Genomic DNA, 72,089 nt, shown 5'->3' on the forward strand with positions numbered 1-72,089 from the left:
CACACATTTTGTCCTCAGAACAGTTGCAAATCCTGCATATAATTTTTTTTCCTAATCAAAGGGAAATAAAACATCTTTTATATAGTTAGACAATTGTCCACAGTCTTTCCCAAGAATGGAAAAATGCCCTAAAAATGGAAAGCAGGTGGGGTTTCTCAACAGCAAGTTTCTTCTTCTGCACCAGAACAAGAAAGCTTCATCCCTGGTTTTGGTTTAAAAAATTCTGCAATCAATGTGGCTATTAAAAGAATCCTGTGAGCTGGGGATCTCTTGGAAGTGCTTTTTGGTATTAGCTGCATTTCTCTAAAGCTTCTTGAACCAGATGGAGAAAACTTTCCTGCTTTCCTGCTGTACCACAGCAACCTTGGCATCCCACCTTTCCTTTCCACTGCTACTAACCTGGGAAACTCTGCAGATTTCTTTGATGTTGCTGTTGGCTTGGCAGTGTCACAGCTGAAGAAAAAGCAGGGGACACCTCCAGAGAATGTTTGTGGGGTTGGGGGAGAAGAAGCAGTTTGGGTTTTGCTTTAAAGACACCAGAAAAATGCAGAATGTAAGAGGAGGGGGGGGGGAAATACTCAACAAAATAATCCCCACTGCAAGACTTGGGGTCTGAATCTCACTGAGGATTTGCTTCATTACACCTAAAGATCTTCAAGAACTCCTCCTCAGAAGAAGGAGAGATGGCCAAATTGCCCCCTCTGGCAAATCCTTTTTTCCACACCCAGGTGGATCCCAACGAGGCACAGAGTCACACCATTATTTCAGACATGGGTAATCAGCAACACACACAAAAATACAGGGTTAGAGGAGCAACTTCCAGGATAAAAGCTGCTGATAAACCTGGAAATACTCTCAGACCTCCCATAGCACAGCAGCAGCCAGGAATAGTTAAGGGAGTGCCAAAGCAAAACCCTTGACCTGAACAACTGAGTATTTCAGAGACATTTAAAACCAAATCTCAGGCTGAACTCAGAGGCATGAGAACAGGATAGAAAATTGAGATGATATTAATGAGGCACAAAACAGGTCAGAGTTTAGTTTGGGGTCAAATTTTGGGACCTTCCTGGCTTTTCTGGATTTTTTTTTTGGTTTTTTTGAGTGTTCTAATTCAGTGAGAAGAATTCAGTGAACACCTCCAGCTTGTTTTCCATTCAGCAGCACAACATCCCTCCCAGATAAACCAGTCTGAACCATCAGTTTACATCAGCTAATGGAGGGATAAAAGCAGATGAGATTGTTCCATTTCCTTCTTTTTCCTCCCACCTTTCTTCTCCACTGATTCTCTTCTCTCCCCCTCTCCTCCCCACCTATTAAAACAAAACATCTGCCACAGTTTTAAGGCATTTTGGGTCTTTCCAGGCTGCTACCAGCAAGGACAGGACTTGGCAGGGAGGGGAGCTGAGCGAGAGCCACAGCAGGTGAAGGGTTTTCAATCCCCTGCTCCTTCAATCAGCTGGAGGCAGCAGTAATGATTTCCAAACCCAAAAGGGAGCCCTGGCAGGCTGGGCTGGGGCTTGGCCCCATCCCTGCAGCTCTGCAGAGCTCAGCTGGTGACTAGTCGCTGCGTCACCCCTCTCTGATTAAATTCCCCTTCAGTTTAAAATAATAACACAGTCCTTGGTGGAATGAGAAACTCTGGGAGAAGAAAGAAACAAGCCTTTGTGGGGTTTTTTTGGCCAGCAGTGAACTAAGTGAACTAAGGGCCAGGCCTGGAGAATCAGATGGGAAAAATGGCTCTTGGACTGTGCTTTTCTTCTGTTAAGACACAGGGCTTATCCTTGCATTTTCTGTGACCACAGAATCCAGATCCACCATGAACTAAGACCCCTCATACAATTACTACAAGGAAAAAATGCTGGACAAGGCACATAAATTATGATGTGTGAACTATGAGGTACAGAAGCGCCCAAGTCTTTCAGCAGACAATTTCTCAGAGGGCTTGATCAGAACAACCTGCACATTTCTGTCCAAGATATTTGGTCTGACATTCTGTTCTCCCAGCTCTCTGACCCTTTTTTTTCATTATCTGTCTGCTTGTTGTCCCGTGCAGGAGCCAAGCAGATGGAATAGAGGGGTAACCATCTCTTTTGGAATGCCCAGCCACATTCCCTGAAGGAAAATAGGTCCATGCCATTTCATCCCAGGTCAGGGAGATCCTACTGCCTTTACCACCAGATTTGTCCATGCAAAAATTATTACAGCAGTAATATTGATAAATATACTAATGATTAATCACCTTGGTTTATGCTTCTTTTGTAGTTCTTACAGTCCTGCTGGAGAGGGATTATTAGTTTGTCTAGCTCAATGATAATGCCTTACTTGTTTGAGCACTGAAATGGAAGAAACAATCCTAGAAACTTTCATTAGTGGGTCAAAATGAAATTTTTGGCTAGACGTGAGATAAAACTTTTAACTTCATTTGGGGACCATATAATCTTTTTGGATAACCTTCTCCTTGGGTTCAAGTTAATTTTTGAAACTGAAGCATGATGAAAAGCAGATCTGAAACAGGTGAACACTCAGAAAAAAAAAAAAAAACCCAACAGAATGAAACATTGCAGCATTTTCCTTGGCCAACCTTAGCATTTAGAAACGTTGATAGAAAAGTGGAGATGCTTTCCAGGGCTCTCTCTTTTCAGAGGATGCATTCACTGTCTTTCTCTTCCCAAAGCCTCATTTGGAGGGGTGAAATTATGGCAGAACTTGCCTAGGATCAGATGTGGGTGAAGCACTTTGGGTCAGCCCTGTCTCCCTGTCATGGACCAACACCCCACACAGACCCCCAAAATTTTCATGGTGAGTAGCTCCATGCATCATATTCCTAGTGGGAAGTGGGATGTGAATAGTAACTCCATGCTCAGCTAATTGTCTCCAAGGTGTGTAAAACAGGCAGAGGAGGTGTAAGACACTGACAAAGACTCATTTTTGAGCCCTACTCAGAGCTCATTCACATCAAAGTCAGGTTACATGGGAAAAGGTTTTTTAAAAAGCTGCCAGAGACACCTCCCTGCTCATCTGCTGCTCCCACTCTGTGTCTCCCCTGGACACTGATGGCTCCCAGGGTGATTTGGCTCAGATTATTGGGGAATTGGAAAGCAAAAGAGAGCTCCTCAAAGTGCTGGGGAACTGCACCTGGTGAGCACAGAGGGGCTGGCAGCACCACCCTCTGCACATGCAGCATGGGGGAGAAGGAGCAGAACTATTCATCTTCTGTAATCTAGCTGGAATGAAGTGACAGTGATGGAGTGCCCTGTGATGGACTTCCTGAACCCTCACACAAACAGAGGAAGTGACCACCCTTGACCAGGTTTCTGCTCATGCTGCCTGTTTCCCTGCCTGCACGACACCTTTTCCCTTCTGCAATCAGCAAGGCCAAGGAGTCAGTGGCCAGCCAGCCCATGGGAATGGCTGCTGGCCCTGGGCAGAGGTTTGCAGGGTGCATCCAGCTGGAAGCCTCAGAAAGCTCTGCTCTGGGACAGCCTGAGGGAATGAGCCAGCCCCAAAACGCTGGGCTCTGCTGGGCACACCAAGAGATGCTGTTCCTGTGACTCTGGGAATGTCTGACATTCCTGCTCCCTCCTCAGCAGCTCAGACATGTCCAGAGCCAGCAGCACAGGACCTGCTGCTTCTTTCAAGCCTTGCAGGGGCAGAGGATGGTTTGTTTATTTTTGGAAAGCATCGTTTTGGCTCTATTGTCCCTGCATATCCATGTCACAAATCCATGCTGGGGACACCTCCCTGCCCCATGCTGGGCTTGCACAACCCTCCCTGGGCATGACAAGGGTCCATGAGCTCCTCTTTAAGGAGCAGCCCTGCCAGCTTGGAGCTCTGGCAGCCAGGTCCTGGCAGGATTGTGAATTCCCTGCCTCCCACCCAACGAGCTGGCCATGAACAGACCCCGAAGGCTCCTGCAGAGGAGTCAGTGTGGAACAAAAAAGAGACCACAGCTCATGGGAACTGCCAGCCACGCCAGAGGGAAGAGGCAGAGGATGCTGCAGCCACAGAAAGGCACATTTGGAGTCTGTTCCCAGCACCCCAACCTTGGGCTCCCTCAGTCTGGCAGCCTGTGTGGGCTCTGCCTCCGGCAGCAGGGCTGGCAGCAGGAGGGAACTGCAGGAGAAATGCAGCTCAGAGAAATAAATCCCATTTCCAGGCTGGCCCTGGGAGTCTCACAGCACAGGGACAAAGAGGGGGATGCAGAGAGGGAGCAGAAGTGACCTCATGAGGACAGCAAGCAGCACAGTGAGATGTGTCACCTCCAAGAGCAGCAGCTCAACCACACCTCAGCTCAGGTGGGGGCTTTGATTTTTACATCTTTTCTCACACCCAGCTCCCAGGCATGCTGAGCAGGAGGGGCTTTGAGAGGGGAACACTCCTTGGCACCAGCTCTGGATTTGGCCCCTTGGCCCTGACATGCTCCAAAGCAAGAATTCTGTTATCAGTGGGATTTTGTCCCTCTCCTGCAGCCCAAGAGACACCTCTGATCTCCACAAATGTGGATTCACTCCTGCTGCAGGGGAGGGTCACAATCAGGCACTCAGTTTGTGCTACCCCACAGTCCTTTGCTCTCTTTCTTCTTTTTCCATCTTCTTTTGGTTTTCCCTCAGCTGCTTAAACCCTCATTTACTTGCTGCCTGAATCAGGAAGCTCTAAAGATTTAGGAAAGAGTTCAAGCTGCAGTCCAGTGTTTTTTTGTCACTTACTTGTCTAAATAATGCAGGAAAAGCTCCTGCTTTGCAAGCCAGGCTCTCCATGAAAGGTGCAGAACAGCAGAGGTGCAAATGGAAACCTTGGTGGCATTAGGTGTTGTTTTTCCAAACATTCTCCATCAGTAAGCACACAGTCTCTCAGCACTGCACAGTCCCATAGAGGTCTTTAAATTGTATTTCTAGGATTTCTCTAAAACAGGGGCCTCAAGCTTTTAAATACAAAGGGAGCTAGGGAATGGTTTCTTTAGTAAGAGATTTAAGCAAATCAGTGCTTTTTGTCTCTCTCTCTTTTTTAAGTTTTTTTTTTTTTTTATGGACATCAGCTGGGGTTTGTATTTTTTGAGTGGGGGTGAAGGAGGTTGAGGGCAAAAGAGAGGTTTGCAGACAGGGTGAGCACAACATACACTGGAAAAAATCCCGGATGCTATAAATGGGAGCCCCCTAACAGTGCAGCTCATCTGAAGCAAAATGAAAATATCAGGCATCCAAGAAACATATGTGCAGATGGCTTGGAGCCCAGTCTTCTTACTAGGGCTCTGCATTAAATAAAATGCACCAGGTCATGTTGCTATAGATATAAGAGATTGCTGGGTGCAATGTGCACTTTGCTGTGAAGCTGCAGGTTTTCAAACAATTGCAAATACAGGCTTTGTTTATGGATCAGTAAATGGCTTCAGTCAAGCAGAGCAGCACATTTTGGAGTTTTTTGTGGGTTGTTTTTTTCTTTTTGGGTTGGGGTGAGGAGGCTTCTGCTCTGTGAGCAGTCTCTGCTCAGGAGGAGCAGCCTCACCACTCACTTGAGAAGCAGAATCCAGGAGGGCTCTTGACCATGACCTGTATTTTTGAGGGATGATATGAATCAACCCAGAGCCTTGGCAAGACCTTGCAGCTGGGGCCTTTTGCTTTCAGCCAATGTCAATTATGTCATTACAGAGCCTGCAGAAGCTATTACTAATGTTACTTTTACAGTTCACTGCAGAGCAGAGAGAAGAGTTTTTCACACTGCTGTCGTTTTGTTGGAGCAGGACTATAGGAATCACAGATGGCTTTGGGCTTTACAAGAGGTTTAATGAAATCCTGGCACTTTACCAACTTTTGGCAAATACTCTTGGGCTGTCAACTCACACACAAGCAAATCAAGACCCTAAAAAAAAAAAAAAAGAAAAGAAAAGAAAAATATCCTAATGACTTGTTCTCGCCGAACGAGGAGGTGAAAGGTTTTACCTGAGGAACAAAACCCAAATGAGCAAAGCAATAGTCTGTCACACTGGGCCTGAGCTCATGATCACTGAGGTTACTGAAAGCTCTCACTGCACTCTGGATCTGTTCCCAGGTCCTTGCTGCTGTGTTTGAGGGGTCCAACATATTTCTGCTGACACAGAACAGGGATGGTGACGGGGGGAAGTGACATCCAGGTGTGTTGGAATCACCTCATCCTTACTTTGATGTCTGCTGCTGCTTTTTTATTGAGTTGTGCCTTTGCTGCTCTGCCCTGGCTCAGAGTTCCTTTGCTGGCCTTTCTGCTTGGTTGGTTTCCTCCTTGAGGACATGAGCAGTTCATTAAAATTGTGCTGGAGGAAATTCTCAGGTGTGAGAGTTTGGTGTAGGACTTGTCCCCTACTAAACAAGCTGAAATTGTGCAGAAATAACCAACATCCATGGGTGCAAGCTGGAAACTGCATTTTTAAGGTTTTTTCAAGCATATTGCTTCCTTTTCACCATGAATGAAGGTGTGTGCTAAGTGAGACTTGCCATAGCAGTGTCACATCAGGCACTGCTTTCCTCTGTTTATGAGTCTCCACATTTATGCACTCTCATCATCCTAGACCAAATTCCATCCTGAATTCCAAATGGAATCAGCTGCAGTCATTTGGCTGTGAACCTCCTTCAGTTTTGGTTTGGATGAGGAATTAGCTCTTAAATCCCAGTAGCCCCAAAGTGCTGCCTGATGGGTGCAGCTTGTGCACCAGTGGGATGGAACATAAAGGTTCCATAAAGGCTTAGACATATCAAAAATGCATTTGAGCCATCCAAAAATCATCTCCAGCAAGCAAACCCTGAAGCATTATTCACACCACAGGTAGAGGCAGCCACTCTCTCTCATCTGTGAGCCTTTAGCAGTCTCCCAGAACCAACTGCCTTTGCCTCAGCCTGCCTGCCTCTCTTTAAATATCTTAATCCTGAGCCTCACTTCAATGTATTTTTTTTTTTTTTTTATCACCACTGGTGCACAAACCAGATGACTGAATTCTCTGGAGGGAGGAGGAAGTAGTGCTTTACATCCAGGTGGCAAAAGAATTAATAAAAGGGCTGGAGAAACATAATCACAGAGATGTCATCCTTTTTTCCACTGGCTGAGGTTTGGATGCAAACCTGATACCTAACCCTCCTTAGAGTTCCTGTGGATTCATCTCCTTCAGAATCTCTCTGAAACAGAGTTATTCTGACTGTTTCTGTGCTGGGGGCTCTGAAAGCTTACAGAAATGAAGTTAATTATAAGATGCAGATTGGATTAGCATCCCTGAGGCAAAGAACACCCAGCACTATGGGTCTCCCTCTTTTTTCTAAAAATCTTAGAATGGTTTGGGTTGGAAGAGACCTTAAAGATCATCCAGTTCCAGCCCCATTCAACCTGGCCTTGGACATTTACAGTGATGGGATGTTAGGAAAGCTAAAATGGAATGCAAATCTCCCTCCTTTTCTCCCCCAAAAAGAAAAACTGTAAGTGTCAGGCTTTATTAAATGAAATTTTTAATAATTTTCAGTTTTATAGGAGGACTTTGGACTGGATCAGAAGAAATCTAGTGGTTTGTGATAACTGGCCTTTAAAAATTGCCACGTGCCTTCTAATAAAACATTGGCTTGCTGGCCTGGGAGGGATATTGCTAATGAAAGGCTGCAAAAGTGCAAAATATTCCCTAGTTTATGCAGCAGAAGAGACTCAGTACAGCAGTAGCCATGATAATAATCAACCTTGAAATATCTTCTGCTCCAGAAAAAATTGTGAAAATTTGGAATCTGCACCGTGGAGGTGTCACTGTCTCTCCATTGATTAAAGTGGGAGCTTGTATCCCTATGAAAAATATCCTTCCTTCCTTCCTTCCTTCCTTCCTTCCTTCCTTCCTTCCTTCCTTCCTTCCTTCCTTCCTTCCCTTCCTTCCTTCCTTCCTTCCTTCCTTCCTTTCCTTCCTTCCTGTCCTTTCCTTCCTTCCTTCCTTCCTTCCTTTCCTTCCTTCCTTCCTTCCTTCCTTCCTTCCTTCCCCTTCCTTCCTTCCTTCCTTCCTTCCTTCCTTCCTTCCTTCCTTCCTCCTTTCCTTCCCGTCCTTCCTGTCCTTCCTTCCTTCCTTCCTTCCTTCCTTCCTTCCTAATCCTTCCTTCCTTCCTTCCTTCCTTCCTTTCCTCCTTCCTTCCTTCCTTCCTTCCTTCCTTCCTGTCCTCGTCCTATCCGTCCTTCCTTCCTTCCTTCCTTCCTTCCTCCTTCCTTCCTTCCTTCCTTCCTTCCTTCCTTCCTTCCTTCCTTCCTGCCATTCCTGTCCTTCCTTCCTTCCTGTCCTTCCTTCCTTCCTTCCTTTCCTTCCTTCCTTCCGTCCCTTCCTTCCTGGTCCTTCCTTCCTTCCTTCCTTCCGTTCCTTCCTTCCTTTCCTTCCTTCCTTCCTTCCTCCTTCCTTCCTTCCTTCCTTCCTTCCTTCTTCCTTCCTTCCTTCCTTCCTTCCTTCCTTCCTCCTTCCTTCCTTCCTTCCTTCCTTCCTCCTTCCTTCCTTCCTTCCTCCTTCCTTCCTTCCTTCCTTCCTTCCTTCCTTCCTTCCTTCCTTCCTTCCTCCTTCTTCCTTCCTTCCTTCCTTCCTTCCTTCCTTCCTTCCTTCCTTCCTTCCTTCCTTCCTTCCTTCCTTCCTTCCTTCCTTCCTTCCTTCCTTCCTTCCTCTCTTTTCCAACATCCAAGAGTTCATGATTGCTAATGTTTAACATTCCCCAGCAAAATGACAGCATTATTAATTTTCCTGCCTTATATACCTCTGCAATGGCAAGAGCAAGAGGAGAAGTGATCTGGCCAGTGATCCATCATCCAAGGCTTTGAAATAGAGCCAAGTTCAGTGAAATCTGAGCAAAGCCCGAGAAACACAAGGAGGGCTGGGGCAACAAGTGCATCCAGTGAGCTGTGATATCACCCTCTGCTCCTTTCTACAGGGAAACTGTTCATGGGATGTGCAAGGGAGAAGAAAGAAGCAGAAAAGCACACATATTTAAATATTAAAGGCTGCCCCAGGAAAGAACTTAAAATATGAGGTCATTTCCTCGATGAGCTTAAAACATTATTTGTCATCCACACTGAAACAGGAGAGAAAGGGAAATAAAAGAAGGACAGGAAAAGCACCCTGGGCATTTGTGGTTTGGAGGGGAGGTGCTGGGTTACACTGAGAGCTGAGACAGCTCCAACCCCTTGGAGCTGCTGCTGCCTCTGAGCACCACAGTGGCAGAATTCCTGGAGGGAGCAGATGAGCCTTGGCAGAGCCCTGGCAGCACCTGGGACTGGTTTACATTTCCTGACCATCCAGGCATTTGTCAGAGCCTCCAGCCAAACAGCCAAAAAGGAAAGAACCTTCCTGTGGCTGGTCTGGGCTGTGGACAGCAAATCCCACCAGCCCCTGGAGTCTGTCTGAGCAGCTTTAACCATGGGTTAAGGGGTATCTCTTTGGGTTCTGGGCTGGGTTTAATAAATTCCCCTGAATATCAGAGCAAATTGGGTGTAATAAAGTGGCATTACATTTAAAAGTGCCATGCAGGGAGTTGTTGTGAGCCAAGTGCAGGACCCAGCTCTTGCCCTTGTTGAACCTGACAACAGCCACACTGTCCATGATTTGTGTTTTATTCTGCTTGTACTGAGCTCCCTGCAGGATCTCCAGGCAGCCCCTGTGGTGGCAGAGCAGCAGGATGTGAGCAAAATAAAAGTACAGGCTGGCCCAGGCATCTGTGGGATGCTGGGCTCTGCTCCTGCTCTGTTTATTGGCATGGATGCAGCTGGGATGTCCCAGAGAGGATCATAAAACCATGAAATCACAGCATGGTTTGGGTTGGAAGGGAATTTAAGGCTTATCTCATTCCACCCCCTGCCATGGACAGGGACACCTTCCACTATCCCAGATCCCTCCAAGCCCTGTCCAGCCTGGCTTTGGACACTTCCAGGGATCCAGGGGCAGCCACAGCTTCTCTGGGCAATGAAAGCATCTGGGAAGGACCCTGAAATCTTTCTGCTTCCATTTGATCTGCCCCTGAACAACACAGCAAGCCTTGTTCCACAAGGAGCCTGTGGTCTGCCCAGCAGCCCTGAGCTGCCCTTTGGAAGCAGAGATTTCTTGGGAGCTGAGCAATCCAGCTGCTGCTTGGCCTCTGGATTGTGCAGCTCCCAAGAAATCACTGGTTCCCTGTTATCAAGAGCTCTGACTCAGAGCTCAGGGAAACATTGCCATTCCAACCTCTGGGAGATGGATGTCTTATCCCCTGGCAAATATGGCTTGAGCCACACACCAGCTTTGTGAAAAATCAGAATGTCTAAGAAGAGAGGAGGCTGCTAATTCCTGCATTTTTGCCTGTTATAAAAGCTGCACTCCCAGCATCTTGTGGCTAAATTAAATGCAGGGTGCCCATGCTCAAACACAGCAGAGAGGGGCTTAAGTGGCTCTGCAGCCCCCCTGCACCAGGGGAATGGGCACAACCAGCAGGTCCCTGCTGGAAATAAGGGAGTGAACAATCCCAACCTGTCTGTGTGCAGCAGATGGAAAACTGCAGGGAAGAAGTGGCCATCAGCACCTGGAGCTCCACAGACATTGCTCTGAAGCAATAAATGCTGCCAGTTTAATACTGCCCCATAGGGATGTGAAAGCTCCCTGGGCACTCTCCAAGTTCATTTCAGCTTCTTCTAATGCTCATTTAAAAAAAAAAAAAATTTAAAGGGTTATTAATCAATTTTTGGGGCAGAATGACCCTGCAGTGCAGCCACCTGCTTTATATGGATCATCCAGTTTCAAGCAGCATCAGCATCACACCCATAACTTCTGGTAGAGCAAGGGTCTCATTTTCATCAAATGTGGAATGTATTGGCTTATTCCCTGCTCTACATAATCATCTCTAATAATTTTTCTTTTAATTTAAAAATAACACAGTGGAATTGCTCAGCAGGATGGACTTCAGCATAAACCACAAACACAGACCTGGCTGCAGGAAGCACTGAGCCTGGAGGTATTACCACATTTTTAGTGCTAAAAGAAAGAAATGGTGAGGAAAATCTGTTCCCTGCTCCCTCCAAGTGTGCTGATCTCTGGTCAGCCTTCCCAGCCTGGCAGTGTGAAAATCAGCAATGCCCATCCAGCCATTCAGGCATGAAGAGGGAAGGGTAAAGGGAGGATTTTCAACTGCACATCATTAGGAATGATGGCATTGCCACAGTGAAAAGCTGCTGAGCCATTTTTCTGTGCTCAGAGCCAAATGAAGGCAGATTGGGGCAGTTTAGTGGGGCTGAGAAGCAAATTTTCATGATTTGTGATAACAGGTAAGTGTGTGTATGTGCACCTGAACCTTGACTTTCCTTGAACACCTCCCTGCTGTCCCCTCAGTGTCCCCAGAAAAGTGTCAGTCACCAGATTTCAAGGAATTCAAGGATTTCAAGGAATCCTGCCTTACATCCCCTGCCACTTCTAAAGGATTAAAGGTTCACCTGGCAAGATGCTCTGCTACAGGAACATCCATGGGGAAGGAATTCTCCAAAGAAAACCCACTCAGCATCTTCCAGATTCCCAGTTGCCTCCCTTTATGACAAAACACCATATTGATATTTTTTCTTCTTTGCTTCTGCAGAAGGTCACCAGGCTAAATCAGCTGTCTCACTCCTTTCACTGACAGTAAATGACAATTCCTGCCAAATGTCTCCAGCCTGGAGCTGAGTGGGTTTGTCAGTCCAGAGGAAGCAATGTCAGCTGCCACCTTACATAAAGGCTTGCAGGTCTGGGAGATGGAAGGTGAGAGCTGAGTGACTTTCTGCATCACCCTGACCTCTGAAAGTCCATGTCTGCCTCCACATTTCCCCTGGAGCTTCTCCTTCTCCCTTCTGCCCCTTTTCTCCTTTTCTCAGCACACATTGCACTCTGACACCACACAGACAAGTGCTTTTCCTGATCCCTTTAACAAGGCAATGCTTCTGCAGGCAATTTTTCTCCCTCCATTTATTTTTTTTTTCTGAGATCTGGATGAAAACCTAATTTTTTTAAAACAAATTTTCAGTTTTGTTCTTGGCTCTTTTGCAGGAAGGACAGGTTCCCTGACCATCCTTCCACTCTGAGGCCATGCCTGCCCTCCCCTCCTGCTGTCCCCTTCTGAGATCCCCCATGCAACATTGTCCATGCTTTGGTTTGACTTTTCTGTCAATAACCTCCCTGGAATGGGTCTGGGATTTGTCAGCAGAAGGATGTTTTCCTCACACACAGCTTAATACTGAGTTTGGACCTTTTGTGATCCATCTCTGCCTGACATTTTCTGCACTTTGAGAAAAGCCTCGAGTGGAATTAGATAACCCTTAAATGGTGCTGTGGGCAGCAATGCAAAGGGGTAGGGGTGAAAAATGTCAAAAGTCAATTTAAACAATAAAAACAGCTGCTTTGAACCAAAGCAGGGCTTGTTTCTATCATAACACAAGGTTCATCCAGGTTAGGTGTGCTGGAGAAAGGAGCACTGCACTCCTCCTCAGCTTATCAGCAGAGAAGAATTTATTCATTCCTCAGACAAGCCCTTGGACCCAGCCAGAGTTCCCAAGAGGAGAAACTCCCTGGCTATGTCAGATTTGTCAGAAAAACACAACAACAACAGCCCTGCTTCTCAGATGCTGAAATTTCAGAGAGGAAAGTGGCTTTTTTCAAGGCAGAAGGCAGCAGCCTGGAGTTCAGTTACATTGTCTGGGTGATTAATGTGTTATTTAGGGAGCAGACAGAAGCAAGGAGCCTGAGAGAGACCTCCTCCCCTCTCTGCTCCCTTTAAGTGCTGAAAAAACCCATAGACAAAAAAAAAAAAAAAAAAAAAAAAAGCAAATTAACTCACGTGGACATTGTTTTCTGACCATCTAAGCAGTATTTGAAGCACATTGTGTGTATAACAGGAATGACCCAAACTTGTGCCAGCTGAAAACAAATTCTCATGTTTAATTCCTTCTCAGACACAGCTTATCAGGGCACCCAGGCTGGCAACAAGCAAAAGCAACATTGCAAACCAAAATCCCAAAGGGAATGACTGGTTTATCCTTTTGGATGTGCAAGAAGCAGGATCCAAACTGGTGTGGGTTTCATAGCAGAGCCACCAAATCTCCTTCCCCATCTTCTCCCCTCTGAAGGACAGAGGTGGCTGAAAGGAGAAAGACATTTATCCCAAATATGAGACAGAGATTCAATAACTTCTCAGCTTTGGGGTGGCAGGGAACAGAATTTTCTGTCCATCTGGTGGTGGGTGTAGGATGAAGAGTGGCATTTGACATCCACATCCAGGGGTGGATGCAAGGAGTAAGGACCCCATTTTCTTCCTGAGCACCAGACAGAACCAATATTCTCTGCACTAACTCAGAACTGCCAGGCTCTGGTTCCTGTAAGACCTCTGGGTATCCCCTGGGAGATTTCCTGCCTGGAATCCCATGTCCATGTCTCAGATGTGCAGCCCTAGCATGTGTGTTTTGCAGGGTGTATTTTTCATCACATGGTTTGCCCTCTCTCCTCTCCTCCCCTCCTGGGGAATGCAGCACAGTGCATTTCAGCATATGCTGAAATGTATAAATAAACCAACATTTTGCTGGGTCAGCCCTCTGTTGGCAGCCTCCTTGTACTTTGTCACTGCAGGCCACAGCTCCACTTACAGTGACCATCTTGTCTTGGCAGGACTTGTTTGCTTATTCACTGCCTGCCCAGCTCTGCTGCTGGTGCCAGAGCACACCAAGAGCCCCTCAATTCCCTTGGCTTCCCCTCTGCTGGCTGTGGGGACAGCCCATGCCATGGAAAAGGGAAAGGGAATGAAATGTTGCTTGCCAGTGTCCCAGTAAAGGGAGGAGCTCTGCTGTCAGGTCCATAGGAGGAGTTTAGGGCTCCCACCATTGCTGCCACATGGGGTTTCTGGTACCCTCACACAGTAAAAAGGGTGAATATCCCTTTGCCCTGGTGAAGAGAGGCATTTTATGGAACACAGAACCATTAAAGTTGGAGAAGACCCCAAAAATCATCTATTCTGTCCATTCCCCCAACACTGCCATGTCCACCAATAAACCATGTCCCCATGTGTCACATCCCCAATAAACCATGTCCCCTCTTTTTGAAACTCTTTTTGAGCACTTCCAAGACTGACAACTCCCCCACTTCCCTGGGCAGCCTGACCACCCTTTCAGTGAAGAAATTTTTCCTAATGTCCAATCTAATCCTCTCCTGGCACAACTTGAACCACAGCTGCTCACAAAATTTCCCAGACCAGTATCATTCCTCTCTTTTTGTCCAGAAATGGAACCATCTCATCCCTTTTCCTGCCTTTAAAATTAGAATTGCTTTTCCCATCCTAACTCTTATATGGGTCTGATCTTTTTCAGTGCTGCATTGTTTCCAAAGTGCAAAGTGTCTGGAAATGGAAAAGAAAGAAATCACAGGTACGTGGCTGCCTGTCAGAAAAGGACAATGGGCTGCCCATCACTGGAAGGGTGTGCTATGGGCACAACATCCCTAAAGATGAGATATTTAGAGAGGGAGGTTGAAATTTGGAAAACAGGCTGTCAGTTCCAGATGTACAACCCCAAAATAGCCTCATTCTTCGAGGACAGTGCTCTCAGAAAATCATCCTGATCCCAAGCTGGACACTGCTCTGGAAAACATCAAAAATTTTGCATGGCATTTCAGAGTGATGTCCAAAACATTTATGTTTGGTAAACAGGAAGTCACTTTGTCTGGAGAGGATATTTTCCCTCCCTTCAATAGCTTTTTTTACACAACCCCTTTTTTTGCAGTATTTTGGGACTGAAAAGCTCATTTCCCTCTCATATGCACAGAGGAGAATGCAGCTGCCACCCAGACATCCTTTAAATGGGACCACATGTAAGCCACTTAGTCTCCAAAAATGAAAGCAAAACACAGAGCTGTCATCACTGCACGGCACCGTCAGCCAGGGCTGCTCAAAATGTGCTGAGCATCTCACACCACGTCCATTATGAGCCCAGCCTGGTGTGGAGCACTGCAGCAGAGCAGCACAAACCCTGGCAATTCTGCTTTACTAAGTGAGGAACAAAAAAGTTTCTGATCCAGCCTTTTTTTTCCTAAGCATTGGTGAAAATAAATTCCTCTGATGTTTTTTTCCCCAGTTTCATCCTGGCTAAGTTGGGTGCACTTTCCTGAAAAAGGGCATTTTTAGTGTCTCTCCACTGAGCAATTTAAGAGTTTTGTTTGCAAGTTCAGCCAAATGAATCTTGCCAGGGTCAGTCCCTGTGTGTGGATGGAGACACCAGGGTGGGTCATACCCAGCTGGGTTCATCTGCTCCCTTGTCCTCTTGGTGCCATCACAGGATGCAGAAAAGCCAAAAATTGGGATGAGCTGGGAGGGCAGATGATGCCTGCGACCCCCCAGGACCAGGAGAACACTGAATATCTACAGACAGGCCTGGGGCTTTTTCCCTGGGATCACCAGGGAAAATTGGCTGAAAAACACATCCTGTGCAAGGAAATGGTTGGGCCAGGTCAAATCCCTGTACCTCAAACCTGCTGAAAGGTGGGAAGGCAAAGTTGCCTATATAGTACATTGAAATAAAATCTGGCATCAAGGCTCTTGCCTTGTTTAGAGGGATGAAAAGCTGAGATGGAAAGGATGTGTGCTTCCATGGGTGGGCAGAATGCATTAAGGGGATGACAAAAGTAAAAGCTTTTGATAATTGGGCCTTTCCTGTTGCTGCACACCTCCTAAGACTTCTTAAAATCCAAATAGAAAAAGTCATCCTTTTTTCCTGCTTAGCTTCATTGCTAGGATCCTGGGCTTGGCATTGAAAAAGAAATATTGGGGCAACAGATGCAGAGAACAGGAGGAAGAGGACAAGGAGATGGGTCCAGGTGAATACATGTGCAGCAGAAAAAAAATTCAAGGAAGGAGCAAAACCATGGAGAAAAAATGGTTCAGTTCTAGCACAGTAGATCTATTGGAAGTATTGATTTAAAAACACAAGGAAATGATTAAAATATATTTAGTTGTTGGTGTAAAGCTCTTCAAGTACTTTAACATCATCTGTAAAGTGCCTGGGAGAGTGAGGAGGGTTCATGAAGGAGGAGGGTGGGGAAAAGGGAGCCCAGGCTCTGATGGGCACTGGTGGGTGGGATGGTTCCATGGTAGGAAGGTTTTTCCCCTCCTTTCAACATGCCCTGGCTGCAGGAGCAGTTACAGCCTTAAACAAACCAGCTGGCACAGGCTTAAAACTGTGTTGTTACACACATGCATCCAAGTATAAAACAAGGACTGTGTGAGCTGAATAAATAAACAGGCTGGCTGGTCTCTGGTGAGGAGGTCTGTGTCATTTTATTCACACTTTTTGCTCTGTACTCTGGGGTCATTTGCCAGACTGGGAATAAATGGCATCTGGTTCTTTAGCCCAGGCTTGATCTGCTCTCTCCTATAAAGACTTTTCTTTACTGGCTTCTGAGATGCAAAAACCAGGTGAAATGGAAGGGAAATCTAGCCAGAAAGTGTCTAAAATATATTAGAAACTTTAGGGCCTGATTCTGGCTGTGCTTATTCCCTTTTCCTGACACCATAACAGGGCAGAGAATACAACACCCTTAGTTTCATTTAAATTCTGCAAGAAAGTACTGAGATATTTGTGATTAACCTGCTAAATCTCAATAGAACTAATTGAACTAAATAATATGCTTTCAAAAACTCAATATATCTACAATCAAACAGCAAACATGTTTCACTGGGAGGCTGTAACAAAAGTGATTTTAGAGAAGGAAAAATGCCATTTGCAGACAGAAGAAAAGCACCCATTTCAGGTCAATTTTTTCAACAGTCCCACAGAATTCACACCAATAGGAGAGAACTGAGGAGAGAAGAGAAGAGAAGAGAAGAGAAGAGAAGAGAAGAGAAGAGAAGAGAAGAGAAGAGAAGAGAAGAGAAGAGAAGAGAAGAGAAGAGAAGAGAAGAGAAGAGAAGAGAAGAGAAGAGAAGAGAAGAGAAGAGAAGAGAAGAGAAGAGAAGAGAAGAGAAGAGAAGAGAAGAGAAGAGAAGAGAAGAGAAGAGAAGAAGAGAAGAGAAGAGGAGAACTGGTATTGCAGAGTTTCAGGGAGCAGCAAAATGGTTTGGATTGAGATGTGTCAAAGCTCAAGAACATGGTCAGAGCTTTCACCTCCATCTCTTGTGCCAAACATTCATCTGCTGCCACCTGGAACAAGAGAGATTCCTTAAAACACCAGCAGGGAGAAGTAAAGGGGGCATCTGTGACTGCTGCTGCTGGATGGCCACAGCAGGAGAAACTGTGGGCACACTGATCACCCACATCAAAGCTGGCAAGGCAAAGTTTGGGCTGGGGCTGGTTTTCCATGGAGCAGTGCTGGAAAATGCAGCACGCTGCTGGTTCCATCCAAAACCTTCCCCTGTGTCATTAATGCTGGAAACCCCTCATTAAACTCTCATTAAACCTCCCTTAAGATGCATTTTCGTGCTGAGGGCTGTGCCTGGCACGTGCAGTGGCTCTTGCTGGGGTTTCAGGTGGGATTTTTTGGCTTCCTGGCAGGGGAAGGAAAAGAGCAGGACCAGAGGCAGAGCAGCTTTAACTCCCCTCCTGCTGAAGGCCAGATACAGGAGGGTTTTTGTGGTCCAATCCAATGTCTGAGGGAGCAGGATTAGGCTGGGCTGAGATGCAGGAATCAGAGCAGGGCTCACTGCACTAATTAGGGGGTGATTAGTGGAAAAGCCAATCCCCAGCAGCACAGATTATTTAGTGGTGGAGCAATGTGGGTTCATGACTTCTGCTCCTGACCTGCTCTCATCCCATGTTCTGCCCAAAAATGCTTCAGCCCTGGGTGAGAACATGACATGCAAACATTCCCAGTGAGTGCATCGTGGCTTGACATGGATTTTTCAGGGATGGTGGCAGGAAGAAAGGCTTGTGCACACCACAGGTGTAGCTTTGAATACAGAACATGGGTCACACCTTGGAATTTGGGGGCTGTCATGGGAATGGTTTAGGGTTTCTTTGTGTTTCTTAGCAAGATCCTCACCTGCTACCCTTCCCACAGACCTAACTGCACATTACACCACAGGGAAGCATCTTTTTGTCTTGGCTCTTTGCCTGGCATTTTCCTCCCACCTGACAGAGCTGCAGGTGTAATCTTTATTCTTATGCATGCTTTCATGCATGCATCAGTCTTTCCCATCACCCTAAAAGCATCTCACCTTGGTGAATCCCAAAACTCACCTTCAGTCTCCAGGTATCTCCTGTGCTGTGCCATGCAGAGGAGCCCAGGCAGGGCTGAGGATCCAGCTGTGCACTCAGGTTCCTCAGCAGGGTTTTCCCTCCCATGTCCATCTTCCCAGCACTCAAAATCTCCTTCCTGACATGCCCCAGCTGCATTTGTGGTGCCTAAAGCACAGGGAGCATCCAGGAGATGTGCCCACAGGTCTCACTGAGCAGCACATCAATCAGCTGCTGAGATGAATGTCCTTTCAGATATGCACATGGAATCAATTAATTCAATTAAGAATTTTTGTTGTTGCTGTTTCCTGGAAGCAAACATGGCTTTTAGCTCTGGGATATACTACTCTTGCACAAAGGGATAAAAAAACCAAAATCATGAGATGATTTGTGTGTGTGTGTGTGGTAAAGAGTGAAGCTTTTAAAGTGGATTAGTGTTATTGTTGGGTGGTGGGAAACATGAGATTCATCCAGTACAGCCTGGAGTTCACTGTGATTTGCAAACCAGGCAAACCTGGGTTATGGCTGTGCATCAAAACCATGGCAAGGCTCTGGCTGGTGCTTGTGTAGCCAGGAAAAAAAGGAGATTTTGGCTGGGACATGCTCTAATTTGGGTTAAAACACATGAGACAGATGCTGAGACACCTCTGTGGCCACTCAGTGCTGTGGACACTGAGGACACAGCTCTGAGGAGCTCCAGTGGCAGGCTAGGATCTTTTGTTTTGGAGAAGTTCATTCCAAATGCAATATTGTGTAATATTTACTCCTCTGTGTATTTACTCCCACAGTGTAGGCAGTGATTCACAAGAGTAGTATTACATTATTTAGTTTTTTTCCTCTTACCAGATGCTGCTCCAGCTCTGCTTCTGCTGGGTCCCAAGGCTGAAATGCCCACTGCCTGCTGGCACATGACCCCTTCACAAACAGACAGAATTTTATTTTAAAAGCAGATTTTCAGGAATGATTCTCCTGGCTGTGAGGTTCCCCTCCACCTCAGTGCCCTCGTGGCTGCAGAAGTGCTAAAGGGGATTTTTTTAAGAGGCAAAGGGGTTTTTTTTTTCCAGAGCCCCAGATGGTTTGGCAGCATGGAGGAGGTGTTTGATCAGGGTTTGGAGGCTCCCAGGGGGCTGGGTGGTTTGTGCTGTGATAGCCAAGGACTATTGTCTGTCTGGTTCTGAACCAGCAGTGGGAAACCCTTCTTCATCCTCACACCCATCCAGGGGCATTGCAACAGCCCCAGTTCCTCAGGGTGAGCCCAGGCTTGAAATAAAAGCACATTTTTGCTATCATCAGGACTAATCATTCAGGGAATGAGCAGAGGAAGCCAAAGCCTGGAGGTGCTGGGTAACTTTTGGGAAAATCTCCCCATGTCACTGTCGACATTGAGCACTGGAGGGGGTTTGGAAAGCCTGAAGGGGATTATTTGGGTTTTCTCTTTGCTGGTTTATTAATAAAATCCAACAATAACAGCAAAGCAAAATAAATCTCCCCCGTGCCGAGAGCAATTTCAAACAACAAGCCTTAGGTGGTGACAAGGCAAGAGGTGCTGCAAACCTTTCTGTGGGCAAAATTAGAGCCACAACCTGGGCAAAGTGAGGCTCCATCTGAAATAGAAAGAATGGGATTTTTTTATACAAAAACTTAGACCCTGGCACTTCTCTGGGGAGAGTGGGAAAGAAACTGTGAGTCTGCAGCAACAGAGAATGATGAGAGGTCTAGAAAATGTGATTTCTGCAGGATGATGACAAGAATCAAGCTCATGCTGTCCTGAGCAGGGAGGCTGGAGGGTGAAGACATTAATACTTAGATTGAGAGGAAATTAATAAACTGATTTTTTGTCCACTGAGCAACAAGGAAAGAAATCATAGGCTTAAGCACAGGCAGCAAAAGAGACATGGGTTAAAATCTGTAAAAGAGATTTAAGGATGCTCTGGCATGGATTTTACAGGCAGACTGTGCATTTGCCAATGCTGCAAACCCACAGGGCACCTCCACCTCCCAGGCATGGCTCAGAGAGATTCTGGCACCCATGCAAACTCACAAACTCCCTTCCAGCTCCATTTTCTCTGATTTTGAAATAAGAGCAAAATTACAGCCTGGCAGCATAAGAGCTGGGATTATTTGTTTTAGGATTAACATAATTAGGCTAAGCATGAATCAGATATTTTAGCAATTTGCAATTAGAGCACGCAGGAGAGATGTGACCCTGTCTCTCTGTCACTGAAAGATCTACAAGCAGAAAGGAAATGCTGACAGACACTTTCCTCTCACCTCCACACAGGCCAGGTAGGGCTAGAGGAAGGATTAGGCATCACCTTTAATGCTGCTGCACAGGCTGAGCCCTGCTTGTGTAACCACAAGCAGTCAGACTTGCAGTGTCTTAATTAGCATCAATAAATGTTAACACTCACTGGATTTGCTGGGAAGGTTTGAACTCCAGCTTAACTCAGTGCTGGCATATCACTGGAGCTCAGAGATCAGAACTGACTGTTTTTAAGATCACAAGGGGTTGCTCTTGGCTGCCTGCACCTCCTGTGTGCAGGAGCAGAAGGATGCTCTGGAACTGACACCCCATTTTTGATGAGGGTTAGTCTCCTCCCTTGGGACAGCCCCAGTGGATAATTGCACTCACAGCTCAAAATGTGCCTATTTCATGGCTGGAAGAGCTTTAACTCTGTCTGCTGGAAATACCTGGGGTTCTCTTTATTCTGTATCAGTGAACAGGTCAGGAAGAAGATGCTAATCCCCTGTGGGTGCACACAGCAAGCCAGGAAATTTCAGAGGGATATAGTAATAATATTCTATATAATAATAATAATAATATGGAGATTATTCCAGCCTCTTTATGACAGGCAAACCATGAAGGCTTTTCCCAGTTTTCCCCAGTTTTCCTCCTGGCAGCAAGCTCATCACAACTCACCACTGGCAATGAGTTTGGTTCAGGGAAACTCCATCCTTACTCTGCATAGTCCTGGCATGAGCAAGAGAATAACATTGGGCTCTGACTGTTCTTGGGGGGCTTATTCTATTTTGATGATTTTTATTTTGATATTTGGATGCAATGTAAACTGGCAGTGCACCACCAAGAGCAGGGAGAGGGGCTGGTGCTCTCCAAACACATCCTGTGGTGCCTGTGTTGGCACCTGAATGGAAAACTTCTTAAGCCCAAAAATGTTTTGCCCCTGTTTTGAAGTCAGCATCACCTTTCATGCCTGTGGCAGTGGATAAATGAGGTTATGCAGCAATATAGACTCAGCAGAATGGAAACTCACAACATGCCATGGGTGTATTTTAGTGGCAGCTGGACTCATCCATCCCTCCAAACTCTGTGCACATGAAGATGGGAAAGATGCAGAGACATGGGCATTTCTCTGGCAAATGCTTCATTTCTTTAAGGAAGAAGAGTCTACAGAAGGCTTGAAACCAGGCTGGAGTTCCTAAAGAAAAAGGATAAAATTTAAAAAATAATGAAAAAAATTAAAAGGTGGCCAGGCTTGTCTCCCAACATCAAACTCCTCAGAAAATCCTGGCTGGAGACATGCAATCCCAAGGTCCAGGCTGCTGTTTGCAGACCAATTTAGCAGCATGCCTGCTCGACCCCTGGCTCCAGTGGCACCATCTGTGGTCCATTACTGGGGATTTTGTACCAGCTGGGCAGCAGGAGCTTGTCTGAAATCCACTGCAGCTCAGGAGCTGATGAACTATTTAGCTACTGCTTGTATTTATCTTATAAAAGTAATAATACCATGTTCTGTTGCCATTAAGGTCTGACATTAAATGCAATAATTTCTTAATAGATCTAAAGTAAGAGCTAGGACAGCCTTTTATTTTTAATGAACTGAAGACTGCTGTGATCCCATTCATCCACCCATGAAATCCACTGACTGACAAGGTCCCATTTCTGGGCAGCAGGGTTAAATGTGCTGCAGACAAAAGCCAGATTTTCCTTTCTTCTGCATGCCATGGGCAGGATCAAAGGAGTGGGGAAATGGACATTAAAGCACTGGTAATCAGGGACACAGACTCCATCCCAGCATGGGCCAGCCCCCTCCCAGGCTTATGGGAATGCTGCTGTGTGCTATTCTTTGGGAAGCCTGGGAGCTCTGGGGAGAAAACTGGGCAGGTAAATGAGGTTGGGGCAAGAGCTGCATGGGCCAGGCTCAGATATCACCACCAGGAGCTTCTCCAGGTGGGAGTGGATATCCCTTCCAGCTCTGGGGCTTCCTCCCTGTTCTATATTGTAATAATAATAATAATAATAATAATAATATAGAGATTATTTTTTAAGGAGCTTGTAGTAACACTGGGACTCAGCAGATGGTGCTGCTGTGGATAACCCTGGAGTGGGATGGATGGATGGATGGATGGATGGATGGATGGATGGATGGATGGATGGATGGATGGATGGTCTGGGGGGGGGAAAAAGGAATCAGGAATATCAGTTTGATGACATTTCTCTTTAAAAACTGTGCTAATACACCAGAAAAGCTCCCTGCAAATGGAACAGCACTGTAGGAAACCCATGTGAGGTGGGATGGAGACCTGGGTGGGTGTCAGGGCTGCTCCCTTTGGCTTGCTGGGCAAAGCACAGACCTTAGAGGATGAAGGTCACCTTCAGAGGAGCTGGGGAGTCACCCCCGCTTTTCCTTTGGCATTTTAAAACACCCTTTTTCAAGCAACCCTCTCAAATGGTCTTGAAAGGATCAGGGCAGAAGGACTGCTGATGTCTCCCAAAAGACATTCCCAGCAAACTGGGAATGGCTTGTTTTCCAAGCACACATGAGTTCATCTGCTTCTCAAAATTTGCATTTATTTTTAACTGGATTAACATCCAGCTAATGTGGATGTCAACCAGTTGGAATGCAATTTTGGGAATTATGGAGGAATTTAGCACTGCTGATAGAAACCATGTGATGGAGTTGGAAAGCATATGATGTTTATCTGCATGGGCTTGGTGTCATTAGCATGCTCTGTGTTTCTCCAAGGTTAACTCTTAGGTGAATCCAAATGGGAAGAAATATTTCTACCACAGCTCCCATATGGCTAAAACAAGAGAGAGAATTACTCAGCTTGGGATTTAAAAGAAATAATAGTGAGTTTATTACCCAGATATTCCTCCTAACAGATAGATAATGGCACTATATATAAAAAGTGGTTTTTTACTTGTTAGTCTGGGTTTGGGTTGTTTTTTTTTTTTTTCATTTGTCAATCTCTGAATTATTGCAGTGCATGATGATTTGTAAGCACATATGTATGAGCATAAGCAGGCAGCTCTCCTCATCCTGCATCTATTTCAGGCATGTTCAGAGGACTTATTATGGCATGTGCTGAAACTTGAGGCTGATAAGTCAGGAGAGGGCTTAAACATCTTTAAGTCTGTACCAGGGAAGGGGAACCACCTTCCCTTTAAACAGATGAGGCCCAGTGTCCCTCTCAGTGCTGAAATCCTGCCCCCAGGAAACACAGACCAGGAAGCATCAAAGCAGACAGGACGAGTTGTTCCTTAATCAAAATATTGTGGGGCTGTGATTCTGCCAGTGGTTTGCTGCTCAGGGTTTGTAGATATGTAGGATGGTTGGGGAGCTTCAAAGAAAGATGTCAACCAAATGTTTTCCTGAGTCACATGCAAGGCAGAAGGAAATGTGCTTCCTAAAGGTCCTACCAGCAGATGAAAATCTTTCTGCAGTCATTAGAGCTGTAAAACCATCCCCCACCCCCCTCCCTACACATGAAAGATGAGGGGATTTGCATCCCAGACAAAGCCAGATTTGGGATCTGGATGTTTCCCTTGGATCTTGCAGTGGATGTGGTGGGAGAAGCACAGCAAGGACCTGGGTGTGTTGGGCAGTTCTTTTATGTTCTGCTGTGTCCCAACACCTGTTGGCACCTCTGTGCAGGGACCCCACCTGGGCCACTCCTGGCCACTGCTTTGCTGCCTCTTCCCACACAGGTGGTGGAAAATCGATGGAAGAGGGGTTTGGTTGGAACTGTCTCCAAAAATCTGCATTTGCTGTGTAGAAGAACATTTCCTGATCTGTTCCTGCTCCACAGAGGGCTCATCACAGCACAGAATTCCCTGCAAATCACACCCCAGTGGCCTTTCTTCAGGATGCTGCAGAATTCCTGAGCAGGGGATGCTCCCTGCTGACAGAGGTGGGAGGATTTCCATGTGCTAGCACTGCTCCCTCCTCCTCCCTGGGCACAGCCTCTCCCACAGGACATGATCCTGGGCAGCTGCCTTCTTCACTGCTCCATCATCCATCCACAAGGAAAAATTCATTTGGGAGTGGTGAGGCTGACAGAGGCTTCCCACATCTCTATTTCCACAGAGCTCAGTTCACCCAGCTGTGCTTTCTCACCCCCAAAAAATGCCCAGCAAGATGGGAACTCCATTCATAAGGGAACAGGAGCTTAAGGGATGAGTTTGAGACCTCCAGCAATGAGTTAAAGGGAGGATAAAATGACTGTGGTGGTTTTAGGCTCATACCTCTCTCTTGTAGGGTCTGGAGTACCAATGGCAGCTGCTTTGATGAATGTGGATTGGAGTGAAGCTCCCAGTTTCTCAGTTTAGAGAAATTAAAATTTTAGTTCTACTTGAGGGTCCCTGGGAATGCAGAAGGCTGATTTATGAATGGCAGCATTGGGAAAATGACTAAAATTCATCCTCTCCCAATAACTCCTTCCCTCCCTGAATTTGTGGGAAGCTGGAGTCATCACAGCATTGTGACAAGGTCAGATCCAAGGTTATTCCTATTTTATTATTTGTGCCTAATCCCTTGGGATTGGAGGCCTTTGGAGGGATGTTACTCCTGCAGCACAGAGCAGCTGAGCTCTGGTGGTGACACTCTTCAGGATCTCACATGGACTCTACTCTTGTCTTGCAATTAACAGAACCATTCCCTATTAACTCCCACAAATGGTTAGAGGGCATCAAAAAGTCTCTCATCATCAACTAATTCCATAATTTTTGTTAACAGAACCCCCACGTGTTTTTTCAATAAGCTCTTCTCCTTCTGACCAGCACTACATCTCTCACAAGCACAGCAAGAGTAACCTCTGGACTTTGCCTGCAGCAGTGAAGGATGAAATTTTGAATTCCATGGGTCACTGTTTTCTCAGCAGCCAGATGTGGATAAAAGGCAAAGGCTGTTTTATTGTTGTTTTTTCAAGAAACAGAGAAAGGTTTGTCCTAAGGTACACCCTCTACCCTAAAAACAAGTGACTAACATGTGGCTTAAATATCACCAATTGGCATTTCAAAAGATGAAACTTTAAAAAAAAAATATTTTGAATTTAAATATTCTGTCTGCAGCTAGTAAAGTACATTATGACTTTAAATTGGATTTAGAAAAACATACAGGGGGCCACAGCCTTGATGCCAAGATGAGCATTTGTTGGTGGTTCCATTGGCATCGCAGGTACCAATGAGTTGTGATGGATATGAAAGGGAGATGCTGGCTCAGACCTTCCTTCAGCTCTGAACAGATTCTGTTATCCATTGGAAATAAATTAACAGATGTATCCAATCCCTGTGTGCAGTGATGGATGAGTCTATGAAAGCCTTCTTTATTGGTATGCATTTTATGCAAACTCTTCTGGAGACTGAGGCGTGTTAAAAAACTGCTCAGTTTAATTTCTCTGAAGCCCCAGTGTGCCACTGATGATTTAAATCCTCTGTTTCCTGCTTGGGGAGCTGAATATTGAGCAACCAGGAATGAATATCTCAATTCTGGAATTTTATGAGGAAAGCTATCTTCGTGGTAGAATTTCAGTGAACCTCTTGGAAAGATTTCCAGAGAATATTTGAAGCAATGAAATCCATAAATAACAAACTGAGAAGTTCACTGTTTGTTTGCAGGGGGAAAAAAAAATTCTATTTCTCTTTATTATTTGATCCAGCCCTCCTAGTCTCGCAGACATTGGACAATATTTGGGTTCCCAGCCACAGTCTGTGCAGCCCAGCAGAGTGACATGAGCTTGGCTCCCAGTTTGCCTCCTGAAATGCTCTGTTATGAAACAAAAAGATAAAAATGGTGATCACAATGAAACACAAGCCAGAGATATTTGATCATCCTCCAGCTTTGATTGCTGCTGCTTTTAGCCTGGTGCTTGACAGCACAATTGCCAGATGCACAAGTAGCAAGGTTGTGACAACCCTGAGATTTTACTGCTGCACTACACTTCTAGGATGATGTTCTCTAAATGTTAACAGCTGTAAGCCAGGGTTTTGGCAAGGGAAAATTCTGCAGAAAGTTTGGTTTTTCTTTGTCTTGCTGCCCAAGTTCCTCTTGTCAGAAGGATGGAGCATCTCTTCCATGGAGATGGGCTGAGAGAGTTGGGGTTTTTCAACCTGGAGAAAGCTCCAGGTCAATGTTGTTACAGCCTTTTAGTACTTAAAGGGAACAAATTCTCTAGAGGACAAATTTTTCAGCAGGGCCTGTTGTGACCAGGACAAAGAGTGATGGTTTTAAACCAAAAGAGGATCGACAGAGACTGGATATAAAGAAGGAAGTTTTTACAGTGAGGGTGGTAAAACACTGACACAGGTTGCCCAGAGAGGCAATGACTGCCCAGCCCTGAAAACTCTCAAGGCCAGTTTGGATGGAGCCAGTTTGGGCTGAGAAACCTGCTCTAGTTAAAGTTGTCCCTGTTATTGCAGGGGTTTGGACTGGATGGCCCTTAAAGATCCCTCCCAGCCCAAATTACTCTGTGATTCTCTGACAATGGGAAGAAAAGTACTTAGCTGCCTATTTGTACCTGTTGAGACCATTCACCTCTTCCCCAAATTATGTGATTTGCCTGTGCCTTTACAAGATTTTCCAACTTTGTGCGTTGCACAAGGAGCTTCAGCAGCCAGACCACTTTTAGCAGGAAATATGTGGCCCCACCTTGGATGAAAATTACACAACCTTAGAGTGGTTTGGATTGGAAGGGGCTTTAAAAATCACCCAATGCAACTCTGTGACTGTGAGCAGGGGCACCTTCAACCAGAGCAACCATCCAGCCCAGTCTGATCATATGAAAGCAGAGTAGGAAAAAATGTGGTCTATTCCAGATGGAAGCATAGAATAAGGGAGGAAGGAAAAGGATTTGGAGACAGGATCCTTCCCCTTTTGATGGCAGGAGGAGAGAGGAGCACCACAGCCATCTGAGGGGACACAGCTGGTGTGGGCATGTCCCTGCTGCCTGTGTGGAAGAGGCAGGTGAAGGAGAATCATCTTTGCCTCCTGAGTGTGGGGGCAGAATCACCCTCTCAGATTTACCAATTGTGTTCTGCACAGGCTCCAAGCAGCAACTGCACCACAGGATCACAGAAACTCATCTAATGATCTCAATAACTGAAGCCCTTTGAGGAGCTGGCATTTTCATCCCTTTCTAATTTGGAGTTGGGACCTAGGGCAATTTTGGAAACTTTGGAGTTCCTTTGGCATGGTAAAGCCACGGAACAATTGCTGATGTTCTCACTCCAGTATTTGAAGTCTCCCCATGAAACAGCTGGTCTCTGATGTGACAGATACCTGCTTCCCACTATTTGGCTTCCAACAGCAAGAAGATGACTTATGGCCATGAACTATCCCTTAATTTCACACATCAAAACCGAGCAAAAACAAACAAAGCAGAGTGGGGAACACATGTAGACCATGAACTCACATTCTGCACCTTGCACTTTTGCCCAGAGCACATGTTTTTGCAGCTTATCTCCCTAGGTATCTGTGATGGTGCCTTCTCCTGTGTTTGTTTTCTTTGTGTGGGGATTCTTGGCAAGAGGCTGTTTCTCTGGGAGAAAAAGCAGTTTTTGCTTCTCTCTGGCCATGGACCAAACCAAGACCTTAACTGGACACCACAAGCTTGCTGCAAAATCTGTCCTGACACATGGAGTGCCCTGTACTGATTCCAGAGGGTCTTGAGGAAGGTTGTGTCCCAACTACTTTGTCCTTTTGAGCTGCATTATCCTTCACTTAGATCAGTTTCCTGTAACTTCTCTCTCTGTGATGTCATAAAAACCTTCTGCAGCCCCAAAATGCCACAGAATGTCACAGCAGTTTAGTTTGAGTCTTGTCTCAGTGTGAAATGGGGCAAAGATCCATCCATGGGCTCAGGGGATTTATCCCCCAGTGTGACAGGCAGTGACCATCACCTCTCACACCTAACAGGCTGTAAAGAATTAATAGGATGCTTCCAACCAAAAATGATCCATTAATTCTTATTTTTATTTCCATGGACTGCTTTTTTCTCTACTGCTTTTAAGTGAAAGGCTCCTGAGGTGTCTCATTCATGGGTAATATCAATGCATCCCTCTTGGAAGAAAGATTGAGTTACTTGCAGAGACAAAGTTCAGATGTGCTTTAGACCAGAGATTCCCACTGTGGACTCCAAGGCCTGCAGCTGATTTTTCAGCTGGAAAACAGACCTGGTGAAGCTCAGCTTCAAGTTGACTCAAAGAGCCTATAACACTTCCTGAAAACACTTTTAACTCGTTTCTAAATTTGTACTCCCCTTTGTACTGGAATAAGTGTCATTTAAAACAAGATAGTGAGGAAAAAAGAGTCCCAGTTTCTTCTGGCCAACAGAAGGGCAGAGTTCTTCCTGTCAATGCTGGGTTTGTGTTACAGCTGGGAGATGCTGTCCCTCACCAAACACAGGAATTCAAGCTGGTCTTGCAGGGCCCAAAACTTGCTCAGAAACTGCTCCATTATCAACAGAGATCTGCATGGATTTGTGGATGCAAACCCATGCACGTGCAGCCAAAGAAGGTGCCACATCCAATGCAATCCCACTGCTGATAAAGAGGGAAAACACAGCCTTTCCTGTGATGAAAACAGAATAAAAGGGTCAAATCCAGAAGTTAATGGCTGGTCAGAGACTCAGCTGGGCGAGGGTTAAGATCAAGTCTGGTGGAGCCAGGAAAGAGAAAGGCCCCAAGTGTCCTCACAATTTCCATATGACATTTAGGTATCAATAACAGCATTGTTTGGGAGCAGTTTCCTCATTTTCTGCCTTGTGGCTGGGGATGCCAGGCTGCTGCTTGGCAGGAGCTTGTTAGTTCATTTTAAAAATGCCCAAGTGAAACCAGGTGTAAATCAACCCCGTTCTGTTCACATTAAGACACACCAATTTAATCCTGACGAGGACACTGACCTGAAAATGTTCAACAGAGTCAACATTTCTAGGGAAAACTTTTCCTGTGAGGAATTTCCAAAGGTTTTTGATGTTTTTCGTGGTTTATTTTCCATCTAAAAATCCATTTGCTGTATTAATTATTTTTTTTTTTAAGGATTATCTCTTAATCTTACCCTGTTACAAAATGTATTCATAATCCTCATGGCAGTTACTTAGCAAGTCTTAAACCTGTCATTAAAATACCTCCTCTTGTTACTACAATCAGCAGTCTTAATTCACTGCAAGTCTCTCCTTTTCTCTGTTTTTTTCTTTTCTCACTTTGTTCCCAAATGACTTAAACCAAGGTATGGCAGGTAGCAAACAATCCCCCCTCTAATTACTTGGAAGAAACAAACAAAGGGAAGGAATACATTTGTGTGACAAATTCTTGAGAGTTTGGGAACCAGAGGCTGTAGGAATTTGCCCTGGGAAATTTTAAACCCACTCCAAAGCTGTGGGTTTGAACAGTGGTGGATTTGGTTCCTGGAAGGCAAGGATGTGAGCAGATGGAGTGAAAATGAGGAATCAAGGTCCTGTGCAGGAGGATGTGCAATGTCTGGATGCAGGGGAACACACCCTGAGCTTCACCTGGTGTGGCTCAGCAGTGCCTGAATCCCTCCAGAACCAAAAATCCCCTGGGACAGCCCAGGCTTGGGAGCTCCAGGGATGGTTGGACACGGTGAGTAGGAGAGCAAGCTGTGAGAAACAAAGGGACCACATTGCTGGAGATGTGGGTGTGAGTGTCAGGGAAAGGAAGGATGGGAGCAGGATGTCTGATTCATGGGAGAAGAGGAAAAAAAAAATAAAATTCTCCTGAATTGGAGAGGAGCAGAGGAAAGGCTGGAGCTCTGCACTGCCCATCACTGGAAAGGGGAGCATTGAGGAGATATTTGGTCAGGGCTTCAGCACAGGTCAAATGTACAGGCAGCTCCCACCTGTTGGAAACTCAGAGCTTCTTTCATACCCAGCCCCACACCTGCTGATGTCCAAAATTGCTCCCAGCCTGTGCTTTCTGTGAATTTTTTAGGGGAAAACACGAGCTCACATTCAGAGCCCCCCGAGACCCCACGCTGTCCTGGGAGCTGCTGGTTAAACACAGCTCTGGCTTGAAATCAGATATCTCCTGCACAAAAACTCTTCACAGGATAATTAGGCTCAACTGGGAATTTTTAAAAAGGCATTAACTCCATGAACTTTTCAATCTAAAACAATGCCACAATGACCACGTTGGGAATAAGGCATTCTGGCCCTTCTTGGGGATCGTGTGCTGAAGTTGTCTTGTTAGCAAGGAGGAATTAATGCAATAAAGGAAAGCTTTGTGGCCTGGAACAGCTGGGCTTTTCTAGCTGCTTGCCTAAATGTGGATGATTAATGACCAAAATGCATCCTTGCTGAATGGCATTGAGAGGCTGGAGGTATTTCATGGCATTTTCCTTTTTCCATTTTTTTTTGTAAGAGATTTCTTGCAAACAAAGCTCCATTGATGTGGGTGCATTACAGATATGCAAAGTGAATTCCAAATTATTGCCTATCTGATGGGTGACAATAATGTTACAATTGTTGTTGCATGTTTCAGGCTGCAGGATCTGAAGATGTTCAAAAAGCCACTTGCTGCTTTTGGAGACTGGGGCTACTCAAACATTTTAATGAGATTTGTTGTCATTGTTATTGAAAAAAGCTGCTTCATCCAAACCAGAACGTCTTGAGTGAAATAGTCCCATTAATAACATTTCCATGGGAAAGTGTTCAGATTTTCTGGGGTCAATTTATAAGCAGAGAAGAATCTAAATGAGAGCTCCAATCTTCTCAGTCTGAGACCAGATGTTTCAATGGCAACAACGACAACAACAACAAGAGCAAAAAAAAAAAAATAAAAAAAAATTGGGGAAGTGTTTGAAAAGTTTGGTTCTTTTTCCACACCGGAATGAAAACACATTTCCAGAGCTCAAAGACCTTTGTGGAAGTGCCCTGCAGATCTCTGGCTGCCTCAACCAGGAATTTTTTGGCCATCAGGAAAGGGGCTGGCACTGAAATCCTTGGTTAGTCCAGCTGTGCCATGGCCACCCCACCCCACCCTGGGACTCTGCTGCTGTCTGTGCTTCTGCCCTGAAGCCTCTGGAAATGCAGAAGAGCTGCCTTGCTTTTCTCCACCGGTGGAAATGTGCAGTGTGGTTCACAAAATATAGGAAGAGTTCTTTGGAAGTGTGAGCATCATCTGGGTGGTGACACTGTGTGCATGATTGCAGGTTGGCAGGGAAGAAAGGACAACATTCTGACACCACTTCTGCTGGCTGACCCTTCCATGCCCACAAGAAACACAATTTCCTTCACCTAAAGGCTCTGTTGCAGCCAGGCAAGGTATATCAAGCATTTATCCAAGGCACTTAAAGGCAAATTCTTTTTTTTTTTTTTCCTCAGCCAGCGTGTTGGCTTTTATCATTCAACAGGCCACGGAATTGTTTTCCCTAACATCCCCTTAAGAAGGATGTATTTTTCAAAATACTGCCATTCCCTTCTCTAAAACAGGTTTTGATGTGGCTACTTCAAATCAAAACCATGAGCTTTCCTCTCCTCACGCCCACCGACTTAAAACCTGCCCCCAGTGCCAGTGGTTCAGAACTATCAAAATAAAGCAGTTGCTTTAAGGAGTGTTTGCTTTTCCTCTCAGGCTCCTTCTCCTGACGCTATATTGTTTGTGGAAAAAGAGTTTTCTGGGTGGGTCATTGAGCTGTCGTGGTTAAGAAGCTGTATTTGAAGTCTGGTTCAGTGTAGAAGAAAAAACATGTCAAAACAGCCTTGAAAGTACAGCTCCCTTTTTTTTTTTTTTGCCTCCTCCATGTCAGGATGTTACCTTTTCCCCTTCTGTGTAGCAGCTCTTTTCCCATGAAAAACAGCTTCTGGAGGAACATTTGCTGGGTGGCTCCAAAATGCAGTGAGAATAACACTCTTTTCATAGCAGGAAAACAAATTGCTTCTGGAATAAAGCCCTGCCTATACAGCTCTGCATTTTAACTTTGCTTGAATGCTCACTCCTGAATTTACATCAGGGAAACATGTTTAATTATTCCTGAGTAATTCTGCCTGCTGGACTGCAATTCCTCAAATAAATGCTATGTGGGGTTTTCCTGATGATGTTGTTCTTTTCTTTTGAAAGGATGCCAAGGAGCAGGTCTCCCTCTTCCATCTTCCCCCTCTACCTTTTGACTTTAAAGCAGATTCTTGGTGCTCCTTAAATAAACACTGCTCTGAGATGCTTTTTCATGGAGTGGCATGAATGCCACGAGCCCAAAAATGGCACTAATGATTTCTTATTCTGTGGCTTTGGAATGATGTTTCTAATGTGGATGTGTGCTGCCTCAGAGAATGCTCTGTTTTCTATTCCTGTGTTTGATTCTCTGCAGCTGGGGAGCCACGTTTCACAGGTGGTAGGGAAGCTTATTAGATTATTCATAACTGGGTTTATTTCTTCTATTTTCCTTTTTTTTTTTTTTTTTAACTCTAAGCAATTAAAAACATGTGTCAAAGGAGGCCTGAGATGATTAGAAGCACTGTTGACATCTCTTTCCTATTTACCTTTTGCTGTTTTCACTTGGGTTACACAGAGAGCCTGGTGCTCATACCCACAGATGTGACCCTAAAGGAGAGAGAAGTGAGAGTTTCTCCTGTTAGAAATAGTTAGAATAGTTAGAAATAGTTAAAATCAGTTGCTGCTAGTTTATCAGGGACTCCTGTGTGAGAAAACTCTTGTTTTCCTGGGAATGAGCAGCAATCACAGCCCAGGCTGACTTTTGAGATGTTGAGCTTCAACTGTCTGTGCTTGTGAACAGTCAGACTCCAAACAGCTGAGCTGATGATCAGGGAAGAGCTTCAAGTAATGGAAATTAATTAAGTTTTGTACATTGTACACAGGCTATTTAAAGGGCTTTTGTTTATTAAAAAAAAAAAAAGAAAGAAAAAAAGTGGGATTTGTATTTGGTTGAAACTACTGGATTAGTACAGAATTCATACATGCAGTGGAAGGAGAAGGGGTAAAACATCAATATGAAGTACCAGTGTTATAAACAGAGATCATAAAATCGTGGAATAACACAATGGTTTGGGTGGGTGGGCACCTTAAAACTCATCCAGTTCCACCCCCTGCCATGGGCAGGGACACCTTCCACCATCCCAGGTTGTTCAAACTCCCTCCAGCCTGGCCTTGGACACTCCCAGGGATGGGATGTCCTGCCTGGGGACATGGGAGAGGTGCCCAGATACTCACCAGCTACTCACCCTTCTCCAGAGCATCTCCCATCCCTGGAGTGGCTCCCACCAAAACCTGTCAGGCAGAAAGTCTCTGTCTTCCTCTTCCTCACTATGTGTAAGAGACAATTACATCTCCACAGTGCAGCTGCCTGTTTTTACCATTAGCCAGCAACTCCCTCCTCTTCTCCAACTCTTCTGCTGCTAAGTAATTCAGATTCTGAAAAGTTTCCTTTTAAAATGCTCCTTGCATCATGATTTTCTGCATTGTCTCCTCCTCTGCCTTTGTGTCATTTCTTACACGCAGGAAACAAGAACAGGATGACAAAGTTTGCATGAAATATCCATCCCTGTGTGGGAGAAAACACAGACAGCTGAGTCAGGCCATGCTCAAAAACAGTCCAAACACTTCCCCACCACTCCTCCAGCTGCAGGTTTTCCCAGTCCAGCCATCCACCAGCACTCATTTGTGCAACCAACCCCTTTGGACATCACCCACCTCGAGGAGCTCTTGGGAAATATCAGGGTGAAAACGACTTTTAAACAGCTTGGACAGCAGTGGGTGTCTGAGCTGAGCCTGGATTTACACCTAACCTCACCCCAGCTCTGGCTGGAGAGTGGAATGTGCTGCCTGCACAGAAAATGTCCCTGGCACAGGCTGCTGTCCTGCTCAGTGGCACAGCCACACTGCCACCAGCCGTGCTCCTCAGTCACCCTGCCTGCACACAGGGAAATGAACTGCTGCTTCTCCTCCCCATCCTGACATCTGCCAGCAATCTGAGGCTGCCCCATCCCTCACTGCTTGGTTTCCTAATGTTTTGGTGAGGAAAGGTCACGTGGGATGAGCAGAAGATTATTTTTCAGTTAACCCATGGGTCTCACCTCTGGTTCTGATCACCTCTTGGTCTGGAAACCAATGGCATGTCTATGGTGTCTGATCAGAGAAGCCAAATCCACTAAGCTTTTATTTTTTTTTCCTAAAGACAATTCAAACTTGTCTAAATTCCTACTTTTCAAGAGTTAGTGAGAAGGATTCATTTAGTAGCTATGGAAAAACCCAAAGAAAAGAAGCAACCTAACAGCTGATTTCCATGGAAGTAACAGAACAAACCTGGTGTCCATCAGGGGAATCTGGAGTCATTCTGGGATTTTATTGTGCAAAATACCAGTTCTTTTTATCCCAGAGGTCACCCACTTTTCTGTCCAGAGATCTTGTTCCTCTCAGGCCCTTTCCAGCTTTCCCATGGCAGGTTTTATCCTCAGAGACATTTCCTGCAGGGTGAGGAGAGCTGCAGTGCTGCTCACAGCTCTGCTCTGACATCCTGTGCAGCTCACCAGCAATGCCACTGCTGAGAAGCTGCTTTCCCAGTTTAATCAAGGCCAGATTCCCTGGGAGGCTGATCCAGGAGACAACACTTCCCATGGCATCCCTTCAGCTGATGCTGCACAGCCCTGGCTGGGATTGCCCCCAGTAATGATGCTCCTCCAATTAACCTCGGTGAGATCAGACCTTGCTCAGCTCACAGTGATTCTGAAAAATCCCATTTGCCTCATCTGCTTGGTCCAACAGGTTCCCCCAGGGTGATGTCACTTCCCTGCCTTCACCAGGGGTGGAAATATCTTGCTGTTTGCTCGTGCTCCTGTAGGATCTCTCAACAGCACCAGGAGACACAAATAAATTAAATTAATTAATTAAAGTGCACAGCATCAGCTGAAGTTTATTGGAGCTAAGACTGGTGGGCTAATTGCCTAAAGCATGGAGAGATAGGTTGGGTTTTTGTGGTGGCTGGATTCCATGGTGGAGCAGGAAACCCCCATCCCACCAGCAGCTGTGCCAGGGTTTATCCCCTTTCCCCCACTTCTGGTTCATTAATGTCATCTCCTGATGAGCTGAGCTGCCAGCCATGCCTGTGCTTCCCTGCTCAGATTGCTTCCACTAATGCTGTGGCCTCCTCTTTCTCTGCTTGCTCTGCAAAGGTCATTTTATATTTTATAGGATGTTTTCCAGTCTGCCCAGCTGCACCAAAGGGATGAATTCTGGAGGAAGAAGCCAGTCCAGGGTGTTGGTGCAGCCTCAGTGCAGCTGCAGGGAGCTCTCAGACTACACATTTTATTAAATCACTCTTTTCTGCAGCTTAAAATCTCTATTTCTCTCATGTGGAACCTACCTGAGCATGTCCTAGGGTTCAGCAAAGCCTCCCATCACCTCAGAGCAGGGAGAAGATGCTGCTCTTAAACCTAAAAAGAGGAATTTGTTGTAGAAACTGCAGAAAAGCAGCTTTTTCTTCTCCCTGCTCCTCCTCCCATCCTCCCCATGGATGTTGCTGATCACACAGATTTTCCCAAGCACTTTGTTTTAATTTATTTTAGGGAAGCACCTGGTTCTTTGGGATTTACATGCCTTTGAGGAAAAGGCAGAGCAGCTTTGAGAGCTGACCCCTCTTTGCTACCTGCTTTGTGCCTGGCACTACAAACAATGGGAGAGGGATTTTACCCAAACTTTGCAGCTTTTTCACATTGATCTCTGAGCTGACACCTTTCCTTTGAAACAGAGAAACACTTTTTGCCCAATATCTTAACCCAATTCTTGCAAGGGATTAAAGAATTTTGTGGGCAGGTGCTTTTTTTTCTTTTATTCCTTCCCTCACCCACTTTGCTGCTGATAATTAATGCAGCCAAAGCAAGTGCTTTACTGTTTCTTTCTCAGTAAAACAAAAATTATCAGCCTCACATTTATTTTGACACATATTCAGATACAACAGAAAATATCACAAATAAAAACTTCACCAAGAACCTGGCTCCAAAGTGGTTGGTTCATTCCTGAGTTACTTTATTCAGTAAAACTGTGATTCCAGTGGGAATATAAAGGCAAAGCTGGTGTTAAATCTGGAACTGGTTTGCACCCAAGCTTTGCCTGGTGGCCTCATCAATCTTGTTTGATCAATTCCTCCAGTGTTGTCCTGTGCAAAATGGGGAAACAGAGGGGATTTGTTTTGATATCAGGTTATTCCTGAGGGAGTCCTGCAAGGGCAGGGAGGGATGTTGCTCCCTGCCAATCCAGGTGCAGGCTGGAATATCTCAGGATTTGTGTTTAAGGGTCCCTGCAGTGAGTGTGGCTCTGACAAGGGCACCTATCAGTTTAGGAAATAATTTTTCATGGAAAGAGTGATAAAATACTGGAATGATCTGCCCAGGGAGGTGGTGGAATCACCATCCCTGGATGTGTTAAAAAAAGACTGGATGTGGCACTTGGTGCCATGGTCTAGTTGATGTGTTTGGGAATGGGTTGGACTTGATGGTCTTGAAGGTCTCTTCCAACCCAGTGATTCTGTTATTCTGTGAATTCTGAATCAGCTCACAATTGCCCTTTTCCATTGAAATTCAGCAGTGAGAAGTGCAGCTCAGAGCCTCCCCAGGAGCCCTGGGTGAATTTTTGCCTCTCATAGGAGGAGTGGTGGGATTCCTCTTTGGTAGCTCCAAACAGAGCATTAACTTAAAATGACTTTGCAGCAAGAAAATTACCAAGACATGGCCAAATCTGAGCTGGCATGAAATATGGAAGCACACAGTGTCCTCTTTTTGCCAGCCCTCTGTTGTGGTTTTTTTTTTTTTCCATTTGGTCAGTAGGTGATGCCACTACAAGGAAAGTTTGGGATTTTCCCTGTCACCAGGCTCCTAAACCCATTGGGGCAGATAATTGATGCTGTCTGCACACACTGCCAGCCCTCCAAAGGAGCCCAAAGGAGATCTTAAAAAGCCTGAAGTCATGTCTTTGCTGGCTTCAGATAATCATGTAAAGTTTTATCCATTCCCCAAGTACAGACAATAAAATAAAATTAGAAACTCAGATAAACTGGAGGTAAAGTGACCTCAGACTCACATTTGGTTAATGTAAATAAAGATGAATTTTTTTACTGTCACTACATTTCAGTTGAGTTTATGTGCTGTCCCACCTTCCCTGCATGGCATTAAGGACCATTGTTGGGACTTTTTTAGTACCTCAAAGAAATCTGGTAAGGTAATTTAATTTCTTCAGCAACACTTGTGATTAAAACACTCCCTTCCATTGTGGAAAAGACTGTGAAACATGTACTCATCTTCCCCAATAAAAGCCTTTATGGGGTTGAAGGGGGAAAGTAATGTTTTCCAGTACTCACCAAAGCTAGCATTTCATATGAAATTTTAATTTATGGTGTATTTTTAACCCTGGAAACCTGATCTGGGTAGGATGGTGTTTATATATCATGTCTCACACACACATATCTCTTGCCAGGGATTATTTTGCACTTGGCAATGTGTTCCATCCACATATTGACATATTAATGTACTTATTTATGGGATTAATAGGATGAACTCCTGCCAAGAGCAGAGTGCACTGCATGGTGGATCAGCTGCTGTCCCTGCACCTGGCATTGCTGCAGGAGGAATTCCACACAATTCTGGTATCCACCAAGCACCAGTGCTGGGCTGAGTGGCTGCACTGGGGTCTCCCTTGGGTTTTACACCCCCTCTCTTGAGCCCAGCACAGTTTTGGCTCCTTGAGGATTAGGGTTTTGTGGTTCCCTGTGTGAAAATGATGCATGGCAAGCTCAGCCCAGGCTCAGTCCACAGCTTGGTGGTCTTGAGCTGGAGTCCAGCTCTTCTCTTCTCTTCTCTTCTCTTCTCTTCTCTTCTCTTCTCTTCTCTTCTCTTCTCTTCTCTTCTCTTCTCTTCTCTTCTCTTCTCTCCTCTTCTCTCTTCTCTTCTCTTCTCTTCTCTTCTCTTCTCTTCTCTTCTCTTCTCTTCTCTTCTCTTCTCTTCTCTTCTCTTCTCTTCTCTTCTCTTCTCTTCTCTTCTCTTCTCTTCTCTTCTCTTCTCTTCTCTTCTCTTCTCTTCTCTTCCTCTTTCTCTTTCTCTTCCTCTTCCTCTTCCTCTTCCTCTTCCTCTTCCTCTTTCTCTTTCTCTTTCTCTTTCTCTTTCTCTTTCTCTTCTCTTCCCATGGCAGCTTGCTCACTGCTCCATCAGCACAGATTTATTTCCATGCTTGATTTGTAGGAATAAAAGAGCCAGATAAGAAATATGTTTTTAATAGTAATGTCACCAATGAATGCTGAGCATCTCAGTATAAGCCATTAAGTAAAAGCAGGGGAGGAATGAGCATCATTTGTCTGTTGCCAGCTTCTCTCAACTGGCTTTCATTTAGAGGAGAAAAAATCCCCAATCATTTCTATCCAGGTAATAGTGAAATATATTCTTTGTCAGCAACAGGTCAAAATGCAGAGATATGTTATTCACAGCAAGCTGACTTCACATTTTCTAACCTAAATGCTGGATTGCTTTCCTCAATTATTCACATATGTTTTCTGGTTTAATAATAACCCACATGCTGTCCCCTAAAGAACACTACAGACTTCATGATGTTCAGCTAGAAAACATAGGTCTGCTCAGCCATTTCTTGTTCCAGTAGCTGAACCAGCCAGTCCCAGAGATGAAATTAAGAGAGGTGCCAGTGTAAAGTGCATCCTGTTAAAATGTAAAAATATGCAATTCACTCATGGAAGAATTGCAAGTAAGAAAATTTAATGATACAGTGAATTAAAGAAGAGGCAAAACAAGCCTGAAGGTTACACTGTAATTACCAACCCATATGTTCTCTGCTCCAGGCCTTCTGCAAAGTAAATTTATTTTCTGCCCACATAGCTCTGGACAGTTTTCTATCAGCTCAACTGCTGCAGTTTCTTACCCCTGGAATTCTGCAAGGGTTCATTCTCCTTGGAACTGCAGAGTTAAAACAGCAAGTGTGAGCAATGCCTGCTTGCACACTTTGGAGCTGATGTAAGCCATGATCAGAGCCATGGGCAGGCTCTGCTGCTGATGCTTCATGAGGAAATTATGGTCTGTTCCCCCATGAGGGTACTGAGGGTGGAGCCCATCTAGAAAAAAAGGTGGCAAAGAGCATGGAGCTGGATAAGAAGTAATTTGTGCAGCCAGGGATGTGCCAGGCAAGAAATGAGAGGTGGAAACTGTCACAGTCAGAAAATCCCACTCCTGAAATCTGCTGATGACATCATTGATAGAATCAGAGAATTATTTAGGTTGGAAGGGACCTTAAGGATCATCCAGTTCCAAGCAGGGACACCTTTCACTAGACTTGGCTGCTCAAAAATCCATCCAACCTGGCCTTGGCCACTTCCAGGGATGGGGCTGCCACAGCTTCTCTGTGCCAGGGCACCCCACCCTCACAGGGAGGAGTTTATTCTTAATATCCATCCCAAACCTACTCAGTTCCAGTTTAAAGCCATTCTCCTTTATCCTAGCACTAAATTCCACCCTCATTTTCAGTGCTGTGGCAGCAGGGAAGTGCCAGTTCAGGCAAACATCACCAGGGTGGGTGATGCTGTGCTCATCACTGCTCCAAATTGCCTTGTCAGGTGCTGGATGGGAGAACTGGGCTGCTCACCAGTGGGGGTTTCAGTTTCCAGTAGAAAAAACCCAAGCTGTGTTCTGAGAACACAGATGGTGTTGACACAACCAAACCCCGTGTTCTCCCTGGAAAAAAAAAAAGTCGAGTGGGAGATTTTTGACCAGCACCAAAGACACTTTCAACCCAGACAGCTCAGTGATCCCCCTCCAAAGATGAAAGACTGAGGAGTTTCAGATTCCTTCCTGCCATGCATCAGCTCTGGGAGATTTCTCAGCAGTCTGGCATTAAACGATGCCCTGCACTCCTACAGAGATCACTTTCAAGCGTGGTGCACTAAAACCTCATGTGATTTCCACATGTCCTGCTGCCTGAATACTTTGCAACTGGTTCACAATGAAAAAAAAAAAAAAACCTTATAAACACATTACCTTGACAGGAGCAATTCTTGGAGTAACAGGAGATCTGATAGCAGAGACTTTGAAAGGCAATCCTTATTATCCAGTAGCGTTTTCCTCTGTAGTCTACAAAATTTATGTCAGCGAGTCACATCCTTTCAAAGCAAAGAATTAAAAGTGCCCTGTAGGACAGGTGAGCTCCTCCCCAAGCCTCTCCATGACTGTGGAGCTCCAGAGCTGCTCACAGCACTGCCAGCAAAGCTATTAGCTGAACAAGCCACAGAGCCAGATGCCTTGGCTGGGAGAGAAAATGATCCAAGCTTGCACATATGGGGTTTGCTGCAGCTGTAGCCACAAGTGCTGACTCCTTTGGTGGAGGACAGAGGGGCCAGATGGAGAGAAAAGCAGTTCTGCCCCTGAATGTGGATAATTTGAGGCACAGAGCAGTGGAAGAGCCCTTGTGCTTCTGGCAGAACAAAATCATCCTTAAAAACATGGCTCAGGAGGGGACACAGCTCTTGTGAGCACCAAGTGCTGTGCACAGCATGAAAAATCTCAAGGTCTGCCAGTTTGGGCCTCCCCAGCATTCCCTGAGAGAGCAGAACTTGTTTTCTTTAACCCTGGACATCTCAGTCCTCTGTGCTGATTTTGGATGATTGGACCTCTCTGCCTGCTAATGATTTACAGGTTCATTTAACCCCTCTCCAAATCCTTCCCTACTTTGTTTTCTCAAAAAAGAAGCAAAAGTTCCTCTCTGCACCTGACTTCAAATATGAGAGATGCTCAATCTCTCCAGAGCAAGATTTTTCAAATGCTACTTCTGCAGTGCCCAATCTGAAATTATCCACAAATGGGGGTCCCTAGTGCTAGGAATAGTTGCAATGACAGGTTGAAACGTGGATTCCCCATACTCCCACCTTAGTAGGGGTGGCATCTGGATGATCCAAACACTGATGTAGATGGAGGACCTCAAAATTCAAAGCAGAAGGGTAACAACAAACCTTTCACCCTACTGATCCAGAGAATTTCTCCTGGCACACCAATGGAAACAGATCCCATACATGGACATCCCTGACCTGCTTAATGGGGTTCAGTATTGCCCTGACTGTCCCAGGAGCTCAGCTGGTCCCTGCAGATCTCTTGGAAATTTTGGGATAAATTAGTGAATCCATGAGAAGAGCTCTCCTCTATCTCTCCTTCCTGAAGTGTATCCCTGCTTTTAACACAGAATTGGAGGGATAGCTAAGGTCAGTGGGGGAATAATGTGTGTTAACTGCTGAAAGCCCCTGGCAGAAACTGGTCAGAGGAACCTGTTTTCAGTGTGAAGGCTGGTTCAGCTCTTTGTGAATTTGTAGTAAATCAGCACTTCATAATAAGAACAAATGTTTCATTCTCACTTAAAAATTACCACGCTCAGAGCCTTGTAATGTGCAGTTTTCATGCAGGGCTTACATGACAGGAACTTAAATCTGTCCCATTTTCATCTGTAATTTAAAACGTGCTATTTTGATCGATGAATTAGTAAAGGAACCCCGGATAATTTTGAAACTACCAGCTTAGTAAAGTTGCCTGACCTTGCAAATAACCTTTCCAGTTTAAAAGATTTTAATAGCTTAACTATTAGCTAATCTCTTGGGGAACATTTTTTTTTCCTGGGCAAAACCAGTATGGAAATACAACACCAGTAATAAGGTTTCCATCTTTCTTCTATCTTGATCTTTTTAATTAATTGCCACGCAGTAAAAACATAAGATTGGGAGCCAGGGGGTAAAAATACTTGCAGGGGGGAGGGCAGGAGTTAACTGTAGGCTGTTTCTAGGCTTTACCTGACTCTTTTGCATAGATTCATTAGGTGCTGAAATATATTAGCAATTGTTAAGGCATAACTGCTGCTTGATTGCTTGACACTCTGGGCTGAAAGCTGTGAAATAGATCACTTTGTAATGGAAAAAAGCTGCTGGTTTATAATGAATAAACATTAAAACCCAGAGTGGCTTGCAGGGCACCTCGAGCAGCCCCTGAGAGCTTTCCTGTTGCAGTTGGGATGTAGTTGTGGGTTGTTTCTTTCTGAGGAAGGGCAGTGGTTTTTCCGCGGGCACTAAAGGACTGCAAATACAGGATTTGTTACAGGAAAAAACAAGAGTCGTGTATAAGTGAAGGGGATGGGATGGAAATTCATGGCTCAGGTGGAATGTGGGCTGAAATATTGTATGAAGCATCCTGGTTTGTTTATTTTCCTGGAGTTCCTAGTGCCTTTTATCTGATAGTCCTCTAACACAAGCACTGTGTGGGACAGAGAGATTCTCCCAATGCTTTTACCTGTCTGATTAAGGGCTTTTATTTCACCTGTGTGTTGCACTATGTTTTTCTGGGGAAAAGAAATAAAAATAATAAAAGGAAATTCTGCTTTCTAGGCTAACGGCACCTGACTTTTTTAATTTCTGTAGCTCTCCAGCAGCACAGCTCCAGGTACAGCTGGGGCTGTCCCAGTAAGGATGAGGACAAGGATGGGAACTTTATATGAATGTTTCCATTTTAAGGAGAGGCCTTTTTTTGGTTGCTGTTGTTTTTTATGTTGTTGTTGCTTTTGGTTTTTGGTTTGTTTGTTTGTTTGTTAGTTGTTTTTTTGTTTGGTTGGTTTTTAGGGTTTGTTTTTTTTTTTGTTTGGTTTGGGAGGTTTTTGCTGTGTTTTTCTTTTGTTGTTGTTTGTTTGTTTTTACTTCTTCTATGTTGGTGAAGAGCTTATTGAGAACTACACTTGCCTGCAAACATTCTGTATATTTAGCTGGGACAAAGATCACCCACCCTGCAGGTGAAGGTGCAAGGGAATGGACCATGGGGGTATCTCTCAGGCTGGGTTTATTTTGCAGGTTTTCACTGCAAGCTTTTCTGCCAAATGAGTGAAGATAAATCCATAAATCCCCATCTCAGCATGGTGACAGCACCATGGTGCTCTGGCACCACCAGTGCCAGGCTGGTGATGTCCAAACCTTCTCTGCCTGTTTCCTTTCTCTCCTATCAAATCTATAGGGAAAGCTTGAAACTACAATCAAAACAGAGAAGGGAAACTCCTTTTTTTTTATTTTTTTTTCCATGCCCTGAGGCTCCTAGATATTTGCTGTTTGCTCAGTCCACTGAGCAAAGGACTGGAGTGCAGGGTAGCATCACACAGGGCTGTGCCAGGAGCAAATGCAAAGGTCAGAGAGCCTGACTTTCAAACCAAGAGCCCTTGGGGATAAAATTATGGGTAATCATTGGTAATGTGCCCAAACTGCCCCCAGAACTTCTATGGGACCATGGTGAGCAGGGCAAGCCCCCTGGCTGCCCCATCCTCCCTGCTGTCCCATTAGCAGCTGTGGGGTCTCTGCTGGTCACCACCAGCATCATCAGGGGTCCAGGCTGGGGGGATAAACCCCAAATTGGTTCCTCCAGCAGGTTCTGATCCCAGGCTCATCCCTGCCCATGGAGGGCAGACTCACAGAGGGCTGGATGAAACCTTGTCAGAGAAGTGCTGGTGGTGTCTGTTGCCTCCTGGTCTTGCTGGCTGGGAGATCAGAGGTGGTTGTTATCCCAAATACAGCCAGAGATGCTCACTGTGGCAGGAAACAGCAGAAATGAACCTGCTGTGCCTGTCCAGAGTGTCACAGCTGTGCTTGCCCAGCATGGTGCTGTCACCTCCTTCTCTCAGTGACCCACAGGGTGATCTGCACCTCTGTCCATGGGTTATCCCCAAACCATCCACATTCCAAGGCATATCCAAACCCTGGATGCACACACAGAGCTTTCCTGGAGGTCCCTGAGCCAATGTGAACCTGTCCCCAGAGCAAACTGCCCTGCAACCCACAGAAAAGTCATTTAATGCAAGTGCTGGACTGTAAAGCTCCTGTCTGCTTTGGGACACTGCAACTGCAGAGCAGAATTCATGGCCTCTCACAGAGGGCTGTGCTCAAAGTAAATAATATTATTTCAGAAAACAAAATTCATTTTGCAGCCCCAGACCAACTGCAACAGGATACAAAGCAGGGGGAAAAAGAGTAAAAATGCCTTGCCCCCGGGGCTATTTATTATTTATACACCACTGTGCCTAGATAAACTCCTCCTTGAAAGAGCAGGACGAAAATAATTCTGCAATGTGGAAACAAACTACCTATTTAAAGTGATTTTATGCCTGAATGGCCTCATTATAAAAACAGCCTGCATGCAATAACTTTTTACCTTTTTCTACAATATCCAATGAACTGCTTTTTGTCACTCTCACCAGCCCCAGTGCTTTCATGCAACCACCTTGGTGGAAAGCCTCTGTGGTTTCCTTAGAAACGTCTTCCTTCCTGGATGTTGACCCATGGTGGTTGAGGCAGCTAAAACCCTGGAGAGGTCCTGTTCAAACAGGAAAGAGCAGACAGTTTGATGGCCAGCTTTGCAGCTCTGCTCCTCCACAGTTTACAGTAGTTGGGAGCTATAAAAGAAAAACATCACAACCAAGGTTTCTTTATTTTAGGGTCAGCTCTGTGTGGGTGTTTTCTGACAAAAGCTGGATCTGCAGCTCTCAGGCTGTTGTTGGGCAATGGTGGGATGGAGGTGGTTCACTTGCAAAGTGCTGGTGCTCAGGAGATGGCTCCTCATGTGCAAATAGGAAAAAATACATCCTGTGTCCTTCTAGGTGCATCCATAACTCTCTGGCACAAGGGGCAGCCTGACAAGCCATAAATGATGTCACCTTTCATGTGTTTTGCAGTGAATGTTCTGCAATGTCTGAGTAGGAACAAGAGGTTGGGTCCAGCAGTCCTTGAGAGAAGTGGGCAAAGCACTTGTTAGGCTGTGATGTTATTAAGCCAGGCTTATCTGCAGCTCAGCTCATGGCCAGTCAATCCCAGGGACAGGGATCCACCTCACAGAGACTGGCATTACTGAGACTTCAGGGTGAAGGGACCTGCTGAGACCTTTCTAACCTGCACCTCCCCCAGAATCACTCCTGTCACCAAGAGCAAGAGTGAGGATTTGTCCTGCAGGTGGTTTAGATTTGCTGCTTCCTTCCATTTTTATTTACTTCCAGTATAACTCATGAAACCTTTCAACCATGCTAAAACCTGCACAATTTTTTGTTTGTTTAGGTTTTGTTGTTTTTGATTAGTTTAGTTTAGTTTAGTTTAGTTTTGTGCTGCTTAATAGTGATTCTCCAGGAAAGCTGGAGAGAAACTGTTGGCAAGGATGGAGCAATAGGGCAGGTTTGGATTAGGGATGAGGAAGAAATTCTCTCCTGTGAGGATGGTGATGCCCTGGCACAGGTTGCCCACAGGCTGCCCCATCCCTGGAAGTGTCCAAGGCCAGGCTGGACAGGGCTTGGAGCAGCCTGGGACAGTGAAAGCTGTCCCTGCCCATGGCCAGGGGTGGAACAAGATGTTTTTAAGGTCCCTTCAAGCCTGATTCTATGATATCTCCCAAGTGCTGCTTGTTCACCAGACTTTGCTACTTGTACAAAAAAAAACAGTGGCAACTCCTTTACAGCTTTAAGCTGTGGGACACTCCAATATCCCTCCAGCTTTGTCCCAAATCTTGCTCCATGTAACAGCCACAAGTTTGGGATATCCATGGTATAAAGCAGAGCAAAATATCCCCAGGCTATTCCCAGTCCAAGCTGCCCAGGAGCTCTGTGGTGAGCATCCTGTCCCCATGCAAGGGAGCAGAAATAGCTGTGAACTCCAGTGCAGTGCTGTGCCAGGGCTGCTGCACCAGGTCAGAGAGGAAAAACCTGGAGAACTGTAATTAACAACAACAAAAATAAATTACGCAAGAGCTTTTCTCTTAAAGTTTTTAATAGCAAACTATTGGAGAGAGCAGGTTTTTCAAGCCAAACAGGAAGGAAAACAAATAAACAACTGCAGTCAGTGAATTCACAGGCTTTTAGAAGTCAGGTTATCAACCAGGGACCCACAGACAGGAACTGATGAAGCAGAAGTCTTCAGGGAAACAGATGAGGTTTTCAAAGAACACAAACACATAAAACCCTGAGATGTGAGTTTATAAATAAGCCCAGGGAAGAGCTGGGCACACAATTCCCAGGCTGAGGGTTATAAGCTGGAAGAAAAGTCTGAAGATTTGGCCCAAGTCAAATCTGTGAATGGTTGGGGAGGTATTTTGGGCGTGTACAAATCTGGGGAAGTCAGACAATATAGTGCAAGTCACTGCTGCAGGTGTGGGTGCAGCATCAAAAGGGCAAAGAAAAGCTGAAGGAAAATTAGAAGCAGCTCCATCCTCTCCCAAGGGCAGTGACAGCTGTGGAAAAGCTCTGCACAGGATTACACACAAGCAATACCAATGGGAGTCCCATCAGGAGCACAAGGCTCTTGGGGATCTCAGGCTCTTTTTAGGATGACCTGCAGTGGGCTAAGCTGCTCTTATTCCAACATCTCTCAGCCTCCAGGCAGTTTATATTTTCAGTGGCACAGTGATGGATAGGGTTAATGCCTACAGGAAAAAGTTCAGTGGCCTCTTGGTGATGTGTAAATTAGCAAGTGGACAGTTGCCCCAGAGAGAAATGGCAAACAAATATTTATTAGTTGTTTCAAAGAACCACAGCCATAAAACTTTGCCATTTGACTGCAGAAGTGTTTGTGTTTTTACTGAAACCTATGCTAAAGGTGATGGCTTTATTTCTAACCCTGTAACCCTGTGATTTACTGCCTTCAGGTAACAGAAAAAGTAACCTAGAATGGGTTTTAATGTACATTGCTCTTGCAGTGTGGCAGGAAGATGCCAAGAATGAATTTGAATATCATTTTTACCTTGTGAACTGGATAAACACCTGATGGGGCAGCCTGAAGGAGGCTCTTCTCAGTGGCACCCAGTGACAAAGCCAGAGGCAATGCAGAAATACAGAAAATTCCATTTATATGTAAAAAATAAAAGCTTTTTATAGAGTGGAGGTGGCTGAACACTGGACCAGGTTGCCCAGACAACTTTTGGGGGGACTCTTCTCTATGTATTTTCCAGACTATCTCACTGACTATTTAAACTCAAAATATGTATGTTTAGACACACACTCACATAGCAGGATATTCAGAAATATTTAGCTTCAGTAGAAACCACATGTAAAGTGAAGCACTGTCTAAGGAGTAGAGTCATCAAAATCTAAGGATGCATAAAAATTATTGTATAGGTACCGTAAATATATGTAAATATAAACATATATAAAAACATATATAAACATATATAAAAACATATATAAATATAAATTTATAAATATATAAAATATAAATAGATAGGTAGGTAGGTAGGTAGATAGATAGATAGATAGATAGATAGATAGATAGATAGATAGATAGATAGAAATATATATATTTAACAGAGATATATTTCCTAAATTGCAATAATTTCTAATAAGGTTAATGCTTGATAATGAGTAGTTTGGTATTCAATTCAACTCAATCCAATTCAATTCAATTCTATTCTATTCTATTCTATTCAATGTTAATTTTTTCCCTTGGATTTTTAAGATGCCACCAAAATGCACTGGCCTTTGGTCAAGGTTAATTTATAGAAAAAACTCATTTTCTAAACCCAAATATAGGTGTTTAGGTTGGAGCTTAGACAGAAAGGGACCATGAAGGAGAAGAAAATGATGAAGGCACCTGGGTGTGTGCCATAGCTGAAATCTCTGAGCTGCAATAAGTGCTTGAAAGGATGAATGGCCTGAGCAAATGCTCAGTGTCAGACTCTGCATAAAACTTAGAGAGAGGCCAGAAATCCACTCCTGTCACCCTGTGCTGTTTTCTCATTAGCCCCCAGAGACCACCACAACCACCCCTGATCTGAGGGCTGTGGTTTAATTTGGATTTATAAAAGATCATGGCATGTACACTTTGGTCCAGCCTTTGAAACAACTTGTGTTTCAGTGACCCCAGCATCCTGAGTCAGCTTGGTTAAGGAAATATGCACTGAGAGGTCATAAAAGAGGCCAGGCCCTCTGCAACTCAGTGGAGAATGTGATAAACCATCCCAGGCTCTGCCTTCCTACCCCTGCTCTCCCATCTCCATGGATAGCACACTCACCCTGCACTACTCTTTAAAATAGATGGGCTCTGAATGTTTGCCTTGAGGACTGCAGCAAAACTCAGGGAGAATATTCTGATGGTCTCCAAACACAAAAGGAAGTTTGGTGATAATTATTGTCTGCAACAATTTCCCTGTTTTGCAGGGAGGTGTTTTTTTAGCTGTCTGCAGAGGGAAAAGATGTAGCAACTCATGTGTTTGCAGTAGGGAAAATATATTATTTTCAGTATATATGAGTGAATTGTGGCTAATGTATCCCACTGCTTATTCTTGCTAATTCACCTTTCAGGGGACTCTATGACAAACAAAAACCATCCTCAGAGGAAGACTTCATTTCCTGGGAAGAGAGGAATTAGCACAAATTAAAATACTATTTGCCTAATTCTCTTGGAATTCTAATTGAAATGCTTTTGCAATCTCAATTACACCACTTGTTCCCCACTTATTGCAAAAGTTTAAAAGGAAAAGCTGCTGCATGACTTTCTTATGGGACACCTAAGCCTGGGTGAGCTGTTCTTGGGAAATTTTGAGTGTGTGTCATCAGGCAGCTGGTCCCAGCCTCCAGGGCCATGTATCCACTCTTCCTCCTTAGGAAAAGAGAATATTAGCTTGGAAAAGCCCTCACCAGAAGCCAAATCACCCAAGTGCCCTCAAGGAAGATTTTACAAAATGAGAGGCAAAAGAAAGGCAGGAAGAAAAATAATTCCACGATGAATTTAGATGAATTATTCTTAATGATGAAAATTCCTTTATTAAACCCTCTCCTGCTTTGCTGCTGTTATGGCAGGAAGGGGAAAGTTGTAAAGATAGTGAAAGGTGTTCCTGCCCGTGGCAGTGGGATTTGGAAGTGGATCTTTGAAAACCCTTCCAACCCAAACTTTTCTACCATTCTCTAAAGAAATACATCAAAAGGGAGAACTCCACAGTTTGTGCTCAAAGCTGTGGCACATCAGAAAAAAATCCCTGTGCTTGTTGATGCTGCTTTTATATCAAATATCTGTGCTGTCACCCACACTGTGCTGTCCAGGAGGGCCAAACCCAGAGTGATTCAGCCTGAAAATCAGCTCAGTTTTACAGGATCTCTAATCCCCACAGATTAGAAGACTACTGCTCCATTGGTGCAGGAGGGGGATTTTATAGCAGCACCAAAACCCTTCTCATCTGTTATCTTTGCCTGGAGAATGGGACTTTTGACATAAACCTGGAAGGTAGTTCAAAGCCCTTGCTGCATAAACACACATCCATTTTTTGTACTTTAGGAATAGGTAATGTAAGAGTTGAAAGGTGAAGGTTATGGCAGTTCGTGTTTATTTCACCAAGAGCCAAGAGATGGGAAACATCTGGCACTTACACACCAAGCAAGTCTTAAAAACAAAGAGATCTAGACTTGAGTCCGGCTGAGCAAGCACTGGGATAAAAGCTAATGACAGGCTGCTTATTTAAAGGGATCATAATACAGAGCAGCCATGTAGGGAACCAGGGAGGATTGGGGAGGGGGAAAATTCAGCTTTGTGTTTCCAAGTGAAGGGTCAAAGCCTGGCTTCAGTTGCACTACAGTGTCATGCAGCACAGAGGACACTCCAAATTTAATTTTGTCCCGGTTTCCAACGTGAGCAAACACCCAAAGCAGTGCTCAGAAATGCTGCTGGTGTGTTTCAAGTGTGAAAATGCAGAAATCCTTTTGTGGAGGGGAGAGGAGGGCTGAGCACTTGCAGGGAGGTGGGTTAGTGTGAAACACTTATGGGAATGATGGAAATGTTCAAGCACATTGCTGCAGCTTCCCTGCAGCTGATCCTCACCTGCTTTGCATCTTCCTGCAGAGGTTTGTCCTGAAAAAGGTGTTTTGTACAGTGGGGCTGTATCCTTTTGAAAAATCCCAGGCTGAAATGTTCATTTATTGTGGCAGCTCCTCTTCAGAACATGTCACCTCTCATCTTCATTGTTCAGCCCTCACAGTGAATTGGTCCCTTCAGCAGGATCCACTTTGCAAGCAGAGATTTGCCCAGAAAATGAAGAGTGAATATTCTTTTGCCCCTTTTCCCATTGATATTGTCCAGGCCAAGCTCCCACACCAGCATGGTCAGCATGGGTGGGCTGCATGATGACATTCTGTTTTCCTTCTGACTTTACCTAATGTCACCTAATGTCCTCTCCCCATGAGCAACATGTTATGTGAGAGGTTCATCTCCCACCACAAAAAAAAAAAAAAAAATCCCACCAAAAAACAACACAACAAAAAAACCCCAAAACAAAAAAAAAACAAAAAACAAACAAACAAAAAAATCAACCAAACAAGAAAATACATGTAATATGGAAAAATAAGTTTATTTGTAGTCTCTTAATTGTTGTTTGATGACCTTGGAACTAAGGAGAACTCCACTTTTTGCTTTTGGCAAGGTAAATTTTCAATCCCAACCCTTTAATCACGCCAAGAATTAATGTTTAACCAATCTCCAGAGCAATGGGGAAATGTGGGCTCCTCCTTCTAAGATTTTAAAGCTCACTATTGAAACCAGCATTGTCTGCCTTGCAGCAAACATGCATGGCAGTCCCCATAAGTTGTTTTTTCAAGAGAAAAGGCCTGTCACAGGCATACAAGTGGCTATCATAAAAACCTCTTGCTCCCTATAAGATGTGATAAGGAAACAATGGTTGCTGCCCTGGAAAGAGATTTCCAAGGGCAGCTACGTGACAGGAGCTCAAGTGCTAATTCCTAATTCTGTGGTTTGCAGCCAGCTGTAAGATTTGTGGTGTCACACCACCAGTGCCATGTGCCAGATGAGCAACACACTGCTAGAGCATAAAAAAACTCCAATCAATGGCTCACATTTGTCAAAACAACAACAACAACAAAAAACCCCCTTTTAACAGCAGGTTTTTGGTGTATCTGTACTTTTTAACTTCATGTTGGACCAGCAATCTCCTGCCTTTCCACAGCAGGAGTGCAGCTAGCACAGGAGGATAAAGCTGGTATAAATTCCATATCATGTCCCTTGGCTAATTTGACAAAACACAATCATGTGTCCATGCCTGATCCACATTAGATTTATAGTCCTGGGTGAGCTGGCAGTGCACAGATCTGGTATTAATAATCCTGGAACCACAGCCTAAATCTATTAGCTGGAAGCAGTTATATGATTCTTAATCCTATTTTGTGTCAGAGCAGATGACTGCAACCAAGATGGAGCAGAAATTACGTGGTTTTGCATGGCTAAACATTCAGAGAGCTGAGCTCTCAGAAAGTTCAAACCACTCCAGGTACTGCTCTTAAAAATTATATTTTAGGGGTACTGTATGGGAACTGAACCTGGAAAACCAAGAGCCCAAAGTGTGAAGCTTTGTCCTGTAAGAAATAAACTTCTTTTATTTGGAAGATGGTTAAATCCCAAGCAAGAAATGTCATCTCTGCTTGAGAACCCACTGCTGGAGCAGGATGAAAGTTTAACAGTTTAACATAATTTGGAAGCACAGTAAAGATTTGGAACAGTATTCCTTGAAAACTTAATGAGACTTACAGCAAGACTCCCCCATAAAAACACAGCTCCCTTGCTTAGAATGATTTTCCCATTCTAAATAACTGAAAATCATAATCATACTGTTTCCTCAGCAATTAGACATTTTTTATATACTACGTTTCTTTAATAATACTAAAACTCTTTCTTTTATTATTTAAAAAAGCTGTCCCCTGACAAGCACATTATTAAATTACAGTTTATAGCTCTTGCAGTGGGGTAAATTATAGTTGTTTTATTAAAGTATTTTAAAAACTGGAGTTTTACCAACATCTTACTCCTATAGTTGGCCAAACCCACGGATGCTGTGAGGTGCAAGTTGCCTCTGACAGAGTCTTTCTGCACACCAGGAGGGAATTTAGGTTTGATTTTCCAAATAATGGGACAGCACAGGAAGCAAGCCTCATCAGACTCCAAACCTCTGGTGTTTAACCCCCATTATCTGTGTTGGGATGTTGCATTTTCTCTCTCCCAAGCACTGAGAGGTGGTTAGAACCAAGGAGGAGCTGGCTGGTGCCCTTATTATTTTATAAGTTTATTCTTATTTCGTTGATTTGTTTGTTTATTCACAGAGGACCTTGTTTCTCCACAGGTGCTCCTCAAATGGAAGAGCTCCACAAGTTTACCCACCTGAAAAGCAGAAATAAAAGACTGACAACATCCAGGCTGTATAAATATGCCATGGAAATGCAGATTCATGCCACTGGTGCACAGGACAGGATCCAGGATCCAATTTTCCTGTGGATTACTCTCCCTGGAATGACACTGGTGTCACATCAGCAGCATCAATGGGAATTCACATTCCAGGTATCACATGGATCTCCTGAGCCTGGTTTGGAGGCAACAAGGAGTTTTTTCCCCTCCCACAGGCCTGTGCCAGTAACTGATCACTCTGTGCCCATGTTTTTTTGCTGCTCACAGTGAAGCTCCAGGGGCTGATCCCAGGGGAAGGATCCCTTGTCCCCTCTCCCAACAGCTCTGGTGTTTGGCACTGCAACAGGAAATTAAGGGCTGTAGGAAAGCAACCTTTGGCCTCTAATTCACTTTTTAATAAAATCATTAAAAGGAACCTGCTCCCTGCCAGACATTATGGGAAATTGCTTTAATGATGGTTTGGAGCAGAACACGTTCTCTCAGCTGCATGCGTGGCTTGCTCCGTAGCTTTGTGTGTTTGCAGCATGAAAATGGTTTCAATTACAAAGCCAGGCTAGAAAATTTTATATGAACCAGGCTGTGATAGCAACCAGAGGCCAGGCTCTGTCCATTGCACATCTTACACACAGAAGGTTATGAGCAATTATGGAAACAGACAATCATGAAATTCTGCTAGAAAAGATCGATACGTTTGAGCCAAGGATGAGCACCAAGAAAAGGACAAAGAAAGCAGAGGGATTTTGTTGTCCCAGCCTCTCCTGGAAACAAAATGGGTGCTATTACCTGTAAAAGTGATGGGCACACAGCAAAGCAGACCTGTAGTTTGTGAGAGCACAAATCATCTAAAAGCACCAAGGTGTAGCTTCTAATCACTCTGTTCTGTCATTGATTTTAGAGTTTGCCATTGCATCTTTGCACAGGTTCTTGTGAAGAAATCTTATGGCCTTGTTGTCCTAGAGAAGGGACAAATCTTGCTTTATAATTTCAAATTCATACCTTACCACTAGGGCAAGTAGAAAACTTGTCAGGAAATTTTATTAATTGAACAAAGCCTTTAGATAGGTAGATGGCTGCTGAGGGCATCTTAAAAATTACAGGAGACATCTGGATTAAAACAAATCCATTGTTTAGTTACAGCAGTGGAATTTTCATAGAATTAATAACTTCTGTCTAATACAAAATTTGCCCTCACATACTTTGATTCTTTTTGTCTTTCCCATTGTATAAAAAAATCTTAATCAACAAACCTGGTAGTCAGTTTTCTACAATCAATAAATTCTACGTCCAAGCCACAGTAGCTTTTATGTCTGTACGTTGTAAAAGTAAATTTACATCATATGTCAAACATTACACACGAAGAGAAAAACAAGGCTGATTTCTAGTCCTAAAAGATATATGTGTATCCATAAAATCAGCAAGCTGTGTCCTGAATGCAGCTGGATGATCATGCTCTGACCAAATGGCTTTTTGTCTCAGCCTGGAGATCTGTCAGGCTCAACTGTTTTCCAGAGCTGCATCTGTTTCAGGCAGCTCTGGGGAAATGCAGGACAAGCCCCTGCTTTACTACCAGTCCTATGGGAATGAAATTTTCCTGCTGGCCAGGCTGTGGAGTAATTTGGGTCGTGCCAGGTTCCCAGAGGCTCCAGGATGGTGAGAACTGAGCCCAAATTGGAGCTGTGCTTCCCCAGCAGAGAGCCAGGCAGCCTGGTGGAGTTTGGTCACCAGAAGGAAATGGAAAAGGAGGAAAAGACCCAGCTGTGCTAATTAATCACAGGGTGACTCCAGAGCACCAGCTTGTGTTGGGAAGAGCAGATCTGATCCTGGAAATGGGGACTGAGCAGGCAGGAGGGAGCAGGGAAGGTTTTGCAAGAGCTCTCGATAAGAGCCCAGCATTGCTGGGCACCTTCCAGGGAAGGGAAATCCCAGCCAGAAAAAGTGCAGGGAAAGGACAACCAGAAACACCAGGGAATATGTGACCTTCTCACAAAATGAAACTCAAAACCTGTGCTACCTCTAGCCTGCTAAATGACCCCTAGGAACACAATACCTGTCTATAAATACATTGGAGGAGAGCGGCGGAAAGGAGGAAAACGCTGATTTAATTTAAAGACCAAATGTGGCACAAGAAGGATGGAATATAATCTCTGCCCATAATTACATAAACATTCAGGGAGTTCCACTGGCTAAAAAGTGATCAGCCAGGTTTAAAGGTCATGGTTTTACCCCAATGTGTTGGAGGGAGCAAAATCTTCTTACAATGACCATGATTATTTTTTTTTCTCCCCTCCAGTAATTAAGTTATGTTTCTACTCATCTTTCTACCTCCAGAAGCTCACACCTTGGTAGCTGGGGGTCACAGCAGAAAGGGGAAAGGTGGAACCAGCAGAGATTTGTTCATAGGCTCTTTGTCAGTGGGAACATCCTCTGTGAACAAACTCTGCTGCTGTAGAACACATGACATGAGTATTTCCAGAACATTTTCCACTGTTTGCCAATGACATGACATTATTTGGGTGAGCTCCTTACTTTGGCTAGTTGTGTCCCTGCTTTTTTGGCTGGAAATCTCCATGGATGAGTAGGAAAGGAATGCTACCTACTCCCACAAGTAGTATTTTGAGCTGCAGTCTCTAACAAACTATACCTTCCTCATGGAAGGAATTTATTAGAAAATCCCTACTGAAAATTAATATGTCTCTGAAATGAGCTCTTTATCTAATAGCTCACCAACTTCCTGGGAAGTGATGAGGTGGAGGCTGTTGAATTTCAGGGTGGATCTGGTTAATATAAACTGCCACCTGGTGAATGCTAAAGAGTATTTTTGCCTTTTTTTGCCTTCACCAGGCGTGGTCTGGTTCCCACTTAGGAGGGGAACAGATCCTCAGATCTTCACATTGCACCATGAGGAGTTACAGCACAAATATGAAATGAAATCACTGCATGACTTTCTTCCAGCTACACTGCACAGAGGTTATTTTAACACAGTGGTTCTTTCCAGAGTCCCCAGGCCAGAGCAAGCTGAAACCAGGCATTCACAGCTCCTGCTAACCATCCCAGGTTACTTTTTCATCCCAGACAAGGAGAAGCCACCCTGCTTAACCTGTGCTGCCTGTTGGTGACACAGAAATGGCTCTGCTTCCCTACAGGAGGATGCTGAGGGCAATGCACAGAGTGCAGACCCTGTGGGATGAATTCACACCTCTGTCCAGAGGTTTTTGGGGATGCCAGGCTGCAGCAGCTCCTGGCATCACAGACCTGCTCCCAAGCCTGTGGGCACTGCAGGACTCCCACTGGCTTTTATCAGCTTTGGCTCACATCCTTGGCATCTGGTTCATGCCTCTTTATTTACTAGGTCATGCAAAATCAGGAGCAGCCTCCCAGGGAAAACAGGGCAGCTCATCTCCCTGCTCAGAAAAGCCATTTAGAGTGATTGTAATCTGTGATTTCATTGCTAGCCTCTCTCTGCCTTCCCAGTTGGGCTCTCCAGGGAGGGAATTTTATTTCTTTGGCACAGCCTGAACATTGTGCTGAGCAAATCTCTCTGTCTATTTATCTCATGCATACCTATATAATAAGCATGGATGTGATGAATAATAAGTGCATAGGTGCTACAGGTCTCTGTATTTCTTTGGCACTATTAATAGCCTTTTAAAGTGGGAATTACTCTGATTTGTGCCAGCTCTAAGCTGTCTTCATACAGTCCAAGCATTGTAAGAGAGTTTTATTTTAAACAGAACATTTCTGAATAATTAATCACTCCGATATAAGACACACATAACAATTCCAAATAACCTCTGCATGTGTTCTTAGTTGAAAGGGGCAAATGAAAGATGGGGGAAAAATATAGTCAAAACAAGGAGCTGAGATGCAGAATCCAGCCAGGAAAGCGTGGATGAGGTTTTTTCCCCCCTCCTTACTCAAACAATTCAGAACATATTTTCCCTATAAAGTAAATGGGTAGAAGGTCCAAGTGTACCTCTGACAGTATCTCAGCTGCATGTGCAGCTATGGGATGGGAGGATGGGGTGCTGGACAACATCATCTGCTCCAAACCACTGAGCAAGGTCCCAGAAATGAAATGTACAACCAAATGTAGATGTACAGCCTGTCAGGCTGCCCAGAGCATAAGCTGGTGCAGCCAGTCACTTGTTTCTCTTCCAAAAACCCAAACAATCACAAACACAGGCACCTTTTAGCTTTAGCAGCTGCAGCACAACTCACCAGGGTGGGATGGTCAAGGAATTTGTGGGAGGCAGGAAGTTTTTGGTGGCTGCTCTTTTTTTCAGTGGATGTTTCTCTGCACTCTGGGATTTTAATTTTTTTTTTTTTTTTCTGTACCTGAGTGAATTGGTGTGTGGCACATCCTGCCAGAGAAGGATAAAACCCATGAGGACACATCCTACAGAATAACTCACTGCTTTCTACTCACTGTCCAGCTCATGTTGCTGACCCTGAGTCTTTAAACATGTCAGGAACACATAGGACATGTTATTTTTGCTGGATTCATCTTAAGAATGAGATCTAATTTCTGCTTTTTCCAGTTATCTCATCTGTTTTCCCTCGTGCCCTCTCAAATCCAGCCAGTCATATCTTTAGCAAATAAATGTTGAAAGAGCTTTGTTTTCCTGCCATGTAACATAAAATTACATGTAATATATGAAGTAAAAAAAACCCAAAAAAAACAAAAAAACCCCACAAAAAAAAAAAAAAAAAAAAAAAACAACAACAAGAAAACCCACCAAAAAAACGAACCAAACAAAAATTGCAGCAGTTTGGGTGAGCAACACATTTCTGCTCTGACTCATACAAAAAGGCTTTATCCAGAGCACTCCCAGCACCAGCATCTACAAATGGCCTCAACTTTTGAAATCTTGCTGCTCTGTATTTCTACCTGGATGCCTTTTGTGCCATGAGATGTGGAATAAAGAATTGGGGGATATTTCTCTCTCACTTTTGGCAGGTTATGATCTCATATCAGTGGAAGATCACAAAGATTTGTCATAATTCACCTGCCCATGGCCAGAAGAACCCTTTTCCTGGAGCTCAGACCCAGTCTGGGCTCCCAACCAGCCCACTGGATAGTGTAATTTGGATTCTCCTGTTCATTTCTGCTCTCACTAAGCTGCACAGAGACTGACTATTGCTGACCCTGTCAGAGAAAATACACAAAGGTCCCAAGACACTGGAGTTTACGCAGCACTCCCTCAGATTTTAGTAGCAATTGTGATGTTTTATGTAATTTTTTTTTTCCTTAATGGTTTGGGTTGGAAGGGACTTTAAATGTCATTTAGTTCAGACCATCCTGCCATGTTTGCAAAGTTTGTTCATTTTCTGTTTGGCTTTTGTTTTGGTTTTTTTTTTTAATAAAGAAATCTTTATGATGACTTTAATGGCACAGGTAAATTGAGTGGCTGACTTTACAGCTTTCTTTTGGGATTTGGATGGATTTTTTTCCATACTAGGAATCAGGAATTTTTCTAGAAATCAGCACCAAACCCCATCCAGCTCCTCTGTCACTGGGATACCATGTTTGAGCCATGCTTTGTACATCCTGGAGACTCTCTAACCTTAACACCCTAGTGCTGAGCAACTGAGCAAAATTTAATGCCAGGACAGCAGGGCAGCTCCTTAGCACACAGGAGATCCCAGAGAAGGTCTGTGTGGCAAGGTTATAAATCAGCCCCACTCACACAAGGGGACAAGTTCAAGTTGAAGTTATCGAGTGTGACGGCTCGAGTGGCATCCTGTACGTCAGCCCCAGGGCTGGATGACCCCTCTTTTCCTTTGGCCAAAGAGACAAATGGTGAGAACGTGTCAGGCTTTATCTCCAATCCACATTTTTAGCTGGGGACATAGGAAATTTTGAGCTGAAAATAATGTCTCTCTCGGGGCGTGTTGCAACCTCTTCCTGACGAGGTCTTTATTTTTTCAAAGCAGGGCAGTAAACAGAACAACACCCAGATGATGACAGGATTGAGCTACAGTGATGATCTTAAGCATTTGTCATCAAAGAGACACTGAGCTGCTCGTCTCCAGAGGCCTGGAATGGCTTTCCTTGCAGCAGGACAGCACAGCACAACTTGACCTGTGCCACCACCCTGCCTGAGATAAGCCCCTGCCAGGTCTTTCATCCTTGTGCCACTGACAGAAGGTCCCTGGGGATGCCCTGATGGAATATCAAAGCATTGATGGCATGCTGCTCATCCTCCCACCATGAGCCTCCCCAGCACCACGACTGTGACATCTTACAGAAAACAGCATTTTCTGTGGCACCACAGTGGATCTGTGGCTGGGTTGGAGCAGCAGTGTGTGCTAGAGTGCTGTAAATAGGATGCAGCCTGGTGGAAGAGGGAAATCCCCACTCTTCATGCTCCCCTTGGCCAAGCAAACTCCCTTACATTAAAAAAAAAAGCAAACCACCCTAAAAATAATGAAAGCTCCCAATTCTTTACTTCAGAGCACTCAGATTATGTAATGTTAGTACACACATCCCAGGCAGAGACACACTGCCCTTTCCCTTTGCATTAGATAAACAACAGCTTTCCTTTTTCCCTTTTTTTTTTTCTGATGGAAATCACAACTGTGAAACTGGCTGTGTTGCTCAGAGCCTGAGTTGCTAACAGCCTTCACAATCCTGTCCATTAGGAAGCAACCAAACAAACTTGACAGGACCTCCATGTACTCTGTCACTTTTACTAAACTCTGTTTATGTTATTTTTAAAGTAGATTTAGCATTCACAAGGCTGCACCACTTGTTGAGATGAAGGCAACAAAAGCTCTTGTTATTCACAGGAAAGGGATGGAAGAGACCCTTCACATCCTTGAGAGTTCTCTGTTGTTCTTGTGGCTCTAGAGCCAAAAGTGCAGTCAGGTCTCACATGCAGCCATGCAAGTTCTGCAGAAATCACCCAAAAACCTGCCCAGAATATTGGCTGGTCCCAAGAAAGGGTCTGGGAGGTCAATCCCATTGACTGCACTAAAAAAGGTTGGCAGCCTTGTGGTGGTGGCTGCCATCCCCCCAAACCTGGGCTCAATTCATTTGAGCATTTCTCCTTCCTGCAGTGGGAATTTTATCAGTGGCTTTAGTGGCCTCCATAGGGAAAAAAAAAAAAAAAAAAAAAAAAAAAAAGACAACCAGAAGCCTTACAGCCCAACAGATTAAATTCTGTATCAGCAGCAAACACGGGGGGTTCTGTTTGGTTTCCTAGCTGCAACTGGACCTACCACAGTGGCTCATGACAGCCATGTGTCACATCTCATCCCTGGGTTATCCTCCCCAAAGCCCCTGGGATTTCACCCAGAGAAATTCTGCACAGTGTGGTGAGTGGTAGCATTCTGTAAAATGTTTCATTTCACACAATTAACTTCTTAGTGAGTATGTGAGAGAATTCCCATTTGTCTACTGCACAGTAAAGCTAATTCATTTCCCCTGACAATATTGCATTTTCAAGCTGGTAATCTCCCTTTTTTAAAGAAAAGCTTTCTGATCAACCAGGCCCATGGTGAAGCAGCACTTACTGAGCCTTGGCTAGGAGAGACTTTGTGCCATATGCAGATAAAAATGTGATCATTAACCCTAATTCCTCCACCAAAAACCTCACCAGTCCTGCAAACACTCCAATTCCAATAAGGAAGGAACATATCAATGCAAAATTTATTGGTCACCAGGCAGCATATTGTGGCTGGAATTTTCCAACCAGCTCAGTGTCTTTAGCAGTGGCCAAGCATTTCAAAGAAGTTCTTCATAGTCCAAAATAAATGTCTACATTTTCAGAAGACAGGCAGTGATTAGGCACTGTCTGGGAAGACATTCCATTTTTTTTAATCACTTCCAAGTTTTATTTTTGCACATGGATTTTGTCCTTGGGTCTGGCTGCTCTGGAGGAGGCACGTGGTGCTCTGTGTCTCGGAAGGGTCAGCCAAGCACGGGCGCTGCTGTGAGCTGGAAGCTCAGTGGCACTGGAAACCTGGAAATTGCTGCCCCTGCAAGCAGATTCAGAGTGGTGTGGCCATGTCCTCCACATCTGGGCCAGCCCAACAGTGATGCAGAGTTGGTGCAACCTTAAATCAGGAAGACTCACCAGCTTTGTGTTCTTGGGCGTAAAAGAAAAGCCTGGCAAATGCTTCCCCCCAAAAAGCACACACAGATCAGATCATGTTGCTTACTGCAGTGCAAGAGAAATGAGGAATCAAAGACACTGGAGACTTTTATTGTTCTTTTTAAGCCCTCTCCCAGCAAATACAGTGCCCATATTTTACAAGGCTACAACACAATAATCTGCCACCACCGTTTAACGACCAGGCAGTTGCAGAGTTGATCTATAAACTGATGTTGCCATTTAATGTGGTTTCCAGTGAACTGTAAAATTTATAGCTGTAACTAACACCCCCCCTGCCCCTCTCTCTTTTATGTTCTCCTCAAAAAACAAGCTGCTCCACAGCTCCAAAAGGCAACACGCAGACAATCGATGTGTAACCTGAAGTGAGCTAATTAGGATCATATTCACATGGATCTGCTGCCTTCTGGTCAATTAAGCAAAGATTAATGTCTAACACTGTGTAGATGAATACCACCAAAAGGCAGGCACAGAAATATTCAGATACACTGTTGTTGCACAGCCTGAATATTGGCAAAGCTGCTGTGCAGAGCAGAGATCCTCTGTGATGTCTCCTCCATGGTTTTTCCCACTCTTTTCCATGCAAACTTCTCAGCCTCACCATTATTTCCACCCTAGCATGGTGCCACTGGTGCTGCTTCTTTGGCATCTTCCTGGCGTGGGTGTCCTCCCTAAATCTGCTGATAAGAGGTGAATTCCACCTCTGCTCAGCCAGTCTGACCCTTCTCCCACCCTCTTTGTAGTGACTGATGGGATTTAAATGGGCTTCACATCAAGTCCACCACATGGGGAGGACCTGGTCCCAAACCAACATAATGTTGGAAAACCTTCCAGGGCACTCACAAGAGCACAGACTGATTTAAGCTCACTCTTGTGAAGGCTTGGAATAAAAACTGAGGGCCTGATCCCAAAGCCCATTAGCCTTTGGAAAGGCTTCCTATGATGTCAGTGGATTTTGGAATAAGTTTTTGATGCTTTCTGGTAAAGGCTGATGGAAAAAAATCTTAATTGGAGTAGGGGGGAACTGGTTAGGAAAATGTTTCTAGGTGAACACCTCTGCTGTCTGTTTGTTCATAAGGAGTAACTTCTTCACTGGAGGAGGTGTATTAACTTCCTGTAAGACCACATTTAATATTTTAATCTCCTCAGCAACTTCCTGATGGGAAGAAGGATCTTTTATCTGGATAATGAATCAAAACTTTGGTTTTCATTTTATAGATTGGAGAGAGAAGTTGGATGTCCTGAACCTCCTGGTTGTAAGTGTTTTTTAATCACAGATTTGCTTTAAGGTGTTTTTAACTGGAGCCAGAGCATGGGGGCAATTTGGGGTAAGGCTGCTTTACAATGGTTTTGTTAATCTCATGTTGGTGGTGCCCTGTATTTTTTTTTTATTATTTAAGGACAGAGCAACACAACACAGAGGGCCATGTTCTGATGTCATTTTTGCTAGCAAAACCAGTAATGAGCCAATGGGTAAAAAACCTGCTGCCGGGGAACCACAGATCAGTGCCATGTAATTATGGTCAGGTCCATAAAAACTGGTGGAGGTGGGAATGGGAGAGAGCTGCTGTCTTAGGGAAAAAGAAATTAGGAACTCTAATAACAGGGAGAAAAGGAGGGATAAGGAACAAGGACCCAAATCCCTGGTTAAGGATGTTCAGAAATGTCAGATTATTTTTTTCCCCTTTAACCTGATGCCTAAATTCACCATTTGAGCTGTCTACTGGAACTCTCCCTTTTCACTATTGTGAAATTATACCAAGATATTCACAGAACTATAAAATATCCTGGGTTGGAAGGGACTCACAGGGAAGATCACCAACACATTGTGCAGATGTGCAGAGACACAAGGGCCTGCTTTTTCTCCAAGGGATAAATGTATAAACACTGAGAACCTACAAACAATTTTGCAGATCTTTAAGGTACTGATGCAGCACTGCTCCAGTGTGCAACAAACATCCCCAAAAAAGCAGGAACAACAAAAGAAATAGCAACAGGAATTATCTCTGAGAATTTTCTCTGAACACTTTACAGCAGGGAGAGCTCAACTCTAGTTTTACAAAACAGACTGGCAGCTGTGCTATTTATATGTTCACCACCAAGCTTTCATTAATTTTAACACGTGTTAATGGACAGCCTGTATTATTTTGGGAGGCTAAACGTGAGATTTGTTTAATTTCCTTAAATATCAAATATGGGTCAAGTAAAATAAACCATGGATTGTATTTTTTTTTTTCTTTAAGGAAAAAGAAAGTGTCAGTGTAACAGAATTCAGACAGAGCAATGTCTGATCATATTTACAACATTTATAGGTTTGGAAATCTCCAAAGAAATCTGAGGAAACCTAAAGGCTGCCTGAGTACATTGTGTGAAATTCTTCTTGGTAATGAATAAATACTCCACAGGTCTTTACAGGAACACCTTTATAACTACATGTAAATATTCCACAATCTTTCAGAAAGTCTCCCATTTAAAGGTGATTCTTAAAACAGGTTCGTTTTTTTTTTTTTTTAATAGTAATTTTTTTAAAATGCCATTTGCAGATCCACTAGTTTCTGATTTTTTCCCTTTGCTAAGAGCACCAGTGTTTCCAAACAGGCATACGAAGACTTTGGAAACAGAGTCCTTGTGTTGTTCAAAAGAAGTTCTCAAATAAGAACTAAATGGACCTAAATCAAATTGCAGCTACAAGCAAATTTATTTCTCACCTCATCTTGCTCCTCAGGATTTAATGGAAAACTGGTATAAAGCGTGGCAACAGAAAAAAAATACCTGCCACAAAAAATAAATCTGTCAGACTTGGGAAAATCCATTCATCAAAGGAGGGAAAAATACAATGAAATCACGAGAAGTTTATGGAATAAATCTGTAACTGATTTGGTTATAATATTTAATCTCCTTCTGTTACCTTGTAGTGCGAGGCTGTGCTCACCCTGCATAGCTTGAACATGACAATGGGTTTTTAGTACCAAATTTATAACTTAATCTGGATATTGCCAGCGTGGTAGGACAAAGCCAGTGTTTTTTGAGTGTTTCTGATGCTGGCCAGAGGGACAGATGCTTGGGGAGGTGAAGGATACAGATTTTGGCTGGTAACACATGACTCTGTGGGAGCACCAGTGATTTACACCACTGAGGCGCCTGGCTCTAATCTGCACTGCAAAGGGCACCTTCAAAGCAAAACCTGCCCCTGGTTCCAGTTAAACAAAACCCTGTTCTGTCCTGAGAGCCAGGCTCTGGGATCACAGGTTTGCAGCAAACAAGAAAAATTTCCAGGAGAAAAACCCTTTAGCACAAAAAACCCTTTCCCTCACACGCCACGGCCGCGATGCTGAGCCCGCCGACACCCCAGGCTTCAAAGGGAGCTGGGGGTGGCTGTGAAGGAGCTGACCTTGCACACAGGGCTGTTTATTGGCACAAAACCATGCCCTCCTGCAGCCAGCTGGGTCAAACAGCTCCTGTCAGAGCCCAGAAACTGCAGGGAGCTGCAGAGCCCATCAGAGGGTTCAGCGCCCGTCCGGAGATTTGACTTTCTTGAGTGACAGCTTGATGAACTCAGGCATGGGGAGCTGGCCCTTTGAAGGAGTAATTGTGCTGCTAGTGGAGGGAAAAAAAGCAGCTCTGGATTGTGCTGTGCGTGTTTACACCCTGCCAAAGGGACAGGCAGGCCCTCCCTGGGACGGGTGCCACCACAGGGACAGGGAAGAGGCATTTCAAAGAGTTATTTATTCACCGGAGATCCTGAGAGGATGTTTGTTGGATCATGCAGGACAGTGGAAGCTCCTGAAATCCAGGGTGCCATAAGTTCAAGTAGGAGCAGGCAGCAGATTTATCTCTCTGGGCTGCTGGGAGCTTGTCAAGTGCCATAATTACCATTTGTTCTCATCCCACCCGTGACTCCTCTGTGGCAGTGACCTTTGGAACAGTGATTATTTATGTCATGGAAACAGCATATGCTGGCACAGTCATCCTTCCCTGCTTTTTAATTCACCAGTTTCTCAATGAGTTTGGAAAAAGCAAAGGGAATGGGAAGGAAATGTTCAATGCTGAGCAAACCAAGGGGTTTGTCTGGGTTCTACTCCTTGATGAGGAAGAATGAGAGTCTCTGTGTTGTCTGACTTGTCCCCTGAGATGCTGATGGCTCCCACTGCTCCTCAGGACATCATTCAGCATAAAATCAGTAAAAAAATGCTGATGTGGCCTTTTCAGAACACAGCATCCACCTTCTGCCTTCCTGTGCCTGCCCTGAGGTGGATGCCTCCCATTCACCAGCCCTCTGCCTGCAGCTCCTCCATCCCCCTTGTTTTGTCTGCTCCCTGATAAAAGCCTGCATTAGTGCACTGCATTGTTTTAATTCCAGCCAGCAGCCAGATAAGGCTATCAGCATATCACAACTTTTGCTGGGGATAATCTGCTGGGGCTCTTGTGAAAGGAATGCTCTGCCTTGCCAGGGGGGTGGTGCTGGGTGTACCCAAGAGATGCTCATCAGCCACAGCCTTGGTGCACAACCTGAAGCAAATCTCTATTTTTCCACTTAACACCATCTGTCTGCATATTTTTGAGAGTAAAACTGACTTTTAATCCAGTCTGACAGACACTAAGCATGGGCTGGACCATGACTGAATCTCTGCTGGCTACTGTAATCTAAATCACATTGTAATGGACAATATGTTGTCCTATATCCAACTTGTAGGCAAATAACTGGGTGCAGATAAGCTGACATTTTGTTTAGCACATGCACTCTAATTTCCAATAAAAGCTCCAATAAATAATTGCAAAGTGAATTTATTGCTTTGCTTCAAAGCAAGGACGTGGTGCCACTTTGAAAGGGTATTTGAAGTGTTAAATCCCTTTCTATGATGCTTTAATACATTTTCTGCAAATTTATTTTTTTAAAGTTATTTTAATATTATTGTGCCACTCTGTTAAAAGGCCATAAAATATTTTAAAGAGCAATAAAAGTAAACACAAATTCTAGAAAGCCCATTCTTCTCTCTCCAGCCCACTGAGAGAGGAAGAGACAGAGGATTTAGGCATAACAAAATTCATGGCAGCTGTGTAAATAAAATAAAAGAGAGCACTGTTTTTCTGTTGATGATGACTCTTAACATCTTGCTATCAAGCAGGAGCCCAAGGTAAGCCATGGGAAGGAAGCAGGAACACTGAAGGAGAGCTTGAGAAGGAGTTCCCTCCTGAAAATGGGAACTGAAATAAAGGAACAACAGAGGAAGCTTTCCAAGGCAAAGCCTTCATCCAGCAGACTTCACCTGCTGCAGGCATGAACCAGCTGAAGGATGTTATTACAACCAGCATTAATAAGGATGTGCTCCTTGCCAAGCCAGAGCAGGCTTTGGTAGGACTGACCCCCTTGGGACAACCTCCCTCTCTCTGCCTGGCTTTCATTTGCTTTCTGCAAAGTTTAGCTCTGTGTGAGGTACCTGCTTATGGTTCATTGGAGTTTTAGAAAAAAGGGTTTAAGGAAGATGTAACATGATAAACTACATGGTTCTTCTCAGCCCACCCATGAATTTCGCTTGGTGTGGGAAGAGGGAAGTCTGGTCTAGCTGCAAAAGTGAAGCTAAAGAAGGAAGAAAATGGTCAAAGTCTTTCAAAATTCTGAATAATGACTGTTGATGCTAAGAATAGAGAAACAAAATCCCCTGCCAAAATGGGCTTATCTCAGGGAAATTGGATTCTCAATGTCGACGGTCTCTGCAGAAATTTACAGCAGTTCTCATAAAAGAAAATAATAGATTTTGAGCCAGCATCTCTCCTTCCTGTGAAATATTCCTGATGAAAGTGGTTCTTTTATTTCCCAGCCTGGGCCAGTGCTGGGAGCCCAGCACCTTTCCAGGCTACATCTGACTGCAGGGGATGGCAGCTCCTGGCAGCTCCTGGCAGCTCCCTGAGCCACAGAATCATGGAATCACAGAATCCCTTGGGCTGCAAAACACCTCCAGGATTATCAACCCCAACCTTTGATCCCCAGCTTGCCAACCACACCAGACCACTGAGTGCCATGCCCACACTTCCACCACCACCCTGGGCAGCCTCTTCTACTGCCTGACACCTTTTCAGTGAATAAATTCTTCCTGATGTTCAACCTGAGCCTCCCCTGGGACAGCTTGAGGCCATTTCCTTTGTTCCCTGGGAGTAAATCCTGTCCCCCACCTGCCAGGGAGTTTTGGAGAGTGAAAAGGTTTCTCCTGAGCCTCTTTTTTTCCAGGCTCAACAACCCCACAGGCATCAAGGAGCCATGACCAGATCTCAGCCCTCCTGCTTTAAAAAAAAAATAAAAGATCTGCCTGGGTTATTCTATTAAGAGCATCTCAAAATCTAAATTTGTAGCTAGTTCTCCAGGTACAACCTCAGGTTTACCTCTCAGGATGAGCACAAAGCCCCATAATACAGCTTATGTTTAGAATTCAGCAATAATTGCACAACAAAACCTCCCAATCTGCCACGTTGGAGTTTTTGGAGGCACCAAGAGCATCATGGAAAGGCTGCTTATTTTGCAAGGTGCTGCTACAAACCTTCTTTGCCTTGAAAAGTGTTCCACCAACAACAAACAATAACAAATGCAGTGTTTCACAGGTAACAGGTGGGGTGATGGCAGCAGTGAACAGAAATTAGCTCGCAGAAGCCAAGGTGTGAAAAGAAGGTAAAATAAATCTGCTGGAACCCTGCACATCATTTTGGGCCCTTTCCTCACAGTTTACTGACAGTGCTCTCCAGGCCCTCAGTCTGGTTTCCAGGAGGGAGACACTTTTGTTGTGCTCAGTGAGGATTTGGCTGCAGCTTTGCAGAAGGACAGAACACTGAAAATCCTGACGTGCTCCAAGTTACTCACTGGTGTCTGTGAGTGGAAAATTATTCGTCATTTCCTCACAGACATCACTCTGGCAATGGTGCAGCACCATGATTCAAGGGTTTATTTATCTCCCAGCCCAGCTCTGCTGTTTAAGTACACAAATTTAGTGTACAGTCAAATTTAGTCCCGTCCCTTCTTCCTCTCCTTTTTTTGTTAAGCAGCAGAACAGCTCTGGTCTAATCTTGTTCATGGGACAAGATCCACTGACATGAATCAACCCTGGATACCAAGGGGAAGTGCTCAGAGCTTCATCCCTCTGCATCCATCTGAAAACCTACAGTGACTCCAAGAGCTAGAGGGATTTAGGGATGGGAATTCATCAAAATGTTTCGCTGGTGAGGCACAGTCACAGTGTTGGGGTGTAGATGTGTTGGAGGGGAGCATTGCTGTAGGAGAAGCTTTCTAGGGTAAAGAAACAATGAAAATTATTCTCTTCACTCCTATTAGGGGGACAAGTAGAGAAAAGGGATGTGAATAAGGTTTATTTGTAAGGTTTCAAACCAACCCTGGACCTTATCATCCATCCTGATAATGGGCATCCCTTGACACCCCTCATACCCAGCCAACCCAGTGGTTTCAACTCTAAACTGCAGGCACAAACACACTTATATTTCCATTTAATTTCAGGATGTTCTGGGCAGTAAGTGCTTTCTCTCATTTTGCTCTTATTTTTTAAAAGAGGAAGAACAGTTCATTTTCTATGTTTTATAAGCATCAAAATTACAAGGGGCCTGACCTCATGAAGGCCTTGAGGGCACTTGGCTTTGCTGGAGTTTGGCCCCAACATGAACATACACAGAGCCCAAAATTTGCTTTGAATAGAAGTTGAAGTGCCTGTAAGTTCTGGCTGCAGAAAAACCATGGTTGTAGTCAGACCTCTTGCAGGAGAAGTCAAATTACATCCTTGGAATGGGAACCAGACATTTTAGAGCTGAGAGAGAAATTAATTAGAAATAAAGAAGACCATGGAGTCCAGGACTGTGACTGGAAGAAGTTAAATAACCTCCTGAAGCTTTGACAGGCCAGCAACCTCCTCCACCAAAACATTATAGATGTCTCTTCACAAAATTTAAAAAAAAGTGCATTTGAGGGCTTGAGAGAGGTCTGTCTTCAGGAATCCCTTTGTCCATTTGCCCAAAAGTCTCAGTATCAGTTGCAGCCTGTGAAACACTCAAATCTTTCTGGGGTCTCTTGGCCAGCAGATTCCCTCTCTCTGCTTCCAAGGATTATTTTTTCCCCATTAGGATACAAATTTTGGACAATTTCCCTCTCATCATGCACAAGCTAACAGATGACCTCTCACTGAATTATTTTAGAAATGCATTTATGGAGTCTGTTGTCTGAGATATAGAAGCTCCATCTTTCCTACACTATATATTATCAAATACTATTAACACAGTCCAAAGCATGGAAGACTGACTTTGCAAAAGAGAAAAACCTTCCACCAGTCAAACCAGATGTTGTGGAGCATCTGCACTGGGCTTTGTGTCTCTCTCAAGGGCCTCTTGCAAGTGGAGGACAGCTTTATTAAAATATAAAAATCTACATAACATCTGACAATCTGACACCAGCTGAGGGAGCTGCTACCAGAGCCCAGGTGACAACAGCTCACACATTTTGGTGACAAAAATCCCATTTCTGCTTGGCATGTGTGGATCCCATGCACTGCTGTGGTGCTGCCTGCTGGCCTGGTGACATCTTTGGGGAAGGGATGGCTTTCAGCAAAATGATGTGTGGAAGAGAAGGGCCCTGTGCTCTTGCTCACCCTCTGGATGCTCAGGCTGTGTCCTGGCTCCTTGTTAGGAGCTGACCTGAGCATGGGCTGTCTCCCCCATTTCCTTGGGAAAGGAGGGGACATTTCATGAGGTCCCTTGGCACAGGCAAGCTTCAGACATGGGCTATGGACCTCACCATGCTGAGTCATTGCTGTCGCCTGTGACATCAGTTTTTTGCTGGAATCAGATACGGGAAAGTCATTATGAGGATTTATTTACAAAGAAAACAAAAAGAAATCACAACTCCAGTGCTGCACAATGGGCAACGTGGAAAAAAACACTGCCCTGAGCCAACTGAATATTTGATCTGATATTTAGTGTTCTCTTTGTTTTTAAAATTGTGCATGTTCAGGCGTCTGGCCACTGAACATCTTGGGCAATTCAGCCCCCAGCGCTGCTCAGGACATTCTTCTGGGTTTACAAGAAATCTTTATTGAAGCAGTACACAATGATAAGCATTAATAGAAAGGGCATTCCTCTCCCATAGCTTTAAAGAGAAGCCATTAATTCCCTTTTCAGAAATGTGTGCAATGTGAATTCCTGGAAGGGTGCGGCTGGAGGGAGAAAGGATTGGGAGATGAAAACCTGGGGGAATAGTGTCAAAAATAAAATGTAACTTGTACATTGCACTATGCAGATTTAAAGAAATATCGTGCCTTGGGGAAGAAAAAGAGCTGATCAACCACTAATAGTGTCCAAGTTGATCATCCTGTCCTCAGCTAATGTTCCATGTGCTGCTGCCGTGGTCAGCCTGTTCTCTTCCCCACTTCTTGTCCCCTCTGGTGCCTCAGCCCTGTCTGTCAGCTCCTGCCCTCTCCTCTTGGGTGGGTTGAGTCTGACCATAACCACAGCAGGCAGAGAGCACATGGAGAACAAGGAAATGCTGCCAAAATCGGTGGGGTGGCAATGGGAGCATTGTCCCTCCACCAACTTGCTGCTTTTGCAAGGGGAACCACTTCTGCAGGTCGAGCTGTGAGTGCTGGCCCTGCAGTGCTGACGTGCCATGCACAGGGCTAATCCCAGGCTGTGGATGCACAGATGGGTGCTCCAAGACTCCCTGCACCCACCCTGTGACAAGCACCCCGTGGAGCAGGAAGGGAAGAGAGGAGCTGGAGATGTGAGCAATCAGAAAGGCAATTACCCACTGCCCCAGATAAGAGTGAAATATTCCATCTGCCTTTGTTTTAATGGCATTGATCTAAAGCAGAGACACAACGATTTCCAGTGCAGAAGTTTATGGCTGCTGGTGGGAATGGCTCTCTGTCCTTGAGAGTGGGAGTGCTCCACATTGGTGCAGTTTATCTTCTGCTGAGTTAAGGACTTCAAGGAGATTGCTTTTAACGAGGGGTTAGCAAACTTCACAGTTGTCTGCGATATTTTATTGGAGGTTGGGGAGCCTCTGCTCAAACATCTGTTCAGGAGGATAAACAAACAGCCCTGCCACGTCAGTTACAGCCCAGCCACGGGTTGGGGAAGGAGGTGATGGATGGGCTTCAATTACAGCCCAGCCTGGCTCCTGGGGTGAGTCTTGTAAAGCAACTGAGAGGATGAGGAGCGTGCAGAGCATCCCTGAGATCAAATCCTGGCCCTCTCCATTGCATTCATGCTTTAATATCTCATCCCAGAGGGGAGATGTGGTGGTGGTGGTTGTTTTTCAGGATAAACATTCTGGGTCGGGAGCAATGATTAATACAGCAGAGATCTGGGGGAATTTACCTCTGTAAACAACAATGTTTTATAGCTGTGAATGGAACTGTGTGTGCCTCTGCCTGTATGTGAGTGTAGCCTCCTCACAGAAACTAACCAACAGGGAATTCCCTCACTTGGAGGAAAATATTCAGTAGATTTCATTTGGACAATAAATTTCACATAATCCATATTCCCCTAGAATGAAGAGACAGAATATGGACTGTGGTAGGAAATTAAATGCCAAAGGAATCAAAGCAGGAGTCAGTGAGATTTCTTATGTGGACTACTTAATGAAATACATTAGGAAACCTTAACTTTGCCATCAGTGAGAGAAGAGAGAGTTTAAAACGTAGATCACAAATTTCCAATGCAATGTTGTTGTAAGAATGTTGGACAAATATATCTATATCTGTCTATCTCTCTCTATATATATATCTCTCCACAGAAATACAGACATTTGACCCTGGAAAAATGCATGTCATACAAAAGAAACAGTGAAACAGGCAGGGTGCAAAGGCACTGGTGATGTTATCTCTTTTCCAAGTGCCAGCCCTGCCAGCAGCTGGGAACTCAAGCTCCATGAGGCTTTGAGGTCAACAGAAGAAGCCCATATGGGTAACCCAATAGCACAGCATGGGCAGGAATGATTTTCACTGTACAAAGGGCAATGTCATGGTCATCTCCCTTGGAGAGCTGGTGGGAGTTGGAAACTGAACTGCTATTTGTGTGTTTGAAAACCTCTGCTGTAATATTTAGATAGAATGATGACAGGCTTTTATAAAAATATCCCAAAATGGGTACCTGCATTTCTTTTTATGAGGGTGACTTTGCTCACTGCCCTAGATAAACTAGGAATGCAAAGTCTAGTTATTCTCTCTTTCAATAGATTTCATAACATGCAGGAATCTTATTTATTTACAGAATCAGAGAATATCCTGAGTTGGAAGGGACTCCCAAGAATCATCAAGTGCAAGTCTGAAAGGAAAGGCTCATGTAGGGATCAAAGCCACAACCTTGGTGCTATTATCACCATTCTCTTAACCAGCTTATTCTAGGT

This window comes from Erithacus rubecula (genome assembly GCF_903797595.1).
Source record: "Erithacus rubecula genome assembly, chromosome: 10".
Lineage (NCBI taxonomy): Eukaryota > Metazoa > Chordata > Aves > Passeriformes > Muscicapidae > Erithacus > Erithacus rubecula.